Source organism: Cyprinus carpio, chromosome A18 (genome assembly GCF_018340385.1).
Source record: "Cyprinus carpio isolate SPL01 chromosome A18, ASM1834038v1, whole genome shotgun sequence".
Classification (NCBI taxonomy): domain Eukaryota; kingdom Metazoa; phylum Chordata; class Actinopteri; order Cypriniformes; family Cyprinidae; genus Cyprinus; species Cyprinus carpio.
Window position 1 is genome coordinate 12,553,394 of NC_056589.1, and position 72,089 is coordinate 12,625,482.

The 72,089-nt window shown below is 38.8% G+C and overlaps 1 protein-coding gene across 2 annotated transcripts; it reads left to right on the top strand.

Moving 5' to 3' along the window:
• Positions 1 to 5,812: 5,812 nt before the first annotated feature.
• Positions 5,813 to 53,594, top strand: LOC109109415 (neprilysin). Of its 2 annotated transcripts, none has more exons than XM_042775043.1 (23): positions 5,813 to 6,215; positions 19,141 to 19,311; positions 20,872 to 20,907; positions 22,131 to 22,292; positions 32,708 to 32,788; positions 33,039 to 33,134; positions 33,232 to 33,350; positions 33,636 to 33,701; positions 34,581 to 34,715; positions 37,173 to 37,274; positions 37,431 to 37,567; positions 46,466 to 46,559; positions 46,643 to 46,771; positions 48,741 to 48,839; positions 49,060 to 49,137; positions 49,254 to 49,356; positions 49,489 to 49,548; positions 49,654 to 49,773; positions 49,868 to 50,001; positions 50,373 to 50,438; positions 51,014 to 51,109; positions 51,611 to 51,687; positions 51,802 to 53,594. In XM_042775043.1, exons 1-23 carry the CDS (start codon positions 6,155 to 6,157, stop codon positions 51,899 to 51,901), a joined length of 2,322 nt encoding a protein of 773 aa, XP_042630977.1. In that variant the 5' UTR covers positions 5,813 to 6,154; the 3' UTR covers positions 51,902 to 53,594. The 2 variants fall into 2 exon arrangements, with proteins under 2 accessions (XP_042630977.1, XP_042630978.1); XM_042775044.1 differs by lacking the exon at positions 5,813 to 6,215 and adding an exon at positions 18,867 to 19,020.
• The last annotated feature ends 18,495 nt before the right edge of the window (positions 53,595 to 72,089 follow it).

The following is a 72,089-nucleotide window of genomic DNA, read 5'->3' on the forward strand; positions in this document are numbered from 1 at the left end:
TAGTTTTGCATGGTTTCTACAATGGCTAATCAGTTATGCTTCGTGTATATTGAGAAATACGGAGTCCTGTGTTTTCAGTTCAACCTTTAAGTAAAAAAAAAAAAAAAAAATTAATTACTTAATGCGGCAATAAAAACAACAGTAATTATTAAAATGATGAAGTTATTCAAAAGAACTTGTTCTCTTAAACAAATAAATGAACCCACTCACAGTCACTTATGACAGTAAATCAGTGGAATGGTCAGCTCCATGTGGGCCTGTGGTTTCCTTGTTTGTGGGAAATGCTGGCTGTCTGGAAAATAGTGACAGTGCTAGAAATGAGCAGTTTCTAAATAAATCAGTTATATAATCAGTTTAATCATAAATAAATAATTTTAATCTGAGTTGTAATCCTGGGATAATTCAGGCCATGTGCACATTATAAATGCTTCATTCTTGATGAAGCCTGATGACATTTTGATGCAAGTATTACATTAGCTCCCAGAAAAGTGTTTCTTAGCTGCATATCTTTCACACGCACTATCCATAGATAAAATGAAAATATAATCAAAAGAAAATTGTTTGCAAGATAAGCTTAACATTTTTAAGTTAATGATGTCCTTGCATTTCTTGACAATAAACAGCTTTCGGCAGATGTTGATAGTTATGTTTTTCTGTTATTGTATCAAAAAAAGAAAAAATGCTAAACGAAAAAAATAAATAAATAAATAAACTAAATGCTCAAACCAGCAGGCTTACATTTTTCTGTTGGTGTTTGCAGGTAAAAAGTGTTAACATACTACTACTACTACTGCTAATAATAATAATAATGATGATAAAGAGTTGTACAGAGAATATAAGAATTAATTAATTGATACATACATGCATAATACTGTTTATTTGGTTAATTATATTACATATTCCATTTTTTGTCTATTTTAATTTGACAAATAGTAACATTTGTAAGCCAACATTTGCTTTCTGTATTAAAAGTAATTTTGTTTTCGGATGTCTCTCTCTCTCTCTCTCTCTCTCTCTCTCTCTCTGTGTGTGTGTGTTTTGGTCTCTTTCACTTTAACTCTCCACAAAGAACAAAAGTAACAGACTCGATGACGTGCCTGTGCATGAACGTGTGTTTTGCCGCAATCACTGCATCCCATCTCTGATCTCTATCTTTGGTTCGTCAGCCAAATCAGCACTTCATTATAGGTGCAGATATCTATGAGTGGCAGTGTCAGAGCAGGAATGCAGAGAGATAGCTTTCATCAGCTACTGCCTACTTAACATGCCTGCCGTGAAGACAGATCACCCACTAATGTGGCTTAGGTCCCTGGGACACACCAACACTGATAAAAACACACCAAAATATTCCATAAAAACAAACTGCAGACTCACCTCCTGTCACATTAGCAGCAAAATGCATATGTAAGAGAAGTGAATTACAGGTGGCGTTGATGGGTGGGTGGAAAAATAAAGTCTGATTATGCTTGAGAAGTTTATAATAAATTTTGTAAAATGTTATGTGGGATGTTTATTTTCTTTCTTCTCAATATTGCTATGAAGAATACATCAATAATGAAACAAATGCCAAATATATCATGGTCACAGCAGGCTATATTATATTATATTATATTATATTATATTATATTATATTATATTATATTATATTATATTATATTATATTATATTATATTATATTATATTATATTATATTACTTAGTTGCGTAAATGTGCATGTAATAATGAGAAAATTTGCCCTGAAAGCAGCATAAAATATACAGACAAATAGATACTGAGAATTTAACCTTAATTCTCACTATCATATAGAGATAGATCAATAAAACACTTAAACTCCCACATAGAAAAAACAAAAGCATCCAAGGCATGCGTATATAAATGCACCCATAATGCCAGACATCTGCAACAAGCTCTAAGTGTTAAATCTAAAAATGAAAAGACCAGCAACACTAAAGTTTAACTGTATAAGGACAAAGAATCTGATTGTGTTTGACTGAACTGAGCCAAGTTTTATTGATTTTTTATACGCATATGTGTTAGTTTCTTAACATACTTCAACCCTCTAACCCACTGGATTCTTGTGACGCTGAGCTCAATTCAGCCTCATATATATCAGAAAACCCTGCTGTATTTGTATGCTAAAAATAACTTTTCTCTACATCACAGAGTAGTGTGGCTAGGGTGTAGTAGACCAAGACAAATAAAAACTAACAACATAATAATAATATCCTCCTGCAATAAATGATTATTATTCTCCACTATTTTAAAAAAAGCAACAATGCAGATGTAAATACTGAGGAAATTGCAAATAAAATGTTTCCCCTAGGCCTCCAGACAGGGTTAGTTTGTGTAGTTGAGAGAGAGAGAGAGAGAGAGAGAGAGAGAGAGAGAGAGAGAGAGAGAGAGAGAGAGAGAGAGAGTCACTGGTATATCTGCCAACAAATTAGTAACAAACTCATACACATAATTATGTTTGTTTAATTTTTACATGGAGTCTATAGCTTCCATTTTTATAAGTATCAGTAATAGCCAAAATATACAACAGATAGAGCCAATCAAGCTATTTTTATTTCACTTTATTTGAAGCAATGTTAAATAGAGGACTGTTATGCTGAATAGTTGCCATTGTATAGACATATAAATGTTGAAACACACCATTAATTCTATAAACATAAAATATACCATAAAGTTTATATTCATTAAAGCAAAACAATTTTTTGTGAATCCTCTGACAGTTGCATGTTCTACTATTAAAGATTAGAGTGATATTTTATTGCCCATTAGCGTAATTGTTTTTGGGAAATGTGTGAATTCCTTGACTCAAGTGTAAGTGAGTGGTTCACTCTCATTTGATTATTTGCAATATGAAGCACTTAAAACTAATTCCACCCTGCAATAAAAACATAGAATGTATTTCTAAATGTAAAAAACACATCAGTGTCTGCATTTAAAATAGAGACATAAAACTCTAATTCATTCAGCTTTCACACAACTAAACACTCTCTCTCTCTCTCTCTCTCTCTCTCTCTCTCTCTCTCTCTCTCTCTCTCTCTCTCACACACACACACACACACACACACACACACACACACACACACACACACACACACACACACACACAAATATATCTTTATCTATATACTGCACAGTTTGAGCTATAATATATAAAGGGTAAGACGGCCGTCCCACTCCTTTAATTTTTTTTATATTTTCCATAGATGGCAAACAATCTCAATAAATAAATGACTATGCACTTCTTAATTTCGTTGTGAATATATTTCATATAATACATATATAAATATTTGTGAGATTTAGTCAGTAGAAAGAGTTTTGAGATCAATTTTGTGTCTCTGGAAAATAGTGTGATCTGTGACATTATGGTGAAATTGTCTATTTGCACATTGTGGTTTTATTTTTTTATTGTAATACTCAAAAGATAATTATTCAGTAATTCCATGAGTTACATTTCAGACATCTATTAATTTAAAGCTGCAAGCTAATTGAGTGAAATAATTCGATCTGAATTGTTGCTACTATGACATATCTTCATTTAAAATAAAGACAATTAAATCTAAATATATTCATACCCCAGTAGTGAAGTATAATGCCCTCTTTGAAATATATTTATATTTTATTCTATATGAGAACTAAATTTGCAAATATTCTCCTGAATTAGCAAATATTTTCCTCAGCACAAAGAATTTGTCCTAAAAGAATTGTTTTCACCTAAACTATTTTAAAGGAAATAAAGTCATGTCTATTCCTGTAAATCTGTGGTCTTCAGTTGAAAGATTGAGGTGCTGTAAGGGACACATCATTTATTTAGTGTTGGCATGAATTTAAGAAATTCCAATAATAATTTTAGTGGAATGGAAAAATGTTGAGAAATGATGGGCTTATGCCAGCATACTAACACCAAACAGACAATCTAGATAATGCACAGGAAGCAAGGGAATAACCTGATCCTGGTACTCCCTAAAAAGGCCTGTGAGATACTGTCCGAGTGACAGAATCTCAGAGACAGTAAATTTTATTGTGCACAAAACAGATGGATAGATATCAGAAAAGAAAACAAGGAGCAGATAGAGTTAATGCGAAAGGTGGATGTGGTGAAAGAGAAAATGAAATAAACATTCTACAGAAAAGGAAGTATATCTGATAATGGCTCAAGGGAAATTACTGGCCAAGTTTTAACGGGTGGGAGGTTGCTAAACTACCACCTTCAATTGGTTTAATGTACTCCCTTTGGACAGTCAGATAACAAACCAAATAAGAGTGGTCCTCATTAGCCCTACAATATTTCAGATCTCAAATAACCTCTGGAGTCACCAAAGACATCTTGTCCTGGTGTCTGTCATTATATTAAGTGTAAAGGGCTCTCAGTGATGGTGGAACAAAAGTTGGCTCCTTGATGAACCCCTGATTCCACAATACAACAAAGTAAATGCATATGGTAATATGAACTGTGCTGAAGTGGAACAGATTGTTTTCCAAAGTCCCTTAGTTTAAATAAAAATTTGGACACAGGGATTTTTTTTTTTTTTTTTTTTTTTTTTTTGTGTACACTAGTCTAACTGATTTAGAGTGAAACATAAAAACAATTAGAACACAGAAGACTTGGACAAGAACTTAAATGAAAACTTTTAACCACTTCAGAATTCATGTTTTGGGGGAACACTGCTGTAAAAAATCATATTGAAACATATTTAATCTCACATAGGCCTAAAACCTGTTTAAAAGGACTGTTACCATAGTCTGCTACATATGAGAGTAGTGGTGTCAAATTGGCCTGTAGTTTCAATACCGTGTTAAACCTGTGGCATGTCACTGACCTCACTGGTTTGTGCTGTTTTGACCTTTTGCTGTTAAATGGTAATGTGGGGAAACAACAGGGTCTGGAATTGCACAAGCAAAATGTGAAAACACAAAGAAATGCAAAGCACTTTAGCTATTTTACAGTAATATTTAGAGCCTGATCACATTCATTTCTACACTGATTGCAAACATAATGTTGTTAATAATTTTTTTTTTTTTGTCTGTCACAGCTGCAATTATAAAACGTTTCCACGTGTTCAATATTAAAATGAACATATTTTGATAACTTAGACATAGCCTATTTTATGCAATGGTGTTTATCAAGCTGGTCTGAAATTCTAAATATTAATTGCAAATATATATGAAATTTCAGATAGTTTTAAGTGTGGTTGATATTACTATGGTATGTTCAGCCAGAAGGGAGACATTAGTTAAAGTAAGACAAACAGGTTTCATGATCAATTGAAAGTTGGCTATCATTAATACTTGCTCCAAGGGTCTTGTTTTCAAATGTTTTCATTTGCCTGGCATCATCAATATGGACATATACTGCAGACCTTTATAAATAATGAAATTATGTGAATTACATCTGTTGGGGTTAAAACCTTAACACTTAAAAACACAAAAGTTAAATTGTTGCACATGAACAAAAGTCGTCTGAAGAGGTTGCTATAGCAACAGTACGCTATTAGAGCGCTTGCAGATATAATAAATAAAAAGAATCACAATAAAACTTTAATGGTTTCTTTAAAACGTTCTGAAGACAGTTGACGGTTATAGCTAACTGTTCTAGATGCGCCAACAGAACATTTCGCGCGAGAATATCATCAAGGATTGTTCCCCGAAAATTGCTGTCGTAACCCTTAAATTTCTTAGTATAACTCTCACAGTAAGGAAATCCTTACAGATTCTAGAAAAAGTGCAGAAGTGAACTGAAATTTACGCATCTAAGTGGAGCGCAGAGTTACGCGTTGATCCTTTACTGGTGCGAGATCAGCGCACAGTTGCGCGCTCGACTCCGCACTGGCATTGCTGCCAGCCTCAGTCACTCTTAACACCGCCTTTCGTGGGAGGCAACATTAGACACCGGCTGAACTTAAGTACTTCGCTGTTGTCTCACATCGTTCGTTTCGCTGAATTAACCCTAAGGCGTTTTCCAGGTGTTTTCTTATGCGCACCAATAATAACTGTGTGACACAAGGACACCCCGTTATCGCGACGTTAACAGGTAGCCAAGGGAACTGACAGCACTGAATGATTTGTTATCGATATCCTGGGAACCCAGAATACATTTAAAAGTCATCGATCTGGAAGGAGGGTATCTTTCTCACGGATTTGATGGATGTTTGATCGGTTGGTGATGCCCATTTATACCATCGATCGCAAAATTCCAGAGACACCTGGTGAGTCTGTTACGCATGCTGCACATGGCTTAGAAACATGGTGTGCTGACCAAGACATTTCATTTAAGCACTGCTTGGGGGATGCTAAAAGTTGTTATTCTCTGGTTTTATTTAATAATATTTGTTGTCCTTATTATATATTAATATACACACTTCTCTGAAAGTATGGGCTGCATACTTAATGCGTTTCAGGATTTAACCACCTTTAAATAGCGTCCTAAGATAAAGGAAAATATAAAGTCAATCTAAAATCAAATGCGTAATTAACTTAACTCAGAACTGCTGGTTTCCATGTTCTTTGGCAATTCAACGACTTTTTAATTATTTATGTGGCACTTTATATTAATGCTTGTCACCTACAAGTAGTGTAAAACATTTTACTGTACATCTGTAACTAAGTTTTTTTTTTTTTCTCGCAAATATTCACATATTTGTTGGTTACAAATAAAAATAGTTCAAAAATGTATAACATCCCAAAACTGTTATGATTATACATTATAAACTACCCGACTAGTGTAACACAGGATGTATAGCTTATAGGAAACAACGGACAATCAAAACAGCAAATGAAAATGGAAACACAAATTAAATACATTTTTGTCTCATTTTGTGCAGTCTTTAGAAGAATATTGAAAGTGTTACAGATCTTCATCTGATCGGTAGTGGTATTTCTAGTTTTATATAAATGTAAAATATTTAAATAAGGTGGTTATGGGTATGAAGGTGATTTTGTGCATGTAACTAATTTCTAATTCAATACAATGGTGGTTTTAATGCATCAGACATGTTTTGCATATTAAGAAACCTATATTATCATATTATCAGGTTGTCCCAGATAAATGTTCTAAAGTGAAATACTGTGTGTGAGGACATAGAGATGGAGAAAAGTACATAACATACAGGACCTGTAAGCTACAACAGTGGTGACACCTCACTGAACACATGATAAGCCCACATGGGTCATGAGTGTTTCATCTCAGATCAGCACAACATGCTCAACCAATCTATTGTCGCTGAAAGACTTTTATAAACAGTTTTTCCAAAACATCAAAGAATGGAAAAAAATCAGGCATTTAATTCTCCGGCCTGTTGTGTCTTTTAGATCTTTGAACATGTCAAACCTCCATGACTGAAGAATCTGCACTAATATTTATCTGTCAGTTCTTTTAACACAAAATTGAGATTGTTATTTATCTTAAGTTTTGAGTTTGTGAAATGAACTCTGAATGCAACAGACTCATTACTCATTACTTATTCACCATCATGTTCCTGTTGCTGAATGACATTGCTCTCTGTAATGTTCCTCTTAATATGAACCCTGACGTCCTCATCATTTTCATTATAGTTTATAAAGCCCTAGAAAACAAGATATTATAGTTCTGCTAAGGTGTTTTAGAGATGTTGCAGAGTACAACAGACAATCTGACAGGTGTTAAAAGAACCCTGACGTCCAGCTTTGCACATCTTGTTGCTGATATTGTAGACAACTAAACATAAAAATTATGTATTTTTAATAGATATACTTTTAGATACTAAAAGAATTTAAAAAATAGTTTTTGTGTTTAAAGAATATGTGTGTTCCTAAGTGTTTAACTGTACATGAATGTTATATACTTAATAAGACATTTATAAAAATCTAAAATTAAGCAGTATACATTAATATGTATAATTTTATGTACTTTTTTTTGTAATTCTATTAAAAAAAAACAATACAAATAGCTGAAGCCATTTTTACTTTTTTCCATTAAAGTACCAACTAAATATTCAGAGACAACTATAAGTTATGTTGATTTTGCTAAACAGTATAAACACTGTGGCTGTGTGACACTGTCCTTCACCTTTTCAACATTGTAACAAAAAACAAACAAACAAACAAAAACTTTGAAAACAAAATGTGTCATACATTATATGGCCAAATCCTTCCTTAGCATATGCTTTACTTCTCAACAAAATTTGCTTAGCTCAGTTGGGCATATTTATATTATTATTAAAGTAATATAGATCCCCTTTTGCATACCCCCTGATACATGGCACTACTAATTTTAATCTGAAAAACAAACAAACAAAAAAAAAAAGTATAGTGTCACTCACACCACATGGAGATCTGAAAAGCTGCAGTATAAAAAGAGATAAAATCATCCCAGGCTTGCTGGAAAAAAAATGCACATTTACGTACAGTGTGTGTGTATATATAGTTACACCTGTTCAATTGCTTAGTAACACAAATTGCTAATCAGCCAATCTCATGGCAGCAACTCAGTGCATTTAGGCATCTAGATGTGGTAAAGACGACTTGCTGAAGTTCAAACTGAGCATCAGAATGGGGAAGAAAGGGTATTTAAGTGACTTTGCACGTGGAATGGTTGTTGGTGCCAGACGGGCTGGTCTGAGTATTTTAAAAACTGCTTATCTACTGGGATTTTCACGCACAACCATCTCTAGGGTTTACAGAGAATAGTCCGAAAAAGAGAAAATATCCAATGAGCAGCAGTTGTTTGGACAAAAATGCCTTGGTGATGTCAGAGGTCAGAGGAGAATGGGCAGACTGGTTAGAGATGATAGAAAGGCAACAGTAACTCAAATAACCACTCATTACAATCAAGGTATGCAGAATATCATCTCTGAATGCACAACACATTGAACCCTGAAGCAGATGGGCTACAGCAGCAGAAGACCACACCGGGTGCTGCTCCTGTCAGCTAAGAACAGAAAACAGATGCTACAATTCGCACAGGCTCACCAAAATTGGACAATAGAAGATTGGAAAAACGTTGCCTGGTCTGATGAGTTTCAATTTCTGCTGTGACATTCAGATGGTAGGGTCAGAATTTGGTGTATAGAACACAAAAAGGATGGATCCATCCTGCCTTGTCTCAATGGTTCAGGCTGGTGGTGGTGGTCAAATGGAGTGGGGGTATTTTCTTGTCACACTTTGGACCCCTTAGTACCAATTGAGCATCATTTAAACGCCACAGCCTACCTGAGTATTGTTGCTGACCATGTCCATCCCTTTATGACTACAGTGTACCCATCTTCTGATGGCTACTTCCAGCCGGATAAAGCATCATGTCACAAAGCTCAAATCATCTCAGACTGGTTTCTTGAACATGACAATGAGTTCACTTTACTCAAATGGCCTCCACAGTCAACAGATCTCAATCTGATAGAGCACCTTTGGTATGTGGTGGAATGGGAGATTCGCATCATGGATGTGCAGCTGACAAATCTGCATCAATCTGCGTGATGCTATCATGTCAATATGGACCAAAATCACTGAGGAATGTCACAAGGAACGCAGTTCTGAAGGAAAAAGGGGGTCCAACCCGGTACTAGCAAGGTGTACCTAATAAAGTGGCCAGTGAGTGTGTATATATATACTCCAAGAACCTACATAAAATTCACTGTAGTTCACCTGTTACAGCAATAAAAGAGCACAAACACTTTTAAAGACAAGCTTAAATGCCATATTTGTTTCGCAAATGCATTTTCATCTCACAACTGCTTTTGTTAACACGATCAGTTAGTTTTAGGTTAGGGTTTAGTGAATGTGATACTGTCACGGTCCTGGACTTTTGTTAGTGTTTCCTTCTGTTTCTATTCTCCCCATTTAGTTCTCTCTGTTGCCGGTTTTTAATGTGGATACGCTTTTGTTCTGCTGTTTTGGAATTCATCAGTTTGTTTTCCTGTGGCTTTATTAAAGACTGTGTAATGTACTATTCTTCTTTATCGTGCTCGTCCCTCCGGCTCTGCCTTGGATGGTCATCGACCTGCTGTCACATTGGGACTACGCTCCTCCTTTGCCTTGTCCCTTTGTCCCTCTGGCACCATTCGACTCCTCCCTCCCTCTGGCTCCAACTTGGTCCCCTGTCACTCCGGCTCCCCCACGGCCTTCCAGATCCCCGCCTATGCCTCGATCGTCTGAGCCATCTGCTCCGCCTTGGCCCTCAGGATCCTTCACTCCCTGGCTCTGCGGCTCTCCATCTCCATCCTGGGCTCCTCTACCACCTGCTCTGCCGCTGTCAACTGGCCCCCTGGAATCATCAGCCCTTCATCCACCATGGCTCCTCCCTCCATCAGCTCCACCGTGGGCTGCCTTCATGTCTACGGTCTGGGTCCCGCCTGGCTCCTCCTGCTTTGGCTCCCTCCTGTCTTCTCCCTGCCTTCTCCCACCATCTTGACACCCTGGATCCTCCTGTCTCCACTCTGGCTCCTCCCTCTGCCATAGTTCCTCCAGATTGCGCTATAGCTCCTCCCTCCTTTGTCGCTGCCCTGGTCATCTGCCTGCCTTCCTGCCTGCCCTTTGCCATCCCCGTTACAATCCTAACTCCACTCCTTTGTCTTCCTCCTAGACTTATTTTGTGTTTCCTTCTGTTTCTATTCTCCTCATTTAGTTCTCTCTTTTGCTGGGTATTAATGTGGATTTGTTTTTATTTTGTTGTTTTGGATTTCCTCTGTTTGTTTTCCTGTGGATTTATTAAAGACTGTGTATTGAACTATTCTTCTTCATCATGCACTTATACTTAGCTTAAGCAATCTGTAACAGATAAGTTATTTTCAAACGCAAGAGACAATCAATGTTTTAGCGCCACTCACTAGACGTTTCATTTCTGAACTGCCAGCAGCCAACTTAATAAAGTTTTAATTTTTCCAATGAGCCTGGGTTTAAAATTCAAAATGTTTTAACATCTTACTTATCTGACATATTTTTTCATCAAATGCCTTCAGATGTGAGTTTCTGCTTATCAGTTGACAGCACTTTTTTTTGAGAATTAACATCCCAACTCTTATCTTACAGTTTTCTGTTTTCCTCTTTTTTTTTTGTGGATTTAGTTGCACTGCATGTATATAACATTTCTTCCGATTAATATTTTTTCATCAAATTATCTTATAGCAATTCAGCATTAGTTAACCTCAGTAGCGTTTCATTTTGACAGAGCCAACTTAATAAAAGTTCTTAATTTCTTTCCAATGAGCTTTTTTTTGAGTTTTAACATCTTACTTATCTGAAATATTTTTCATCAAATGACTTCAGATATTAAATTTATTTCTGTTCAGCATTAGTTTGACAGCACTTTTTTTTGAGAATTAACATGAATCTTCACATTTTCTGTTCCTCTTTTTTTTTCAGTTTACTCCATCTATATAACAATCCGATTAAATTTATTTCTGTTCAGCATTAGTTAACGAACAAGTAATAGTTATTTTAACAAAGTGATTCACTAACAGAGTAGTTTTGATGTTTCTTTAAAGATTTTATTGTTGAGGTTAAGGCTGGTGGTTAGGGTTGCACTATAAATACAATATGTGACACATTTCTTAAATGCATTTCATAGCACTCACACCACACCCCATGAACTAGTCATTTTGTACCAATCCTTAATATTTTTTGTGCAACAATTTATCTTATTTAATATTGTTTATGAAAGGTGAGGACAGGTTTGAAAATGCAGCACAAGCAAACATGGAAAGAAATTAAGACCATGGCAGATGCAGAAATCTGATGTCCCAACTGGCAGCGTTTGAAGTGCACTGTAAGGCTTGTAAATAGAATGTAATTGCGGATGCCGTCTCAAGTATGACTATCATACTTCAGCTAGAGTGCAAAACCTCAGAAAAGAGCTTCTGGAGAGTTTTTTTTTCTTTTCTTTTTTTTTTCACAAGAACAAAAGTCTGTTAAAAGTTTGTCTGTTATTGTGTCTATAAAGTATTTAAAGCCTTGCATAAACATTGGGGCTATATTGCTGAGTTTAACAGCTTCACAAGTTCCGAAGCCTGATCAAAGTAAGATAAAAGTGTAAACAGTGTGATTTAGTTACAGTACAGATGCATTCTCTATGAGCTGTGCAAGCACAACAGTTTCTGAGAGCTGTTATGGATACACTTTGATGGAGAAGTCATCTGGAGGGTATGAGGATGTGTTTCTCAGACGGCAGATATTATAGTCAAGTCTGTGATTCACCATGGCAGTGCCAACAAGAAATCAAACAGAAGCTCTTACAGTAAAAGCTGCACTAAAGCACTAAATTTGCATTATTGGTGACCCTCACAGTTGAGCTCCAACCTAGAATCTTTGAAGTAAGTGTGAGGCAACTTTCACCTAAGTATTAGATTGCTAATTAAATTCTAAAGTCTCTGCCACCCTTAGTGTAATTGTCACTGTGAAATATGTATGGAAATTGATCTAATTTACTACTAATTACTAAGATCTTTTTCTAAAAACATGTTTTCTGAAAAACATGGAAAAAGCCCTCACTCTAGCTGATGATAATTACTAGTGGCTTTTCCTGTTGTTTCTGATTTACTGGTTAAAGATTAAGATTCTACCTGGGAAAATATTTTAGAACTTGGCATAACTAGAAAAATTTATAGGGTAAGATGTCTCCCAGGCAAAAAGAAGCCCTCCTAATTTTTTTTAAGGCTGGATACGCTATTTTTTATTTATTTTTATTTTGTATGTATGTATTTATTTATTTATTTCCATTTTATCTGCATATCAATATTTGTAAGATTTAGTCAGTTAAAACAGTTTTGAGGTTAGTTAATTATTTTGTGCCTCTGGTCCTTTTTTGTGTATTTTAATTTTGAAATAAAAAGGTAAAATTAGATCTTTGAGGAAAGAAGGTGAAAAAACATGCAACAGCAAAATTAACACAAGACAAGGAACTGAACAAACTGAAGGCAAGATCTTAAAAATGATGAGGGTTAAAAAAGGCACAGTTTGGACTAATTAGTTAACTCTGGAAACAAACTAGAAACAGGATTAAAGGAAACAGAGACTAAACACAGGAACAATGGATTACAAACTAAAAGTCCATGAAAATGAAAAAATAATTAAATCAGATTAAATGCTTATTTAGATGCTTACATCTAAATATGTTACAATTTAAAAATAAGTGCTTATTGTTCTTAAGGGGGCATCTTCATCTTACCCTATTCATTATAAAAAATGCCCATGGAAATATATTGAAGACTGTTTTTTATTCATTTTGCATTTTGTGTGGACTCCACATTCATTGTATGGAAAAACAAACAATGCATCTTTTCAAAATATTTAAATAAATAAAAAGATAGTCTCTAGTTCATGCCATTGGTTGAGTCACTTTTGCTGTAATGGGCTGGTTCGCTTTGGGGAAATCAACCTGCAGTATAAATTTACTTATTAAAGTCTCTGCATATTGAGAAGATATTTTAACATACTTCCTTTCTCCAAACCACTTGTCTTTCAGTGTGGTGGAGATCCTGAAGTTTATCCCAGAATCTTGGTCCACAGGCAGGGGACAAGATGGTATTTAAACATAAAAATGACAGATTTATTCTTTACACAGGGTGGTTAACTGCCATTACTTCATGGAGTAAAAACATGACTAATTTTCTTAAAGCATCTGTTCAGTATATGTTTGGTTTCTGAACACACCAGCATGACTGTGCTGGAAGAGATTAGGTTGAAAGGTCTTCCTGTTCCTTAGTCCTTCAGGGATATGCAGTACCCCCGCTAAGGCGGGTTGGTTCCCTGCCGATCCACATACGTCAGACGACATCCGATCTGGGGGTCCTGGGACTCTCCATGCATGTCAGGATTATGCCTGGTGTGGCGAGTGACGCATCAGTCACTATATCTTGCACACTCCCTTCCCCCTTTTACAATAATCTAAATCATATCCCTGCCTGAGTGTCCTAGATGGATTTGGAAAGTCAAAGCTGATGAAGACGCCCTTGGTTCTGATTTGCTCCAGACATGTCGCAGTCACAAGTAGATAAACAAGGAGAAACAGTTCTGCCCTGAGCTCTGATCTTGTCCACAGTGAGGAGTCAGAGGACATACATAAGCTGTTACATAGCCACTTAGGGTAATATCACAGACTAGGGCTGGGAGAGATACACAGTTTTGTTCATCGCTGTAGATGTACCTTATCTAAATAGAATTTAGTAAAGATATTGCCCACAAGATAAATTCAATATGTGGTTAAGATGTTTTTAGAATGTGAATGAAGGAATGGTAATATCTTCCTCATAATATGGAGAATGTATGTTGACACAATTAGAGGTCACATTTCACATATTCTTTTCACAGCATTTGCAGAACATGTGAAGGATAGACATAAAAAGAGGGGGAAAACAAAACAAACTGTCTGTGAACTTCTGTTCATGTATTTCTTCAAGAAAAAAAAAGTCGTTCCTAACCAATTTCCATTTATTTCAACCTCTTTATTAGCATTTTTTTTTTTTTTTTTAACAATGTTGTCAAAGAAAAAAGCTAAAAGAAAATAATAAAAAATCAATATAAAATAGAAGCATATGCTGAAACTTGATCTTAAATATGGTGCAAAGATGTCTTGCTTCTGGCCTTCAGCAATGTCATCTCTTTACTTTTTGTACAAATTACAGTATTTCATTCTCAGTGAACTTAAATGTTTATCATATTCCACCAAATACAGTATACTGCACAGTTTGGGAGTCACTAAGGTTATTTTTATTTTATTTTTAAAGAAATTAATGCTTTTTTATCAGCAAGGATGCATTAAATTGATGTGTGACAGTAAATATGGTTATAATGTTAGAAAATATTTATACTTCAAATAAATGCTGTAGTTTTGAACTATAAATTTATCAAAGAATCCTAAAAAATTGTATCATGTTTCCACAAAAATATTAAGCAAAAATATTAAAGGGGTCATATGATGCGGTTTCAAGTTTTCCTTTCTCTTTGGAGTGTTACAAGCTCTTGGTGCATAACGAAGATCTGTAAAGTTGCAAAGACTAAAGTCTCAAACCCAAAGATATATTCTTAATAAAAGTTAAGAGTCAACCACCCCCCCGCAAAACGGCTCATTTTAACACACCCCCACATGTCTATGTCAAGATGTGGGAAGATTTGCATAACTACGCCCAAATGTTCACGCAAAGAAAGAAGTCGTAACTTTGATTCTTGCTGTTGCCGCCGGCGCCATGTTGTGGAGACGTTGTTTCGTTGTGAAAGCATAAATACTTTGTTTGGCCTTCCAAAAAAAGGACACAACAAGTTTCCTGATCCAGGGAGAGAAGACTACAATGCCCGGTGTTCTGACTTACAGTCTGTAAGTATGTTTACATATGTAAAGGATTTGCCACTGATGATTCAAACGTGAGTTTTGAGCAGTGTAGAGTAGAGCTTGTTGTTTGTCCTTTCTCCGATCACAAATGCAGACATGGTTTTATGTTTATGCGGCGTGGCACGATGCAAAGCAACGCGTAAAAACACAGTATAAGTCATTATAATCCGTAATTATGTCCCCACTGGATGCAATAAATGGCTCGTTTGTAATGGGTTTTATTTTTTTTGTATTGTCTTGCTAGTGTTCTGACCGGGACATCCATCACAGTATGTTAAAAGCGTAACATTTCCGTCACATGCTTGAGGCATTTGGCCAATCACAAAGCACTGGATAGCTGACCAATCGCTTTTCAGACCGATGCGCTTTGTAAAAAACGACGCATTTCAGAAAGGCGAGGCATAGAGGAGAAACAATAATGTACAGTATGTGGAAAACAATGTTTTTTTTAACCTTAAACTGCATAAACCCATTTAATTATACCAAATACAGAAAATAATGTTCTTTTTAGCAACGTCATATGACCCCTTTAAGCAATACAAATGTTCCTTGAGCATCAAATCATCATATTGCTGATAACCGAGAATGTGGGATTGTCTCTGTGAGGGTGTTAAATCTCCCATAGTCGTTTACTGGTCTTCAGAAATCAGACAACACAAAATGAAAAATATTCATTGTTACATTTAGCTACACTGAGCAAAGTTTTAAAGTTAAAAAATTACCACAATCTCTGACACAATCTTATAAACTTCCTGCAGTTTTAAGAGAACCCCCTGGTGGAAAACCCTACTCTATGCAACCAAAAAAATTATGAACCCAGTATATAAATTTAGACTTTCTCTGTATCAGCTATAAAGGCTGGATCTCTACATGAAAACAAGTAAAACTGGTGTTTAGTGGGAAGCCCTGGAGTGGTTCTGTGGCCAGTAAAGCCTCTCAATTATCCAGCTCAGAGTACATCACTCTCTGTTTCTTTAATGGCCTATTATCAGCACATGTGGAGGAAACTACAGTCTAACAGCATATACTAAGCATTCTAAGCCAAGGTGATGTTCTGCACACTTAAAGGTGAAGTACAAAATTTAGTTTTAATGAAATATAAAATACTTCACCTCTACCTTTTACAGTGATTTCTAAGCTTTATATTTTATACATTATCACTAATAATCTAGTATTTAGACTCTCTTTAGGGATATAGTTCACCAAAAAAAAAAAAAAAAAAAAAAAAAAAAAAAAAAATGTAATTGTCAGTTTCCTCACAAATTACAAATACACTTTGAAAACTTTTTAAAACTGCTTTTATACTACTGCAGCTGCCTGGTTTTGGTCATACATAGATATTCATACATAACATTAAAAGGTATAAAAACATAGTTTTAAAAATTTGGATTACAGATCAAGCATAAAATGTATTATGTTTATGTTCATTTTATGGTGCACCTGTGGTGTACTTTGGTAATTTTTTATTCACTGCAAACTGCTGTGTTCCATAAATTAAATTAAATTAAATTAAATTAAAAATTAAATTTATGCATTTAGCAGATGCTTTTATCCAAAGCGACTTACAGTGCATTCAGGCTATCAATTTTTACCTATCATGTGTTCCCAGGGAATCAAACCCCCAACCTTGCGCTTCGTAACACAATGCTCTACCACTTGAGCTACAGGAGCACATAACAAACTAAATATATATTACATAAATAATGGTAAATGATTATAGAAATTTAATTCATTTTAAGATTTTAAAGTCTTGTTTAAAATGACAATCTTGCTCCAGAAGTCACTCAGAACCGAATTAAATGTTAGAAAATTTCAAACTGAGTAAATGAGCCAACTGCTTTTAATAAATGCAATTGAAAAATATAATCTCATTGATTATAAATACAATAGAATCAATCCCAGTTAAGGACTCTAAAACCGAACAGTGAAAATTAATTAAAAAATTAAAGTTAATTTCACTCAAATAATAATGAAAGTTTATTGGACTTAATTGAAATAAGTTCTGTAAACTCAAAATGCTGTTGTAGTAAGGTGAACTTAAAATTATTGCGTTTTCTAGTTCCCAGCATGCTTTGCATCAGCCAACAAGGAAAATAAATGTAGAAATTAAGTGTTATTTTGTGTGTTTTTACACAAGATTAACATAGAGAGACATAAGTTAGTACTTCAGTGTTGTGTTATGTTAGGATTTACATATGTTTCTGTTATGTTGGTTTTGTAGTGTTAACGTTGTGGTGAAGAGTAGAGCCTGTGGTTAGGTTGAGGATGGAAAGCAAAACTTAAAGGCTATGCATACTGCATGATGTTTGAACATTTATATGCAAGTACTGTGATTCTTTTTGATAACTATATTAATACATACCAGTGTGCTGTTGCTAACTAGCCCTGAGCTATAAAGATCTGAATGAATATGCTGTTAATGGAAGTAAGTTGTATATGGTTATCATTGTGATGAGTGGGGTGGGATCATGGAAGCGAGGCTTGGCTTGGCTCCTAAGGCTCTCAGCCCTGCGCCTCTTGTCATAAAAATTTTAAGCTTTATTAACTTAAAAAAAAATAGTTTGTTTACTCAAATATTTTAAGACAATACGTTTCCACAAATGTTTTGAGTATTCTTAACTTACGAGTTTTACAGTGAGTGCATGAATGATATATTCATAGATTAAATATGGATTTGTTGTACGTCTGTAAAAATAAAAGCGATTTACGTTTTAGATGCTGTCAATACATTAGTATTGTATGTTTTGGTGTCGATGCAAATGTAAATAAATTTATGTGTGGTATTATGTAAAATACATATGATTCTCAATATCACGTTGGCTGCAGGGATTTTAAGAGAAGACTCAGACTTGTCAAGTAGTGTTAACTAGTCATGACAGGGTTGTCTGCACATGCAAATACTTATACTGTACATGAAAGAAGAGCCATTTCAATAGAATATGTGCGACAAGTGTGATCAAGTGTGTGATTAAAAGTGTGCCTGTCTCCAGCTTAGTTTTACAAGTTATTTATTATTCATGTTTAAGTATAATTAACTGCAGTGCTGTTATTAAACCAGTCCCTGTCAAAAATAGTTATACCAGTCACACGTTTTCCTCTAAAAGTCCAGAAGATTAACCAACCTGATCTAAACCATGCAGATGTTGTGATGTGACTAAGAGCCACTGCCCACTTGAAGTACACTTCAGCCAGAAGTGACTAATTTGCCAAACATTTTTCCATCCTTCCCTCCACCCCAACACCACCCTCCCTCCCCAAAACAAAACCCTGTTGCTAAAGAGACTTTACTTTTATTATCCATAAATACAACAGAAATGGAAAGAAACCAGCTTGTGTGAATGTGCCGGAGTGTGAATGTGAGTTTGGGTTTGTGTGTATTTGGCCTGGGATGATGTGTTGTGTATTTGTGTATGTGTGTGAGAGAGTGTCAGCATCCTTCAAAGAGAGACTTTAAGACTTTGTCCCCAGGTCGAGGTCCTGCCATCTCAGCCAGAACACAGCAGGAGCTGCCCATCTGCAGAGTCAGGTCTCTGCCTCAGCTTGTCACTTAGTGTGTTAGTGTGATCGCTTCAACGTATGTATGACTAGAGTCAGTGAGTCAGTGTGAATCAGGAGTGTGTGTGTGTGGCGTGGAAGGATCAATGATTAATTCTCTGTTGCAAAAAACTTAACAGCCCAAAGTGTGGACTGTGCATGTCTGAAATCTGTAAAAACAGGTATGTTCTGGGACGAAGGACAGGAGATATGTGTTAAGAGAGACCACGCTCAAAGACACTCACTGTGATATTACCTATGCTTGAATTCCACTGAATCTGAATCTCTTTAACTCTTTTAAGGTGAGTTTCCACAGGCTGCCCCAGAGGGACAGCAGACCATGGCTGACAACAACACTCAGAAAAAAAAGCCCCACTGGACGTCACTGGAGATTGGTCTTCTGACAATTGTATCGTTGCTGTTTGTCATTATCGTGGCCCTCATCTTTCTCTTCATCACACAGAGTGGCAAAGGTGAGTGCATGAGATTCTTTGTGCCATTGTGTGACAGAAATACTGGCAATGCTGCTTTTAAGCTCCCTTTTCCATTGTGGTCAATATAGAAATTATTGGAAAAGCTAAAGTTCCTCTTTGGCCATACTGTATTCACATTTAATTTTGATGGTCCCTTTTAAATATTTTGTTGACTATATGTAACATTGCACCTAAATATCAACTGACTCTCATTAGAATATTAGTAGACTGTCTGATTAATATCTGCTAATATACTTTATTTTGACGGTACCTCAGCAGATATTCTACTGACTATAAGTAACTTTGCAAGTACGTCAACTTCTTACCCCCCCACCCCAACCCTGCCAGTCTACTAATACTCTACTAACACTCTAACGAGAGTTAGTAGACATATAGGTGCAGCTTTACTTGCAGTCAACAGAATGTGCAAAAGGGACCATCAAAATAAAGTGTAACCTTCTTTTCTGTTAAATATGGCTAGACCTTACCTTGCTAAACTCATTTAACACAAGCAAATAATGTATTAAAAGTTAATACAAATGATCATACAAGTCTTAACAAGTCTAAGTCTTAAAATAAATAATAAAACCCCAAAAATTGTGCAGTCATTAAAGGTAGCCAGTAGCTAGCGCAGTGTTCTGCACATCAACACTTTGGTGTTAAGCGAAAATACTACATAAACATTTTTTTTCATTAATTTATTTTATACAGTTAAACTAAACAGATTTAAATCAGAAATCATTTTCTATTAGAAAAAAAACTAAAATATACTTTATTATATGGGGAGCTTATTGTGCTTTCTCGCAGTTGACACATTACAAAAAACTAAAATATACTTTAAATAAATGACACAGATGTTTCACTTTTTTTCAGTACACATTACAAGAATTTTGCTAATTTTCGCCAACAAAACAGTGAATAGGCCTATATTGTAAATATTTAACACATTGCCATGCTTCATTAAAATGTTTTATTTTAATCAGACAACTACTAAGAGAAAACTTAATTTGGCTCTGTGGTTATTTTCCCAGGGCAGTATTGAATCAAGCTGGCACATACTGGTGCTTCTCCAAATATTATCTACCCCATAATATGGCTGGTTACCCATGTAAGCCCCTTTCCCTCGTTAGGCCTCTGAGCAGCAGATGGAGCTTATAGGGACTCACTGCAGCTTGCCTTTCACACCCCGATCTTCTGCCATTAATGTGCTGGATAAATGTTTAAACAGCAAAAGCAGATAAAATGCTGAAATACAGAGATGATCTCCACATGCTCTTCCTCTCAGCCACGGGGGTCTGGATAGGAGGGCAGGGCGGTAGGGACTAAGGTCAGATAGGTGATGCCTGTTGAATCTTACTTCAGTGAAAGATTCTCATAAATAATACTGTATATCTATAGACAGATATAAAATGTACAGAGAGAATTTTCTGTGGAGATGTAACTGAACCCACCACAAAGACAGAATCTTCAAATAGATGTTTGATTTATTATTTAATAAATTATTAATAGTGTTAATTTGCTACTGACCTCTGATACCTTGTGCTTTTTTTTCCTTTGTAGATGGAGTCTGCATAACAGCTGACTGCACACAGTCAGGTAAATATTTTTTACAACATATAGCAAATAATTAAACATGTAATGTCTAAAGGCCTTTCCACACTGTGCGCAATGCGAAAAAGTGAGGCGAATCGCTATGAACGGTGCTTTCACAACGAACGCGAAACGATTGTTCGCCTTCTGCTAATTCACACCTGCACGCTATGTGGTGCCGACCAACAATGCATTTTTCCTCAGATATGTATCTCGTAAATGGATTTAACATCAGCTGCTGCTCAATATGCAGCATTAAATTAAGATAAACAAGATTCTACACCAGAAACAAACTATCTATAATGCTTACAAGAATAGGCTACATCCTAAAATATAATTAGAAGTACAATTAGCATCAAGCTACACTTGAAAATGTATGTAATTATTAATGTATTTGCTTACCCACTTTAAACCATCATCGAGTGCTTGTAATAACTTCCAACTGTGATCTGTAGTTGATTTTGATTAATAAGTAGACACATGCACTCTTTGTATGTTTAATAACACTACACTGCTAATATGTGTCATAAACATCCTTTATTGCTATAAAAATACCATGAGCTGCATACAAAACACATACAGAAAATATACTGTCATAATCATATGTCTATTTGTTTTCATATTTCATGTGTAGAAAAAGAGTGAATGCGCTCTGACTCATAACATTCGCGCTCGTGGAAGAAAACAGATGGTGCTCTAAAGATCACAATGGTTCAGTGGACAATTAATAGAAATTTTATTCTTTATAAAGAACATGTGAGAATAAATCTGTTCTGAAATACCAACGATTACAAGAACTCAGCATCCACTCTCTTCTCTTATCCGGGATACTCTTCTTCTGTGTTTGTTTACACTAGTTTTCGAAACAACGGCACCACTCTCGTCTTTTTGTGCAATAGCAGCTGCTCCGGTCATGTGATCCTAGATTAAATCTTATTGGCCGGCCCATGTTTTCACTTTGCGAAATTTAAAAGATTCATTGTACTGGTTCGAAAAAAAAAAAAAAAAAAAACATTTTCAGTGTGCGAATGTACACTATGTGGCAGCATCTAAAGAAATCTGTTATTTTCTTCGAGTTCATCATCGCATTCGATATTCGTTTCGGTTTTTCGTGCTCCGTGTAAAAAGGCCTTAAGAGTCAACTGATAGCCTTTCTTTCACATATATTAAAGACTTTTTATATTACAGTTTTTACAGTTCATACATAAAAATATTATCTGGCATTGTAGCATCTCGCCTCATTGAGAACATGGACCCCACGGTCAACCCCTGTGACAACTTCTACCAGTATGCCTGTGGTGGTTGGCTAAAGAAGAACATCATACCTGAGACCAGTTCCCGTTACAGTACCTTTGACATTCTCAGAGATGAACTAGAGGTGGTACTTAAAGGTAGAATGACACAACCTTACTACTATGGGCTGTAGGGCTAGTTATCATCAACTGAAAAAAATTTATCCATTTAATCCAAAGCCAATAAGACCAATTAAAAGAAAAAAAGGCATATTTTTGCCTTCACTATTATAGAATAGAGAAGAAATTACTGGAAATTATAGGGAGAAGGGTGTGGGTTCAACAAATGATCCAAGCTAGAATCAAATTGGGGTAATCTGTAAACAAATGACACCAATACAACTATTTAGAGTATGCAGACACCATACAACTAGTTAGAGTATGCAGACTAGCTGTCAGGCCATGTCTCATGGCCGAAAGTTCATGACACAATTTTGTAATGTGGCTTTGTTGTTAGCAAGCTGCTTGTGTCACTTGTGACTGATTTCGTGATCACATGCAGTTTGTGTAAAGGAAGATCATATATTTGTCAATGAGCTCAGGATCTGGTGAGCAGCAAATCCTCCAGCATGATCTTGTCAGGTCAGCCATCTCTCCTCTCAACCCGTGATCAGTGAAAACTGACTCCTGCAGCTTGTGTTGGATGGTGACCATGATTTCACTAAGTACAACATGTTCCTAACATCTTTGTTGATCCCGGAACAACCATCCAATTAACCAATCAGAATCAGGGATAAGTTTTCTAAAAATGTCAGTTTAAGGCTTACAATCAGGGTTCGATGCTTCTAAACCCTTGTTTCTCATCATATCCCTATGATTTTAGGAATAAATTATGGGTAGGGTTAGGTATAGGGGTAGGGATTGGGTTAGGTTTTTTTTTTTGACAGTAATGTCGATCCAGAATCAACAAAAGATGTTGATCCAGGAACATGTCTCACTTGTCAAAATCACAGTGTCCCGTTTGGGATGTAGGGTTGTCATGGGTTGATTTCCCCCTGTGAGTTAAAGGATTGAAATGTTGGATAAATTACATTTGACTTGTATTGAATGCTTGTATTGCATTCCACCTATGATAAAACTGTGTTGTTAAGTTTTGTAAAGGAGGGCCACTGGTAGGAAGCTTTTTAATTGTGTTTATGGTCAATATGCATAACAGTTACTGTAAAATATGTATTTAAGGTATGGAAATGACATTTTGAGTTTTGATATTTGAGTTATGGTCACTGCACTACTTTGGGCGCTAGTTTGGGCACTACTTTAACCTCAAACCAACCACACCCTAGCTCCCTGCCCCCCTCCAGTCACCCTAACCTACTGTACATAGGCAGTTGTCTACTAAGGTAGCAGCCCAGCCTAACCTATTTCACGAGTTCACACTTACGTATGTGACCCTGGACCACAAAATCAGTCTTAAGTCACTGGGGTATATTTGTAGCAATAGCCAAAAATACATTGTATGGGTCAAAATTATTGATTTTTCTTTTATGTCAAAAATCATTAGGATATTAACTAAAGATCATGTTCCATAAAGATATTTTGTAAATTTCCTATTGTAAATATATTCAAACTTAATTTTTGATTAGTAATATGCATTGCTAAGAACTTCATTTGGACAACTTTAAAGGCGATTTTCTTAATATTTTGATTTTTTGGCACCCTCAGCTTTCAGATTTTCAAATAGTTGTTTCTCGAACAAATATCATCCAATCCTAACAAACCATACATCAATTAAAAGCTTATTTATTCAGCTTTCAGATGATGTATACACAATTTTGAAAAATTGACCCTTAAGACTGGTTTTGTGGTCCAGGGTCACATATAATAAATAGAGGAAAGGTTATGCATATTTGGCGTTCTGTCCGAGGGGAGGGCTCAGAGCTCGGAATTTCAGCCCAAACCTAGAGTAACCCCCCCCCCCACACACAGGTTAGGACAGTAATAGTTGTAAGTGTGGAGAAGGGGTGGTGGAGGGATGTTAATTAGACTAATTATCTGAACGTGATCCTCCCGAACTTTGTTAATAAAACATCATTTAGAATACTTTGCATGTGCAGCAACAATTTGTGCATCATAGAAATAATACTCTTCATGTGAAGTGCATTTGGACTCAACTACTGATTTCCATAAAGTTTGATGTTAGCAAACAAATGCGTACTTTAAAGGGGTCATGAACTGAGAAATCAAATTTCCCTTAATCTTTTGACATATAACAGGTCAATGTACTATAAAAACATCCTGTAAGTTTTATAACTCAAAACTTTCTTGTTAGTTTAAAAACAGCTTTTATTGAAACCAAGCCCAGAAAACGACTCCTTTTGGATTGTGCCGCATTATGATGTAATAGTGTAGCTAAGCACCGCCTCTGATACATGTGGAAATACTAGAATAGAGAGACACAAACACAGGATAACTCCATCAGCAGAACCATAAAGATGACATTACCAGATTACAAGACACAGTGTAGTGTGAATTTTGAAAAACAGTCTTTGAATTGCCTTCCTTGTTATCTTAACATATCTACATCAGATATACAGTTAGCATTCACGCTGCTTCTGACCTGATAGAGAAATCGATTCGTGACATGACGCAGCAGTGCTCCCTGTTGCGTCATGTCGCGATTCAGTTTCTCTTGCAGGTCAGAAGCAGTGAGAATGCTTATATGTCAGAAACAGAGTGGGACATCAGTTTACTGTCAGAGATTTGTTGTGTCAATCCGTGCTGTATCCAGTGTAGACAGAATCGATGGATCATGATGGGTTCTGTTGTCTAAAGTCACGTTGCGCCACTTGTCTCTGGTGTAAACACGGGGTAAAATCCTGATCCAGCTCCAGATCACGTCAGTGAAATAATGTTTGACGGTATGATGCAGACTTTTCAGAGAGACTGAAAGTAAACGATGATGGCAGCGCTGAGTCTCAGTAGATTGGATCCAACAGTAATGTCACAACACACTTGTGTGAGTAAACATGTTTTTACCACTATTGCATTGTCTGTTCCAGACCGTTTGATATATACTGAGTAATTATACATTTTTAACTCAAATGACCCATGTTGTAGGTCACAGCAGCTTTCATCTGTTATTTTAATAAGCAAAACTGTTAGCCAATCATAGCAGTGGGCATTTACTTGCAAGTCTTGAATGTGCTCTGCCTATAAAAACAGACCGTTCAAAAACAGGATAGAAAATAGCCTATTACTTCTAAATTATGATGTTTTCTTTTTTATGTAAAATCACACTAACATTATAAGTGAACTTTAGAGAACATTATAAAATAATAAAAAAATGCAGTTCATGACACTTTTAATGTTAAAAAAATACAAAGCCCCAGATGTCCCTGCGTCTACTGCGTTCAGCGCATGTCGGAAACAAAGCGCCCATCACCTGGAATACGGCTTATCAATAATACATTCTATTATAATAATGATAGTGCTCCACTCTGTTCTAAAAATAAAGAATCAGAGGGGAAAAATTTGTTTTACACTTATGTTAGCGAACCGGATCCACAGCTTTGTGTAAAGACCTAAACAATAATGGTATATGCGTTAGCGGAAGGAACACAGACATGGCGTAGGCTACTGATAAATGACTGCAGTTTGTTAATCAACGTATTGCTCCATCCTTTATCATGACTTCAAGTAATAAGAACGACAGACATTCTGTCTTAATCAACACATTTCTGGACAATAGTGGCTGACAGCTGATAAGCAGAGGTATAATATGAGTTAAACACAAGTGTAAACACAACACAACACAACACACAACACAACACAACACAACACACACACTCATCACAACACAACACAACACAACAATAGGGCCACTTTAATGTAACAGCTCCATAAGCTTGATCTCACTTTCTTTGAGAGACAATAACTTTATTTATGATGCACTTTCAGCTTTACAACTTTGCAGACTGTTTACATTCACATACACATTGCATGAAAGGTAATTTTCAAAAATCCATAATAGGGCCACTTTAATGTATTAAATTAAATTACACTATATTTCATATATTAGTTTAGTTAGAGCCTCTTGGCCACTAAAGCAGTAACTAAAACCATGTAGAATCCATTCAATCTACAGTTTAGTTCTATCTTAAGTTAACTAATACAATTCCAGAGACACTCACATTGAAACTCAAAACATTGAAACTAAAACCTCTCAACACAGTACCTCAAAACACAAAATTGAAACCGGCTTAAGTCAAATACAATTTAATCTATAAATACTGACGGAGAGAGAATTGATGATATACTGCGGGGTTGTACAGGATGTGGACTGATGATGTGGGAATGGCTTTGGGGTGATCTACCACACGTTAGGCAACCTAGGACAATTATATAAATAAAAATAATTACTCATGTTTATTACACTCTGCTGAATAAAGTGCTTCTTCTTTTTTTCTGGGAAAGCCAATCTCAAATCCTCAACACATCACATCTTTTTGGGGTGAATATGTCTTTATTCCTCTCCTCCGCGAAGCAAACAGTGTGGAATGGCTTTGGGGTGATCGGAGGCCTCAATTTGAGGACCCTCAGCTCTTGGAGCCATTAGACCTCAGCTGTCTGACCAGGAACGAGGAGCTTATTAACCCCAGCATGGGCACTGATTTACAGGGATATTTTGGAGTGGCTTGATCCCTTGAGGTCAAGAGATGTTTTAGAGGGGGCGTAGATGAGGAAGCATGTGTGCTAATGATCATGCTCCAGGTGGTGGAGGAAGAAAGGCTTGACCTGATAAATGAAGGTTTGGTTGGAGAGGTTAAGAGCTGTAGGGGCCTGTGCACAGACAGAGGCTTGTGGATGTGTTGTGGAGTTTAATGTTATTGTATCTGAAGGGAGCTCAAGATTATGGGGTCAAATGCTACCAGAGCTATAACTTAACCTTGATACTAGTTCTTGTAAAAACATAGCTCGGTCGGCGTCTTTTTTTCAGCCCCTTTCTCTGTGCCACCTTTAAAAAATGAATAATTTGTTACAATCAGCCTTTCCTTTATGAGCTTTTATTTCAGAGTGGTAATGAGCTCTTGATTTACAGTAAAAATCAACAAGGTTTAGTTTTCATTTATTATCGCCTTGATGATAATTTCTAAGAATTTTCTCACCTTATTTAACCTTTAATTAATTGAAAATCATTGCTAATCAATGAACAAAAACTGAGGGTGAAATACAAATAATCATCAAGGAGTAGTGAGGATTGTGACTTCCCCAGAGAAATTTAAATCCCCTCATTAGCATTTTTCAGTGTGCTTAGCTTTTAAGGGATGAAAGGAAATGCTGATTGGAAAATAAGAATCTATTTAGAGATTTGATTGGACTTTTATGCAAATGCAGCGTTGAATAAATTAGTGTTCAGGGCCTATGCTTCGGTTTCCCAACCTTACTTTTGTATTTCAGCTGTTGGGACTTTGAGAGATGGGTTTAATTTGTGGAGTAAATGCTTATGAAAACGCATGCATAATTATACATGGGACCATAGTAACTACGAGATACATTCCACCCTAATATTAACATTAGCGTTCAGCCATAATGTTTTTTTAGTAGTTCATTGTCAAATGAGTCTTCACCAGGTGTAAATATGTTGTCACATTGTATAATTAGCCAAAGTTCATGACATAAACGCCTCTACAAATCTGAATTGAAAACCTTTTATAATGCTTACATTGCACCTTTTCCAGTACAGAGTCTGACGTCTCAATAATGAAAGCACTGACCCTTCACAACAGTTCAATCTGATGGGCCCACAGAGAAACATGTTCCATTTCACTCTTGCTGCAGACTTTAATATGACTATTATTTATTGATCCTCATACTTGGCACTGAAAAGCAAGCCTATATTAAACCTGCCACTAGGAACATACTGTACACAAAAAGTATTTTGAATTAAATTCTACTCTATTTTATTCTATACAACCTATTAGCGGTTTATCTAAGCAGTTTTTGGCATTAATAGCCTCTGTCTTCTATCTTGAGCACCATGCTTCACATACTTGTGGCATTAAATTCAGTACCTTATTACAGTAAATGTGACTATTTACCCTGGATGCTGTTCAAATCACTTATCTGGCCAGGGGGTATTTTCTGTTCCTGGTTGTGAAGCATGTGCTTTGCTCAGGTGTGAGGAGTTGTAAAACACTATATAAACTTAAGTATGTGAGTCAGCAGAACCGCTGGAAATAGCTAGAGTTACAGTGTAATCAAAAAGACTTATAGAGAGTATAAAAGCTTACAACAAGAGAAAAGCAGGGAGGAAATACAAAGAGTGAGAGAGATCACAGACAGTTTTATTTTTTTATTTTTTTTAAACAGGCTAATTGGGAGATAAAGGAAGAGGAAATGAAAAGATAAATAAGAAACATGCACGAAAAGAGGCAAACAGAGGCGTTTATGTCATTCGTTTTTTTTCTTCTTTTTCTGCAGGCAGTGCATTTTGCATGAATTCATTTCTGTAAGCAGGGATATTTTGCCATGACAGAAAATGGAAGATAAATACACTACATTATGGATCTTAATGTCTAAACGTTAACATGTCTCTTGCAGACTTAGCCCTCTGAGATAGGCTGCGAGAGGCATAATCCAGATCAAGCTGACAGAAAATGGGTTATAAATACGAGAAGCTTTCTGAATAGGGCCAGCAGAATACTCATGCATATACATGCAGAGATGCTCGAGGGAAGGGCTGTTTCCTGCCGGGACAGAGTGGGCTTTGTCGGGAAATGTGGGTCAGATAAGGCTACTGCTGATCTCAATATCAAAAAGTAACTTTCATTGGAGCTGTATACAAGCTTTTGTGGTCATTCCATTAAGATAAAAAACAGTAGTTTTGCTTTTATATAGATACATCTGTTTAAATTTATTTACATTTCAAGGGAGTTTTTGAACATTCAGTGCTGTTTTAGGATTTTTATTTTTGTTAATATTTTGTGTTCCACAAATTATGGCTTACAAAAACAAAGAATAAAAACATTTTATGGCTGGTTAAAGTACTGTTTAAATTAAAGCTTTAAACTTGTGGGCTAACTAATGATCAATCCTCTTATTTCCTAAGGCTAAATCTGTGGTGTATTTAGTAGGTAGTCTGGAAAATGTACTAAATACTTGTGGTACTTCCACATTAACAATTTAAACTAAAAAAAAATCCACAAGATAGGGCATTTATATTTTACACAATTTTGGGGTGTGTTAGTGCAGTTACCTGAGTTGACTCTAAAGGGATAGTTACTCATCAGTGGAACACAAGAAGACATTTTGAAGGATACATTCACAGAGACATTTTTTCAAAATATCTGCTTTTGTATTCCACAGAAGAAAGAATGTTAAACCTGTTTTTAGAATATGAAAGTGAGTAAATAATGGCATTTTTTTGAGTGAACTATTCCTATAATTGAAACAGTTGCTAACACAAAGTACAGTAGACGGCACATACACATAAACAGCATTATCGGTGGGCACAATAGACACAATATCTCTATAGGGTGATCAATTATAAAAGTGTTTCAAGACTTTTGGTAACTATTTATTTTAAGGGTCCAGAATTATGCATTAGTTAGTTATAAATACACTAGTAATTAATGATTAACTTGTCTACAATTATGCATGAATTAAGCATGAAAACACTATTAATGATTAACTTAACATAAAGTAAGGGCATATTAGCCATTATTTACAATTTATTAAAAATTTGAAGGATCAACATTCAGTGATATTTACATTGAGTGATATTCAAGTTTACTGACTTGAGTAAGCCAATAATTATAGATAAATATATCCACCACTAATACATTACTAATAAAGACAATTTGACCCCTTGTTCTTAAGTGAAGGTTATATCCACATTAATTACGGCACTTATTGGGTGATATTTAAGTTTCTTGACCAGATTAAGCCAATAATTATGGCTAAAGTGCCACTAATACAGTACTAATAAAGACAATTTGACACCCTGTTCTCATATAGGTTCTCATTTACACTATTGGTTTATTTGGCAGTTATTCTGCAACGTGATCTAATGAGAATGCTCGTTTTGAAGGATTACGTACGTCTTAAACAAGATTACGCTATAAAACTTTAAAATGAGTAACATTTGTAGAACTGTGTTTTCGCAGTATAGTTCTATGCTGTGACTGACAATAGAACCAGAAAATACACCAAAACACAATATAAATTCACAAAATACATTAATGTAATTCATTCACTCTAATCCGTATCTTTAGAATCCATACAATTGATGAACAGATCCAAATTCAAACCTTTATTCAGTGATCTTCATCTCCATTCTCAGCAGCGAATGTAAACATGAAATCCTGCACTCATTATGAATTAAAAAAAATTCAAAAAGCTTGATACTACACATTTTATGGCAGCGATATTAAAAACACTCAGCTCTCACCTGCTTTGTCAAAAAATTGTGACAAGTGGTGCTTTGGGGGTTACTGCTGGTTTGAATAGCTTGTTTGCAAACACATGATTCTGATGACGTGCAAAATTCAGATGGAGGGCAGGAAGTGAAAAGCAGAATGGATGAGATGGAGGAAAATCTGTATGATTTAGACACTGTTACAAGAGAAAGGTATAAACAGAAAAACACAACATATGTTGGACGTGATCCTAATGTTATGAAGAGGAGTGATTTTTCAACTAAATTGAAATACTTTCCTGTCATCGAGGCAGTGGATATACTGTAGGCTAAGCAATTAACTCTGATCACAAACAAGCAATTTCAAAAGCAAATCTCACATTTATAGAAGGGATATATGTCACTCCTGAAACTTTGCTTTGTTTTTATTTTTGTGCTCCTCCTCTCATTTCTCACTCATAGCAACCTAACGGTTGGAGGGGTGTGTTTAAGGATATTCTGCCCAAGCAGTCAAACTGACATAATCAGTGAATGAATGCCATTCCAGAACGGAAGTAAATATTCAGATTTTGATTAAAGATTAACAAGACAAACAATTTTTTTTCAGCGGATTAACTTGCATGGTTTAATTGTTCACATCAAGACTAGCAATGTGCACTAGTAAAGTAAATAAAGTCAAAAATCCCCAAAGAAGACTACTACTGCAACACATCGTTATTTGACTGCTTTTGGTACCGCTTTTGACATTTTTGTAATAATTAAATTATTGTGATTACACTTGAGTGTAATTAGCAGCTCAAAATATCTTCTTTATGCTATATTTTTACTAAAATTTTCATTTTCCTACACATTTCTGTCCATTGTGTATTAAAAACTCCTTTTTATACTCTCTATATAATGGTTATGTTTAGGTTTTTGGGGATATAACATTTATCTATAAAGTGGTGAAAAGAAAATTATATAGATATTTTATGATATAAAAGAAATAAAAGAATATAATTATTTTTTTTAGATGTAAAAACATAATAACGTTTGTTTAAATACTGCCAACACATCCATATTGTATGTTTCAGCATCTATCCAAATGAATAAAAAAGTATTGTGTCTGTAAAAGTTACCTATTATATAACAATGAGACCACTCAATAAGTGCTATAATTAATGTGGATATAACTTTCACTTTAGAAATATTTATTGACTTATTCTAGTCAATAAACTTGAATATCACTCAATAAGTGCCATAATTAATGTGGATATAACTTTCACTTTAGAACAGGGGGTCAAATTGTCACAATTTAGACAATTTTAGCAATTTATAACTGTAAAACCAACCCTAATCAAACATAGTTATAGCTTCATATTGTTCAGTAAACTTAACAGATGGTGAATAACTTAAATATACCCATGTGCATTACTACATGAAAATATATGGTTTGCAAAGTTGTAAATAATGGCTAAAAGATGTTTAGAGTATATTCAGTTAATCATTAATTATTAGCTTAATTTTGCTTATTGATGGCATGAATGTGGATCCTTTAATGGCTAAAATGCCCTTACTATATGTTAAGTTATTCATTAATTACTAGTGCATTCATGCTTAACTAATGCATAATACTGGACCCATAATATAAAGTGTTACCAGACTTTTTGAAACAAGTATTTTGTCTGTAAATTAGCTCTACATATAATTTAAGCGAAAAAAGCAAGTAATCTTTTTTTCTAATCCAATCTAATCATCAATCCAATCATGTCAGATGGATGGAGAAAAAGAGTGACTGAGATGAACTGACAGAGTTTTGAAGCTGTAGGGGTTTGTGCCACATGGCCACCAGGCGGTCTCTAATCCAATCACTCACACATGATCTGTGCCCTTTCACAGGAAACACTTGGGACCAAGCACTAATTAAAACAAAATCTGAACACAAGTATTGCAAACAGGATATGAGAGATTTAAAACAACAGTGGGCTACTTACTGAAGGAGAGGAAGACAGAAGCAGAGTAGACACAAAAGCATGATGCATGAAGTTTTCATTTGAGACAATTTTTAAATCACTTTCTATGATGGTAAAGCAAAACTGTCATTTTAAAAATCTATCTCCAAGACAGTTTGTTATACTGTCCAACAAATGCAATGATACTTTATATTCTTTTACTATAGGAGTGCTGGAGAGAGAAAAGAGTGGAAGCAGTAGCTCACTGACCAAAGCCAAAGTCCTCTACAGGTCTTGCACTAATGAGAGTGAGTATAAATCAATTGATTGGAGACTTCTGGCAATATAGTTCAGGTTTAATACTATATCTTCATAAACTGTCAGTAAGATGCTGTCACAACTCTGTCCGTCGAAGCTGTCTTTATCAAATCATTGTGCTGTTCTTCAAATGAGCTGCCAAGCATGCAGAGATTCTCAACAAACAAATTCAATTTCAACAACTTCAGTATTCACTGGCTGCTTAAATAACCCTGCATTACTTTAATATTTTCCTGACAGGCCTCATTGAACGCAGAGATGGGACGCCTCTGCTTACAATGCTGCCAGATGTCTTTGAGTGGCCTATAGCAACAGATGATTGGGACACCAATTACGGTAGGAGAAGATTTCTCAGTAGGTTTTTATGCATGAATCCAGTTACCTCATAGGTACGTTGTATGTCTCAATTTCTCCTCTCTAATCTCCTCTACAGGAATGAATTGGAGAGCGGAAGATGTCATAGCCAAACTGAATGAGAAATATGGAAAGCAAGTCCTAATTAGCTTTTTTATTGGTACAGATGACAGAGACTCCAATGCGCACATCATTCATGTAGGTGTGCGCTACAACAGACTACCTCTTTTCTCTTTTGCATACAAACACAAATGCATTTTCACTTTAGTTTAAAACACTTCTCCAAAAAAAGGGGGTCTTTCAAACCAAAGACTTAAAATCGCATAATTGCTTTAAACAAACATCCTTATTTATTGTTCTGTTATGTTTTTAATTGGAGTAACTGGTACAGTTTTATTGGGGTGGCACTACATGTGCATGCATTGTGTTTTTTCTATTAAGAATGAAAGGCTGATTGTCTATTGGTTTTATTCTCTGTGCCAGTTTGATCAGCCAGTTCTTGGCCTCTCCTCAAGAGACTACTATGTGTGCACGGGGCCATACGAGGAGGTAAGAATAGCCTGCTAAACAAAAACAGGTGGATTTTGTCAAACTTATCCTTGTGCTTCTATCTCCCTCTCTCTTTTTCCCATTCACCTCTCTCCTCCCTGATAAAAAGACCAGCTTAGACCAGAATTAATTTTCATGCCAGTTCAGGCTGGTCTAACCAGTGGACAAGTAGGATCACTAGATGTCTGTCTCTCTCTTCAACATTTTTTTCTCACTTTATTAATCCAACAAAAAGCCCCCTTTTTAAATGAAATTTACAAAATTTAGATAAAACAATACAGATAAAACAACCCATGGCCTTTTTTCATATCTGTAGTTCTTCCTGCATAGATTGAAATGATTGCGGCATCAGTCTCAGAACATGGTATTGAGTTTTGCCTCTGGTTTCACCTTGGATTTACCTCACAAGTTAGAAATTAAAGATAAGCCCAGTCCATTTCCTAAAATATCCAACAGCCTACTCAATTAAAATAAGCTAATCAATTTGCATATAATTTCTTTTTAACCGTCACTCTTGGACTGAAAAATTCAGAATAAATGGACACAAACTAAACATAATCAAAAACTTATGATATTTCAAGTCCTATTTTTTACATCCAGAATAAAAACAATCATTAATGGAAACACTTGGGACAAGATCTTGTCTTTTATTTCCAGTTTGAAGATGATCAGTGATGATTATGTAACGTTTTTTGCAGGAAAACAGAGGATGAGAGGAAAGAAGGAATAAGCTTGAATAATTTCTCACAGAGTGCACAAATTATTTCTAAATGACTGGAAAGCCAGGATCTGGTTGCTATCATGAATGAAGAAAATATGCATGCTAACAGGTAATGAATTTAGCACTCATGTGTTTTCAATGTGTTTTTTTTTTCTCAGGCCTGTGTGACATATGAGAACTTCATGACTGACTTGGCAAAGCTTATCCGTACTGACCGGGATCTGGAGGTCAATGACACTAATATCAGGCAAGAGGTTGCCCGGGTGATGATGATGGAAAAGGAAATAGCTAATGTAAGCATGGAAAGCTTCTAAAATTAAAACAACAACCACTCTGACAAAATCTACTGGTGTCTTATCAGAACTGAGTCACTGCAGCAATCAACACCTTTCAACCTATTGAGTAACGGCAGCATTTGAATATCACCATGATGTTCAGTAATGTATGTTGCAACTACTTAATGTTTCTGTTTTATTGAATATTAAGGTATGTTTTTCATGACCCAATCTAAAAGTGAGAACTATTCACTCATTACTATCAATTAACAGTTCCTTTACTACAAGCTAATTAAACAATATTGTGTTATTTACAGTGATAATAAAAGAAGAACTCAATATTTGTAGTCTATTAATGTATGAGCTACAGTTTATAAACTATGAATTAACTATAAATTAATAGTTTGTTAACTTATTTATTGTTAGCTTATTTATTGTTACCCAATTTACTTGCAAAATCACTTAAAATATATATACATTTTTATATTTTATACAGTGGTTAATACTGTTCATTACCAATTTGAATAGCCCATCAACCAAATCACTACAGTATTTAGAGTAATTTAGGTTTAGATTTCCATTTTATTTTATATTTAATGTTATCTTAATATTTAATATTAACACATTAATATATATATATATATATATATATATATACCATTCTTAAGTAATATATAAGACATATATATATGTATGTGTGTGTGTGTGTGTGTGTGACCCTGAACCACAAAAGTCTTAAGTCGCTGGGGTATATTTGTAGCAATAGACAAAAATACATTTTATGGGTCAAAATTATAGATTTTTCTTTTATGCAAAAAATCATTAGGATACTAAGTAAACATCATGTTCCATGAAGATATTTTGTAAATTTCCTACAGTAAATATATTAAAACATAATTTTTGATTAGTAATATGCATTGCTAAGGACTTCATTTGTACTTAAAAGACGATTTTCTCAATATTTAGATTTTTTTGCATCTTCAGATTCCAGATTTTTAAATAGTTGTATCTCTGCCAAATATTGTCAGTGGAAATGGAAAGCTCAATGGAAAGCTTATCTGTTCAGCTTTTAGATGACGTGTAAATCTCAATTTCGAAAAATTTCCAGGCACACACACACACACACACACACACACACACACACACACACACACACACACACACACATATATATATATATATATATATATAGATATTTATTCCAAAACAGTTTGATAAAACGTGTTTTTTTTTTTTTTTTTTTTTTTCATTTTTAAAAAAATTGAGTTTTTTGGTATTGAAAAGTCCATTTTTAGTTATAAGGTCATGTTTTCTCCCTTTTTTTTCCAAACCACAAACGCCAGTCTTCCTTTTTTGCAGAATCCAATATATCTTTTCAACCAATTACAGCGCACCATTCCACGCACTCTAGACACTAATGGCAATGCTTTGAATACACCTGGCATCCTAGTTTTCCTCATCTTCTTTGTGCTTTGTGATCAACAAACAAGGGCAGCAAGATAAATCGTTTGTGATTGTCATGCGCATCTCATTAGTAAAGCCGGTTCTGTGATTAATAGTACCGGTAAATCTCCATTGTGCTTTGGCAAAGATGAATGCACTTTTGGAAGTTGAATGTAAGGGGAATGTCATTTTGGAATTTCTGTGGTCTAATGTGATGTTGTTCATGTTCTTGTTCATGATGAAATTTTATTTTATTGCTGTAATTAATTTATAGCATTAACAAGATGACACAATGAATTCATTTTGGAAGCAATTACTGATGAATGCATTTTTAGTCCAGTGCCTGTATATACTGTAAGATTATTATTGACCAAGTTCAGAGGCTGTCATATGTGGATAAACTTACTATGTTGTGTATTTTCATCAAATAACTTTCATATTGATTCATTGGATTTATTGCATTTTGAAACAGAAAATAGTGGTTTTCATCTTGCCACTTTCTTGGTGAAGAAAACACATTTTGTTTCTTTGGTGAGTTTCTTCACTGAAACTATTTGCTAGAGTGGTTGTACTGCTCAACTTTGCTAAATATCTCTGCTATGTTTTCCCCAATGTTCCTGCTGTTTTTTTTTTTATGATAGTGAGGTCATTCCTGTTTAGTTTACACAGTATGGATTACAGGCCTAGTAATTTGTGTTGGAGCTCGAGTCAGACCCACACTGATTTTGAGACCTTCCTCTTGACACACTAATAATACAGTTAAATTCTCATACTCAGTAAAAAATCTGCATTTGTGCAATTTGGGTTTGGTTTAGAGGACTGTGCACAGCAGGGTAATGTTCTAGATTCTCTAGATGCAATAGCATTTCAAACATGTCAAAAAGAATACTTACAGTATTAGGGTATTGGGCTGCTGTGCGTATAAAGTGAAGGGACTGAAATAACTGGACAAAAAGCTGTAAAATCTCCTTCTCACATCCTATGAAACACTGTCACCCTTTTTGCAATTTCATGCTCTCCTTGTCTTAACAGGCGACAGACACACCAGAGGACAGAAACAACCCGGTTCTACTTTACAACAAGATGCCTCTGGAGACCCTGAACAACAACTTCACTCTGGAGTTTGATTCCAGGGTAACCCCCCCGCATAACCTCTCAATGCTTTATAATACACTTCAATTCCTAACATGTTACCTAATATGTAGCCTATACACTGATCTTTATTGAACAATATTATTATTTGAAATGAAATGATGGATTTTCATTTTGTTCTGCAATGTTCCTATTCAGGTGTTCAACTGGACACTCTTCACTAATAAAATCATGGACACAGTTGGCTTTCCCATTACAGACAGTGAGGAGGTTATCGTGTATGCCCCAAACTATTTTAAGAGGCTCAACCCTGTCCTTGCCAAGTACACAAAGAGGTAGTTTCACATGCAATCTTCTGTTTAATGCTTTAGAATGTGTTATTAATGTTGCTATTCAACACTACTATACTTGTCATATTATTTTTCTAGTGTACAATATACATATGGTGTTCGCATTTTCTGCATACATGGAACATATGGCCTACTAACTTTTCAAAATGTGTAGAATACACTGTGTGAGATGCTGTATCCCAGAATGAAATGCCCTTAACTAAAAAAAAAAAAAAAATCTGAAACATTTTCTCAGCATGAAATTATTATTATTATTATTATTATTATTATTATTATTATTATTATTATTATTTTATTTTATTTTGTATTTTTTTACATTTGTGTCTTTTCTACCCTATTTTGATGTTTCTGAGTGACACGACTTCTTGAACTAGAAAGAATATAGACCGGGACTTGTATTTGTCCATCATGAAGTTGTTTGCTAATTGCTGCAGTCGTTTCACACAATTTGATTTAGCTCATTTGTCACAATTTAACCCTTAAATGCATGAATGTTTTGCCAGTCATTATTACTTAGGTCTTTAGCGACCCGGACCTATATCTAGCACGGATTGATCTCTAATTGCTGCAATAGCAAAAAACTCTCTTTTTTAGAAGAATAAAATAAAGCATATTTCGGGCCCTATTTTAACGATCTGCAGTAAGCGCATGGTCTAAAGTGCACAGGGCAGGTGCACTCAGGGCGTGTCTGAATCAACTTTTGCTAATTTAACGACGGGAAAATGGTCAGCTCACCCGGGCACATGGTCTAAACGGGCTGTCCCTATTCTCTTAATGAGTAATGGGTGTTATTGGGCGTAACGTGCAATAAACCAATCAGAGTCTCATCTCCCATCCCCTTTAAGAGCAAGTTGCGCTCGTGCCATGCGATGACTATCCATTATGACATGTAGGCATTTTTATATTTATGTAACCTACACAATAATATTGTTTTGCATTGTAATCCTTTCATTTTTAATATCTGGCATGTTTGTGTGCTGCTGTGCGTCCTTGTGTGTTTAAAAAGCAGCATGTACACGCGTTGTGGACCCGCCTTTACTAACACGCTCTTTAAAAAACAAAGAAAAAACTTTGCGACCGACTTTAGACCAGGTTTGAGTTGGTCTATGGCGCAGTCTATTTTCAGTTCCTCAATATAGCAATGGGCCAGCAATGCGCCTGAACACACCTCATTTTCAGACCAGCACGCCCATAAGCGCACAAACGGATGCAAATGCATTTGCAATTTTAATAACGTGGTACACCACGCGAAAAATTATAACTGCTTCATGATAAAACCCAAAAAAACCACTTGAAACATAAAATGCTCCCCATTTTACCGGATTAATTAAACATCCCTAACATAACCAGAGCGCACTTCCACAGTACGGTCACTCTCGACGCCACGTCGGTGACCGACGAAAATGGGATATCGCTTCGATAGACCAATCTACTTCGAGTGTAAACTAAACGAGCCAATGCACATTGGCATGCAATTATTGCATCCAGCTGCCGCTGATCACAGCGTGAGTATAATAAGGCAGCAGGTGCAATGCATACCAGCTTTTCGCTTCGGAGCCGAGCGTTAGTATCGTTCTGCTCAACTGTGTCTGCTGTGAAACTACGAGTTCAGCACGCTCTCGGAAGCTTCGTGTGTTGGCGAGACGGCGCTTCAGCGGTGGTCGTTCCAGCGTCGAGTGGATTGCACACTTCAGGCTGCACTACCCCGTCGTGTTGCAAGCGGCCAATTCCCCTGTGCGCCTCAGCACTAAAAGAGCATTTCCTAAAGAGCAAATTTCTCTAAAAGAGCTTCATGGGTGCATCTTTGTAAAGACGACGGATCGTCCTTATAAGGATGCCGTTTCACCCGTGCGTTTCTGGGTGCGGTCGTTACCTGGCAACGGGTGATGGTCACGATTGCTGCCTCACGTGTCTGGGCAAACACGCTGAGGTAGCTTTCGTGGATGAGTCATCTTCTCTCTGCGGGAAGATGACCATCTCGGAGCTGCGAACCAGGCTCTGCTTCCTTCAAAAAAGGGGGCGGAGTCCCGTTGCCGCTGCCGCGATTTGGGGCTCGTTCTGGCGGCCGACAGACGAAAACCATTTCCAGCAGTAGCACGGGCGGTTTGAGGATTATAGTGGTGGCAAAACCCCGCAGGGAACCAACCCTCTGGGGACCATCACTCCTCTTGCATCTCCGATCCAGAGGAGTAACCCACGGAACGCGCTGGGCCCTCTTCAAAGAGCGTACCAGTGGTATCCAGTGGGCCTCCCCCTGACCAGATGTCGATCTCAGCATCGGAGGGAGAGCTGTCAGATGAAGATTCAGCTGTGCTGCTTCCCTCTGGGACGGTGGCGGAGCCTGAATTGAATCCGGAGATGACAGCTATGCTTTCCCGGGCCACCGAGAGGGTAGGGCTCGAGTGGAAATCTCCACCGCGTCCCGAGCACTCGAGGCAGGATGATTGGTTTCTCAAGGTGGCGCGCGCTGGTTTTCAGCGCCCCACCCTGGTGCCTTTCTTCCCGGAAGTGCATGACGAGCTCACCAGGTCGTGGATGGCACCTTTTACTGCCAGAAACTGGCTGGTGGGCTCCTCCTCCCTCACCACCCTCGATGGCAGTGCAGCGAAGGGGTATTCGGTGATTCCCCCAGTGGAGCGGGCGGGGCGGGTAGCGATGCAAGTGTGTCCTAAGTCTGCCTCCTGCTGGCGGGGAGACCCGGTGCTTCCTTCCTTCCGGGCCTATAGGCATTCGTCTGGTCTAACCGGCAGTGCCTATATGGCTTGCGGGGAAGCTGCTTCTGCCTTACACGCTGTGGCGTTACTGCAGGTGCACCAGGCCAAGGCACTGAAGGACCTGCACGAGGGTGGTTACGATCCAGAAGTTCTGAAAACTCAGAACCGCCACTGGCCTCGCGCTCCGAGCGACGAAGGTCACCATGCATTCTCTGGGTCGTGCGATGTCCACGCTTGTGGCCCAGGAGCGCCATCTCTGGCTGAGTCTGGTTGAAATGAGGGACGCCGACAAAGATCAGTTCCTTAATGCCTGTGTCCCAGACCGGCCTCTTCGGTGACGTGGTCGAGAACCTGGCCCAGCAGTTCTTGGCTGCACGGGAGCAGACTGAGGCGGTCCAACCTTCTGCCCGGAGGGCAGCTGCTGCCTCCACCCGTCCGCCGGTTGCAACGCCCCAGCCTGCTCGTCACCAAGGGCGGCCCCCTGCGTCCACCCGCTCCCGCGCCGCATCCGTCCGCAGCAGCCTCCAGCAAGTGGCGCCGTAGAGCTGGGCATAGGCAGGCCGCCCCACCCATCCTGGCCCCCGTCAAACCTGGCGGTGAGCGAAAGAGCAAGAGGCCCGGGACGGGTGGCCCAGAGAGAGGTAGCCGCTTTCTGGGGGATGGTGAAAGCACCTCTCCCTCCCCTGGAGGAGGGCCAGGGGAGAATCTGGAAATCTCGACGAGAGAGCGGTTTTCTCTGTCTCTGGGTCCCAGGAGGGCACGGAGAGTTGCGGACGGCCAAACACCGGACCTCACTCATCCTCCTCCTTCGCCAGATGGCAGCAGCGGGCGGTTCGAGAGCGTCAACAAAGGCCCTACTCACGCACCCTCTGCCAACCCGTGGAACCAGGTGAGCCCTGCACCCCACACTCGCACCACACTCAGGCCTGCTCACAAGCCGCCCGATATGGGTCCCTGTGTTCCACCTCGCTGCCCCACTGCGGGTACAGCTGTGGTTCCGCTGGTCCCGCTTGTACGGTTTCTAAGCGCCTGGTCAGCGCTACCCAGCCCGTCTCACTGGCTCCTGCGGACCATCAGCCTCGGCTATGCGATTCAGTTCGCCCGGCGTCCCCCCAAGTTCAGCGGTATCCGCTTCACTACAGTGAAAGCGGCCGATGCCCCTGTTCTGCGGGAAGAGATCGCAGTCTTACTGGCGAAAGACGCGATAGAGCCGGTCCCTCCAGCCGATATGAGGATGGGGTTTTACAGCCCCTACTTCATTGTAACCAAGAAAGGCGGTGGGTTACGACCGATCTTGGATCTGCGAGTTTTGAACCGGGCCCCTTCATCGGCTACCGTTCAAGATGTTGACGCAGAAACGCATCTTCGGGTGCGTCCCGTCCCCGAGATTGGTTTGCAGCGATCGACCTGAAGGACGCGTACTTTCATGTGTCGACCCTTCCGCGCCACAGACCTTTTCTGCGGTTTGCGTCTGAAGGACAGGCATATCAGTACAAGGTCCTGCCCTTCGGGCTGTCCCTGTCTCCCCGTGTCTTCACGAAAGTCACGGAGGCGGCTCTTGTTCCCCTCAGAGAGCAGGGTGTTCGTATTCTCAACTATCTAGACGATTGGCTGATACTAGCACAATCTCGGGATCAGTTGTGCAAACACAGGGACCTGGTGCTCCGGCACCTCAGCCTGTTGGGCCTTCGGGTCAACTGGGAAAAGAGCAAACTCTTGTCAACGCAGAGGATCTCTTTTCTCGGTATGGAGTTGGATTCGGTCGAACAGACAGCACGCCTCATAGAGGACCGTGCGCGGTCGGTGCTAGCCTGCTTGAATACATTCAAGAGCAGGACAGCGGTCCCACTGAAACTCTTTCAGAGGCTCCTGGGGCATATGGCAGCCGCAGCGGCACTTACACCGCTCGGCCTGTTACATATGAGACCGCTCCAGCACTGGCTTTATGGCCGAGTCCCGACGTGGGCGTGGAAGCGCGGCACTCACCGGGTCCAAGTTACACCGGCCTGTCGCCAAACCCTCACCCCGTGGTCAGATCTTGCGTTTCTCAGGGCAGGGGTGCCCCTAGAGCAGATCTCCAGGCATGCTGTGGTTTACACGGATGCCTCCACCACCGGCTGGGGGGCCACGTACAACGGGCATGCAGTCTCAGGGGTTTGGACGGGCCCGCAGCTGCAGTGGCACATCAGTTGCCTAGAGTTGTTAGCAGTGCACCTTGCCTTGAACCGTCTCAAAGGTCACTTACGAGGCAAGCATGTGCTGGTCCGAACGGACAACACAGCGACCGTTGCGTACATCAACCGACAAGGTGGTCTGCGCTCCCGTCGCATGTCACAACTCGCCCGCCACCTCCTCCTTTGGAGTCAGAAGGTTCTGAGGTCTCTTCGTGCCGTTCACATTCCAGGCCTGCTCAACCGTACAGCCGACGAGCTGTCTCGAGCAATGCTCCCGGGAGAATGGCGACTCCATCCCCTGATGGTCCAGCTGATTTGGAGACATTTCGGAGCTGCTCAGGTAGACCTGTTTGCTTCTCCAGAGACCTCTCACTGCCAGTTGTTCTACTCCCTGACCGAGGGAACACTCGGCATGGATGCACTGGCACACAGCTGGCCGCGGGGCCTACGCAAGTATGCGTTTCCCCCAGTGAGCCTTCTTGCACAGACACTGTGCAAAGTCCGGGAGGACGAGGAGCAAGTCTTGCTAGTGGCGCCGTATTGGCCCACGCGGACCTGGTTCCCCCGAACTAGTGCTCCTCGCGACAGCCCCTCCTTGGCCGATTCCTCTGAGGAAGGATCTACTGACTCAGAGACGGGGCACCATTTGGCACCCGCGTCCAGACCTTTGGAAACTCCATGTCTGGTCCCTGGACGGGACGCGGAGGTTCTAGGTGACTTGCCCCAGGAGGTAGTGAACACCATCACTTCGGCAAGAGCACCGTCTACGAGACACGCTTACGCCTTGAAGTGGAACCTGTTCGTCGAGTGGTGTTCTTCTCGCCGAGAAGACCCCCGAAGATGCCCGATTGCGGTTGTGCTTTCCTTTCTGCAGCAAGGGCTGGAGCGAAGGCTGTCTCCCTCCACCCTCAAAGTCCAGGTTGCCGCTATTGCTGCGTACCATGACCCCGTGAATGGGAAGTCTTTAGGTAAGCATGACCTCGTCATCAGGTTCCTTAGAGGGGCCAGGAGGTTAAATCCTTCCCGGCCCCCCTCCATACCCTCTTGGGACCTGACTCTGGTGCTGAAATCACTACAGCAGGGCCCATTCGAGCCTTTGCATTCAGTCGAGCCAAAAGTTTCTTTCATTGAAAACTCTGCTCCTGCTTGCACTGGCCTCCATCAAGAGGGTAGGGGACCTGCATGCATTTTCGGTCGACGATTCGTGCCTAGAGTTTGGGCCGGTTGACTCCCAGGTAAACCTGAGGCCCCGGCCCGGCTACGTGCCCAAGGTTCCCACTACACCCTTCAAAGACCAAGTGGTGGACCTGCAAGCGCTGCCCCTGGAGGAGGCAGACCCAGCCCTAGCTTTGCTCTGTCCCGTCCGAGCATTGAGATGCTACGTAGACCGGACACAAAGCTTCAGGACCTCAGACCAGCTCTTTGTCTGTTACGGAGGCCGGCAGAAGGGGAATGCCGTCTCTAAGCAGAGGATGGCCCGCTGGATTGTGGATGCCATAGCCCTGGCTTATCAGGCACAGGGTGTGCCCTGCCCGTTCAGGTTGTGAGCTCACTCAACAAGAAGTGTTGCATCCTCCTGGGCGCTGGCTCGTGGCACCTCGCTGACAGATATTTTTAGAGCTGCGGGCTGGGCGACCCCCTAACACGTTCGCTATATTCTATAGCCTTCGTGTAGAGCGGTATCCTCCTGTGTTCTCACCTCAAACGGGTAGTGGCACCGAGAGGCCCCGGTTAGTGTCGGCTTGCTAAAACCGCTCCAGAGTGTCCGTACTGTAGACCCTGTTGAGATCCTCCATCACCCTAGGCAGCTGGACGCGGCGGAACGTCCGGCGCCAGGCCTTCATGATGAATCCGTGAGAACCATGGAAAGCTGGGTTCCATATTGAGACCTAAGCGGTACTCGTATGCGTATAGTCCACGGTATAGCCTTAGAGCCCGTGTTTCCCCGGCAGACTTCTGCCTTTCCAGGAGGGTTTGAATCACCTCAAATTTCTCCATATACACCTAAACGGATGCTATATGTGTATTTGCTCCCGAGACCTCCTTCGGGAAGGATGGAGCCTCCGCAGCGTCCCTGTTCCAAGTGGAACGGGTACGTTTTCCCAGTGTTATCCAGTCTCACCCAGTGAGGTAGTGCTTTGACAATGGTGAGTGGAGCTACTTGTTCCGAGCCCCGGCCTACACCTAATAGGGGCGCAGGCGGCTCGCACAGGGCACTGGAAGGGGCAGCACCCATGGCGCTTTGGTAGGGATCCCATTTTCGTCCCAGTCACCGACGTGGCGTCGAGAGTGACCGACTGAAAGGGAACGTCTCGCTTACGTATGGTAACCCTCGTTCCCTGAAGGAGGGAACGGAGACGCCACGTCCCGTCGCCATGGTTGCTGTACCACCGCTGAGCCGCCAGGTCTCCGGCTCGGCTCCTCAGCGAAAACCTGGTATGCATTGCACCTGCTGCCTTATTATACTCACGCTGTGATCAGCGGCAGCTGGATGCAATAATTGCATGCCAATGTGCATTGGCTCGTTTAGTTTACACTCGAAGTAGATTGATCTAAAAAAGAAATAACGCTTCCCCGTCGGTCACCGACCGGTGGCGTCTCCGTTCCCTCCTTCAGGGAACGAGGGTTACCATACGTAACCGAGACGTTTTCAATGACTTCATATTCAATATTTTGATCACTGGCAACTTATTCACCACATCCGGCATCAATTGACAGTGACATTTATATTTCATTGTGTATAGTAATTGCTCTGTAGTAAAGCCATTCAAACCCCTTCAATTTTTGCTGATGATATTAGCTTGTTTTATGCCTGTGGTAATTATGAGTGAAACATCACGTCATCATTGTGTATAAAACAGTGCCACCTTGAGGAAAAAAGATACATTGCACATATTGAGTCATCAGATATGAAAATATAGTTGCGCAGGGAAAAATACTTACACATGTACCTCGAGTCTCTAGCGACCCTATACACTTTTTTACAAAAAATTAATCAGAAAACAGTATTCTTTTATATTTTACTAATTTTTTTCTTGTTTTATTGTTTATAATTAATAGATTGAGGAATACTAAGAAAGTTGATGTCTAACTTTACTGAACATTAACTGAACATGAAACACTAACATGTCTTAAAAGGACTTTCTTGAATTCAAAAACATTTAAGAAAGTCCTATAAATGTCCAACATAACTGAACATTAAATACTAACATGTCTTTCCCTTTACTGGTAATACTTTATATTAACCTTAATTAATAAGTCATTAACAAGCATTATGTCATGTTTAAAAGATCATTACTTTATATATACACTACCTTTCAAAAGATTATTCAAAATACAGTAAGAAAAAAATACATTGTTGAATATTATTACAAATTAAAATATGATTTTCTATTTTAATATACTTTAAAATATAATTCCTGTGGTGACAAAGCTGAAAGCTTGTAGATGATTTTCATTATAATGATGTATTTAAAATAATGTGGCAATATTTTTAAATCCCTTGTCAGACTCATAGGAAACAACCTTTTTTAAAAGCTTTTAAAAAAAGCTTGCAGAACTCTTTAAATTGTGGTATGATGACACCACACAACTCAATAGAAAAGTGAACACCAGACATTACATATGACATGTGAGAGGTTTAAATAAGACAGGTTCCACTTGCACTCCCTAAGCAGGTTTTAATCACTGACACCCACCTGAGTCTAATTTTATGGATATGAAGGTGTGATAAATATAAGGATGTACTTACATTTTCTATGTCACTGATATGTTTTTAAGCTGAATTTAAATTTAAATTGTAAAAATGTTCTACAAAATCTCAATTTAATGTACCATCTGTTAATGTATATAAATTTCATTAACATGCACTGTTTCAAAAAGGGTCAAATGTTTGCTTGTAAAAATATGTCAAAAAAGCTATTTCCATGGGATGTACTTAATTTTTTCACATGACTGTACATACAGTATAAATCATTCTGTGATTGTATGTGTAGGGACATTCAGAACTACATGGTATGGCGTTTCGTTATGAATCTGGTGGTTGGTTTGAGCAGGAAATACAGGGAGACCAGGAAAGCATTCAGAAAGGTAAGGAGCAAAGAAAACATTCAAACTGTGAATTACAGGCATACGTTTATACACATTTTTAATCTTGCTACCATCCCTCTCAGGCTATCTATGGGACCACCGCTGAACCAGCAGTATGGAGACAGTGTGCCATCTATGTGAACAACAATATGGAGAATGCTGTGGGGAGACTGTATGTGGAGGAAGCCTTTGCAGGAGATAGAAAAGACATGGTGAGCTGTATGTGTACAGTATATGCCTGTATGGGTCCTATAATGGTTCATGAAAATGTGCTTGTGTGTGTTTGTACATACTCTTGAGTCCTGTGGGATGATTTGAATTGGATCCATTTTCTCGTATGCATGCAAGAACAGCTGAGCAGTGCACCATTACCACCTGTCATAAAACACACTATCTAACACTCCATTAATCACTGGACTCTCTTGGCCTCAGGCCTACCACATGTACCCGACAGCACAGTGTGTGCAAGCAGTTGTTTCTTCAAATATGGCCTCTGGAAATAGGAAAATGTAAAAAATTCACACTCACTAATTACATTTTTCTAACATTGTCGAAAAGCAGACAAACATGCATACATTTTTACGAAACCCTGACATAATTCCATCGCACCTCTATTCTATCTCTATTCTCATCGTATGTCTATAGTGCGTGTTTAACAGTTTCGGTGGAAAATAGATTTTTAACATTTTAGTATAAATTTTTTTTTACAATATTTGTAGCCTAAATACATATTTGTAACCAAAATAATAGTAAATATTTACTATTAAAGCTTGACTGGAAATGATAATCAATATAAATATTCTGCTCACAACTATTTATTTTCGCCTCATCTTTTGCCTCACATTTCACATATATTTCATCTCATTTGCTCTTCAGTGACTTATAATTGGTAAACAAGTACACTAACATTTGATAAAACTTAAAACTATGGGTCAGCCTAGTTTAAAAAAAATACATAGAAATCATTATTAAACAAAATTGGAAAGTTATTTATTTCACTTTTTGTTTATGTTATCAGTTTTTAAAATGTATATATTTTTAAAATCAATTTTCATAGTGTAAGATTAAAAGTATGGGGCAAGTTTAAAACTTCGTAAATTAACAGCATTTGAAAATGCATTTTGGAACTATAGTAAAAGGTTTCTAATAATATAACTTTGGACCAAAAAAACAAACAAAAAAAAAACCTGGTATATGAAAGTGCAAGCATTTGAAACATATGTACAAGCATTTTCTGTTTACATTGTTCAATATAAACTTGCTAAAATAAGCTTGCTTTAAAACGTCACATATCAGCAACATTCACATATCAGCATAATAAAGGTTTACGATTATACTCTCCTGCAAAAGCACATGCATAACAGCGAGCGTTAGCATTGTGGTTCCTTGTCCATGATCAGGTGATCCCTGCAAGGCCCACCCACAAATCCTTCCTCAGATCAATGTCGTGCCAGTGGGTTTGAGGTCACCAGGATAATGTTACAGATATGCACACAAAGTCATATGCCAATAATTAGTCTTATCCAACACTGTCTATCTGTCCAGGAGTCTATCAAGAAGTAATGAGAACAACATTCAGTGAACTATCAGTGGTCTCAGTCTGCCAGTTTTATAAATGAGAGAACAAGATGTCTTGTAAGTTCCAGTTAAAACAAATCCATCATGCAAAGTGTGAAAATACATTACAGATAGCTGATTCTTTTTCCAACTTTCCATAACTTTATCATTGTCAAACATAAACAAAATAGATACAGTTTTGGTATTTTTGCACCGGTCATTGGTTTTAAATGGGAGATAAAGAGCATAAAATGGTCCTGTTTTTTTTTTTTTTTTTTTTTTTTTTAGAAAGGTCAAAATATATTTCCTTCAACCCCCTCCCCCCATAGATAAGACTTTCTGCTAAAGTCTGTTGTGGATATTGGCCTGCATACTAGCTACATGTCTAAATTGCACTGAAACTTGGTCTTGTACAAAATTCCTTGAAAGCCTACGTGTTTAATGTATACATGAAAAGTGTTTTAAATCATCTGCGATTTATTATTGTATTGCAGACATGGCTCATTTATTTTAGACTTGCTCAATAATGAGCACAACCTACTAAACAATTCCCAACCAGAATGTGAATGGAATTTCTGTGTAGAAATATCTGTCTCATGATGTCCTTCTCTTTGATTTTCTCAGATGGATGAGATGATCACTAACATCAGAGAGGTATTTGTGAGTAATCTGGATGATCTAGCCTGGATGGATGCTGAAACTAAGAAAGCTGCAGAGGAAAAGGTGAGACATATTTTTAATTCTATGTTTCAAGTTTAAGGTTAATGATACTGTGCAATCACTGCTGATCAAAAGATGCCAAAACATGACAAAAAGTATCTTTGAAACCTTATTCCATAGAAGTCTTGATCTTGACTAAAGAAAGAGTTTGCTTATAATTGACTTTTCACTATACTAAAGACAAATGTTAAAAATACTTCATCTTTACTCTTGTTCACTACAGGCACGAGCAATCAGAGAAAGAATTGGTTTCTCTGAAAGTATCATGAACAACACAATCCTGGACCAGGAATACCAAGATGTGAGTGCTTACAAGATGAAGGGTGAACTGAGGATTCAGGAGGAGTTCAAAAAGATCATGTTAATTTAAATAATTGAAAACTAATCTGTTTTGCAAATCTTCTATTTTCCTATTAGTTAAGCTATAATGCAGAAGAATACTTTGAGAACATCCTAAAGAACTTGGAGTTTGGCCAGAAGAAACGCCTAAAAAAACTGAGAGTCAAAGTGAACAAAGAAGAGTAAGAACTCATAAGACATATGAATGGAGAACTAAAATAGTTTTTCCATTTTCCCAGTTTAGTAACTGTCATAAAACCCTTACGAATAAAGAGCTCTCATTAAATATTAAAGTGATATGCATCTTTAATTCAGTGGATCACAGGAGCTGCTGTGGTCAATGCATTCTACTCATCTAGCAGAAACCAAATAGGTATTTGAATCGCATTTACACAATAGCAGTAACTACAAAAAAAAAAAAAAACCCTGCTTTGTCTGATCAAGTAAGAATTCATTTGAATGATCTGCTTTCTCTTAGTATTCCCTGCAGGTATTCTTCAGCCACCGTTCTTTGGTAAAGGTCAGCCCTGGTCTCTGAACTATGGCGGCATTGGGATGGTCATTGGGCATGAGATCACTCACGGCTTTGATGACAATGGTATCACACTAGAAACAGATCTCCCTCCCTAACATATTTTGTCACGTAACAGTGTTGTAAGGGTTAATTTTCCTACATTTCTTTCCTTGTTCAGGACGTAATTTTGATAAAGATGGTCACCTCAAAGACTGGTGGACTTCATCTTCAACTAAGAAATTCCATGAGCTTTCCAAATGCATTGTGGACCAGTATGGAAGCTACTCTTGGGACTTGGCAAATGGACAAAATGTATTCAATATTTTTTTTTTTTTTAATTACAAATATAAAGGTTATGTAGTACATGATGTCCAGTCAAATAAAGCTTACCATCTTAAACCATTCGGCACACATTGTTTAACAGAAAATAATACAGTTCTATCTACCCTACTGTGTTAGGCTGTTTACCATATGTGGCACATTAGACTTTCATTCATTGGTTCCTCATAGCTATCTGTGAGTTTCTGACAGCAGTAATTTGGACCTTATTAGTCCCACAAATAGTTTTCCTGGAACTAGAATAAGCTGTGATTTTCTAGAGATGTAGAAAGACATCTAAATTACTGTCTTATTTTCCATCCCCTTTCTTCATTTTTTCTCTCTTCTGTCCTTTGTGTGAACAGCTAAATGGAAATAATACCCTTGGGGAGAATATTGCTGACAACGGGGGCATTCGCCAATCTTATCAAGTAAAGAGAGGGCATCTTAGCCTTCACTGCAGCTCTTTTGACATCCCTCTTTTACTGCTAGAAGAATTGGTTTAGTTTAATATACGTTCTCACTTCCAAAAGCGGACAAAATTTCAACCATTTTGAAATATGAATCTAATTCAAGTCTGTGCAGTTAAAAAGAGTTAGTTTGAAGGTTAAAAAAATGTGATGATAGATACTCATATGCTGAGCAGAGAAAGCAGCTAAGTTTGTTTGGCTGTGGATGGACTTCTGTCAGACTGTGATGACAGTGGGAATTGGCTTAATAGTTTAGATTCTTAGAAAAGCCAGACAGGGAGAAAACGGCTCATGGACTACAGTTCAATGTGTTTAATACTATGCCTCACTGAACCATCAAATATAGTTAACAGAATATAAGATATAATCACAAATCTGTCACTTATGCACATTTAGAAAGACTTCAGGAGGCATTTGGCTGTGAGATAAATCTTCACGTCTGATGTTAATTATTATTTAGAAATTTGAGAGACAAGAGTTTGTTTTCAGTAACTGCTTCCCAAGATTCATCAGAATCACTGCGCTTACTTTTTCAGGCCTACCAGAACTATGTGAAAAAACATGGGAAAGAAGCTCCTCTGCCTGGAATAAACCTCAGTCACGAGCAGCTCTTTTTCCTTAACTTTGCACAGGTGAAACACTTAATTATAACTAAGAACTTGCAGAAATATTCTAGGTTCTGTACAAGGTAAGATCAATTGACAGCACCTGTGGCATGATGTTGATTACCACAGAAATTATTTCAATGTTTAATATAATGTTAAGTTATATAAAATTTTGCAACTTAATTTTATTTACAACATATAGGGGCCAGGTTTACTAACAGTTTGCACCACTGCAAACCCTCTTTGGGCCTTAAAAACTCACACTAGTTTGCCCTGTTTGATCAGACTGGCCCATAATCCCAATAAACCCTTAAACAACAGGTCAAATACATGGCAATTTTAACAGAATAAATAATCCAGGTGGTATTTTTTTTTTTTTTTTTGTGATAATCAACCTTATGCCACAAATGCAATACAACTAAGCTTACATTCTATTGAACTAACGCATATGACCAGTCTGATGAATACAAAAATTAATGTCTTAAGTTTTTTGAAAATCCTTTTTTTTTTTTTTTTTTTTTTTTACAAATTTGGTGTGGAACACACAGACCAGAGCATGCTGTCAACTCCATCAAAACTGATGTCCACAGTCCAGGGAAGTTTAGGTATGTTAACCTTCTTTCACTGAAAATGATACACTTCTGTTTTATGCCTTCACACTATCACAATCATGTCAGAATGTGTTGGTAATCACTACTTTGCCTTTTCTCTTTGTACAGAGTTCTTGGGTCATTACAAAACTTCCCCGAGTTCGCTAAAGCCTTCCAGTGCCCAAAAGACACCAACATGGTGCCTGAGAAGATTTGCAGAGTGTGGTGATCGCTCAAAGAACAGAAGACGGGGGTTATATTGAGGGCCTGTGGTCTGTATATCCTCTCACCTGTCTGCTGACTCTTAGACCACTGTGGCAGATTCTGATAAATGTTCTCAACGATGTAAGCTATGGCCACTATGCTCAACTCCACCAGTGCACCTGGGCCATATAAAGAGAGGGGGAGCTGACTCAATACTCTCCTACAAGCATCAGCCAACTTATTTGATTACAGTTTGTGAGATCATTACTCAATTCATGGCACTTACTGTTTTATACATTATGTAAAGTAAGTCTGAAGTATAAAGTGAAAAACAAAACAAATCTAAAGTAAAGATTATGTAGAGATTCTGTCAAAAATGATCACATAATGTTAATCAAGTAAAACTGTGAATTGGAGATATCAGTAGCATTATGTATATACATATTTATCACAATATAGTATACATTCATTGCTTATAGTGGTCAACTTGATTAGATTCAGTAAGTAACTATAAAGCAACCCAAAAATGCCAATAATATTATGTATAGTACCATGGGAGTTAATAGATACTTAAGTGATTTCCAAGAAAATTGTTAAACTCTGTATTCGTTTATCTGAATCGCAAATTATCTAATTTGTACACAGCACATTGTAATTTAAAATATGTAGATTAATTTGTAATTTGTGTCATTGAATTTATTTTCCTCAAAAAATTACCTTATTATCATACAAGATTAACTGGGACATTTTCTGTAAATCAGACACTGAATTTTTGATTTGAAAATTCCAAACATGACAAGACGGATAGTCATATTAAAATGCAAAGGTGTCTGCTTACATTATTTGAATGTGTTTGGTGTGTGTGTTTTTTTTCTTTTTCTTGTTCTTCTTTTATTGTGCTGGCCTTGATATTTGCTTGAATGAATGGGTGTGCATGTGACAATTAATGTCATTCTGTCAAGTGTCATTGAATTAAAGCCTTAAAATGTTTTTAATTCTATAGCTTTCAACATTTGTCAATGTTTTCATATGATGTAGAGGACTAAATTAATCATACTGAGACCAATTCATGTAGACAGTATGTTTATGCCAAAGATTTTTACGCATATCCTTACTTTTTTTTTTTTTTTTTTTTAGATTTTATATATATATATATATATATATATATATATATATATATATATATATATATATAATTGTTTCTGAAATGCTGGTCCCAACATATCTATTACATCTTCATTAGCAATGACAAATTTTCACAGGTTTTTTTTTTTTCACATTTTTGAAAATGCAGAAGCTTATATTTTTGATATTGTTAGTTATCAGGTATAGTAACTGTACATTACATTAGCAGTACAATATATATTAATTTTTCTTGGGCATAGGGAAACTGTAAGTTTAAAAACAAGAGGTTCAAATGAATTTTGCCTGAAAGCTCCTCAGTGCCGTGTCAACAAAAACATCAAAATGCTGCTGTTTTTTTCTTTACTTTTATGTTCTACTCTTTCTATTTGATCACAGTGGGTCTTTCTTCTCACTATTGTTTTTTTTATATCTTTGCACATAGTTTTTTCCCTCTCATAAAATACAGGTCACCAAAATCCATCTCAGTCACTCCACAGACCAATATACCTCAGATGCTTGTATTTAGATACTTTGTAATAAGCATATTCAGAAGATGATTTTGTTTTATTAATAAATTGTTAATTTAAAATTTCTTTATTGTGCATTTTGTTTTCTCAAGGTCTCTGCTTCTTTGATGGAAAGTGTTGAATGAGGAACAAAAACAGGCCTCACAAACCTCTGTGGCATTTTCTTTGGCAGGCAAACAAGCCCTGGGAGACTGTAATGCAGAATATCAGCAGCCCAGTGAAAAGAAACACTGTTATTTTTCTGTATGTAATGCTTTTACACAAGACTGAGTCAGATTTGGTTGGGGTACTTGCTCCCACATGGGAACTTTTAAAAGTAGAAGTGTACAGCCCTTTACAGTGTGTGCTCACACATCTTCTGTCCCTTGTAAAGCTTCACCACAGGTATTTGCTGCTTTTCACTTCATCATATCAGTCCTGTAGGTCCTGTCCACTGTCTTTACTGCCTCTTTGCAGATAAGTTAAATATACCTCATGCTGCCACCCACCTGATTAAAAACAGATTTGTTGGCTGACTGGTGACAGGTTACAGTGAGGGCTGAAACTTGAACTGCAGGTCTACCATACCCTCTTCACTCCCTGCTGCATATCACCCTTCAACTCGTAGTGTGTTTGATGTTGACACACAATGCATCTATTTATTTATTTATTTATTTATTTATTTTTATCATAAGGACTTTTACATTACATTTTACATTACATTGACTCTCACTGTTTTCAGAGCCAGTGACATTTTTTATAACCCTAAACATAACCCTTCGAATTTTAATTAAAACACTCTGAATGTTTATTAAGTGGTTTTGCTCATGGGGACAATTGTCTGTTTCTGACAATGCAGACAAAACCTGACCACACACATACTGTATAAAATCACAATCAAACACTAACAAATAAGAAGTTTGTTGGTTTATTAATTTTTTTAATTTATTTTATTTTATTGAATGTTGTTTTATTATTATTATATAATATACTTTTTAAATTATTATAATCTTGTTTTGATATGTTTTAAAATTTTGTACGGTTAAATAGTTTAGTCCAGTATTTGTAATTTTACTATCTTGTGTTTGCATGGGGGATCAGCTTCACCACCAAATTTTCTGAAACACGTCCAAAAACAAAAAAACAAAAACAAAAAACATTATGAGATTATTTAGAATAAAACAAATGCTTGAGTTGAACAATTCCACTTCTGCTCTGCCATATTAACTCCACCACATGCAGGTGGAGTATTAAAACAACCCACCTTCAAGCTGATAAAAACTTCCATCATCTATGGGCAATTTCTTTTCCAAAAGAGATGACATGCTTCAGACTCTGTCACACCCTGACGCGTTCTCCATAGCGTCAGCTCCTGGCACAGCACTGAAGTTCCCACCAAGGGGAGCAACTACTGTGTGCTGTTAAAATGTACGTTACTCAACATTAACCTCTTGTTGAACATTTCTGCAAAAGCCACTGGCAGTCTCTGAGGGAATTTTTGAAGAATAATGATGTGTAAATTATACTGATTTAACTAATAATGGATTGCATCAGGTTTTATATTTATATACATTTGAAGCTAATTTTTTAATGCTCCAGTACACAGGTGACACAACACTGATATCTCAGCATTCTTTATAGGCCTAATTAATGACACATTATAAACTCTCTGATCACCAACACTATACTTCAATATAATAAATCAACAGAACAAATCACTGCACCATACAGACTGTTTACATGAATGGACAGCCCCATTCCACATAACATCTAATCATGTTAAATGTTTTTGACCCAGTCTGAATTTTATACCTTATAACGTCATTTGCCTCTATCCAAAATGCATTATGTCACTTGAATAATCTGATAAAGGATAAAAAAAAGGTGTGAGAGGGGAGGCATAGATAAATGAGTAAACAGTGTTTCAAATATGTGTGTATCACAGAGAAAGGGGTACCACTGTGACCTTTCCCAACCAGAGATGAATCGCCATTTATAATAAGAATTCTGTAGTTCCAAACACACATTCCTCAGAAGAAGAGGAGTGGTCAGAAAACACAGAAACCTTTTGAAACTGCTTATAACAGTGCACCTGTCACGTCTCCTTTGCACCCAATGCTAATCTCTTCAATACTGTTTGTTGTTATCTAATGGCTTGACCCCTGACTAAGTATCTGGAATGCATTGCGCAGCTGTCACTGCTCATGGAGTTTTATAATTCATACCAATCCATCAAGGACTAATTTACAATGGGTATGATTACATAAATATTCTCTCTCTCTTAATAGCCCCTAATGCAATACATACACAATTTAACTGTTTTAGGAACCAGTATTTAATGTAAATGTGAAACCATTTGGCTCGTGTTTTTAGAGGAGAGACCAACAAACTCAAATCATTAACCTTATTATAATTAACAAAATGCTTTGAATGTGCATATGCTTCAACAACAACCATTGTCAGGCAATGTGTGGGCAAACATTTTGAAAGGTGTCTGTGTCTGGAACAGGGGCGTAAATTGCGGGGGCGACTGAGGCTATATAATAATATAATATAATATAATATAGGGCACATAAACATACATATAATAACATTAAGCCTAAACATTAATATAATTTAAAAACCAAAACAAGGATAATGAGGGAATGGATATTATATAACAAAACGAGGAACGGAACATATATAACAGAGTTGACTATTTTGCTTTGTGCTTTTTGCTTGTATTATATACAATACACAGTTAAATAAATATATTAATTCATTAATCCTAATATTAATACCTCTACATCACTATTATTTTTGGTTGACTATTTTGCTTTGTGCTTTTTGCTTGTGTTTTATACACTACACAGGATGATGCAACGACATCTTGTGGCTATATAAGGTATTGCAGCTAATGATAGAATGCTCTAACAAACTTTTAATCTAACAGCAGATGTGCAATTTTGTCGGCACATCTGTAAGACATTTTGAGATGTTTTTGGAAGCCAGGTACTTTTACTAGATAAAACACTGTTGTATTTTATGAGGTTGCATGACAACTAGATAACTGAGGCACTAATTAAACACAAATTGGCTGCTTGGCACCAAATCAGAGCCAGCTAGGATATTCAAATATCAGTCTGTGTGTTGACTTCATTTGAAATTGTATAACTTATGCTGGTCTGCAGAATAGGAAAAATAATTTCATACTGTTGGAAGTCCAAATACTTAAACAAGTTGGATTAAAAAAAAAAAAAAAAAAAAAAAAACTGCTTCATGTTTCATATACATAAGCATGCATTAATATTAATAGAGTCCTTGATGTAACATTTGGAACCAGCCTTTCAGAATGCAACTCAAAACTCAGATGTTTACAGATCAAAATGTTCAAATAACCCACTGGTCCCACGTGTCACCATAGCAACAGCATCCCTCTCAACACCTGATGTTTGGTATGTGTCTCTGGACCTTTGCACTCCCCCAAACACTCTCATGATCACTTAAGTTCAACAGCACTCAGTAAGACAGCCAGACAGAGGAGAAGAGGGAGAACATTGTTCTTTCAGAGTGACGGGTTACTTTTGTGTGTGTGCGTGTGTGCGTGTTGCTTACCATTAACTGTTACGAAACAGCTACATTTATGTCATCATATTGTTATAGAGGCACCTTGTTCTTTAACAGCTGAAGGATGTTACGCAACCCCACCATCTTTTTAAATGTCTTTGGAAATGAATGGTCATGTGTTGTGAAGAAACTAAGAGGTAAAATATGGGGACACAGAACAAGCAGGAACAGAGTAATAATCAGTTGTTGGGGTGGAAAAAAAATTAAGTGACGGTACCCCCCCCCCCTTATTTGTTTTTAAATATTAAATAAATAAGTACTTCTTAATTTTCATAATTCACAATATATGTATAGTGCCACACTCAGTCAATCAATCAATACATACATAATACCTCTCTACGAGAATCTGACAATTTACTGTATGCTGTTCTTTTTTTATGCTATTTTCAGGGTAAGCTTGACGTTTTATGTGGGACATTTGGTGCAGAACCGACCACTTCTACTTGTGAGCTAGCTCTGCCTATTCAAATGCCCGATAACTTCTCCTTGACAAACCCCACCCTAATTAATGAAATAATACTGAAATCCAATTCTTCATCATGCCGTGATGGCCCTGCTCGAACATTCCTTTTGAAACACTGTACTTCTGTTATTTCTGGTCCATCTCACATCTTGTAAATGTCTCTTATCTTTGCCACTGTTCCAGTATCACTCAGTATAACATCCTTCTTTCTGGTGATTCGGGCAACCCTTCCATACGCTTATTACTTGACCTTAGCTCAGCTTTTGACACTGTCATAAGGTACTACTCATGCGCCTCTCAGAGACTGGCATCTCAGGAGCTGTGTTAGCCTGGTTTTGCTCCTATTTGACGGACAGACAATACTTCATCACCATGCATAATAACAAATCTCCCACTGTCCCTATTAAACAGGGTGTGCCACAGGGCTCAGTTCTAGGGCCATTATTATTTATCATTTATATTATGCCCCTCTGACAGATTATTAGCCGCCATGGTTTTCAGTACCACCTTCTATGACAATGATATTCAGATAAATACTTCTTGCTGACCTGACTCTATTCACCAGACCACTACTCTATTGTAACTTGCCAATCACCTAAAAACCTCTCTAATCTCAAAAACTCTCAACATAAATTTTACAAAAACATAAACCAAACTTATCACAAAAAAAACAACACATAACATAACTAATCCCTCTAGAATTAACCTCAATGCTACATCAATTTTTCCAACTGCCACCGTCAGAAATTTAGGTATCACTCTTGACTCTTCACTAAATCTAGATGCTTATATTAGTAAACTCTCCAAAGCTGCATTTTTTCAACTTAGGCGTATTGCCAAACTCCGTTCCTTCACAAGCCCAAAAGATGCTGAATCACTAGTACATGCATTGATCACATCTCGCCTTTACTACTGTAACACTCTTTTTTTTCTGGATTACCAGTACACTCTATCTCCCGTTTGCAATATATTAAAAATTCTGCTGCAAGAATGTTAATGTACACTAAACTGTCTGCGCATATCACTCCTATTCTATTTAACCTCCACTGGCTACCTGTGTCCTCTCGTATCACTTATAAAATTCTTTTGCTTACCTTATCTCTCTGACCTACTTTCTCCATATATTCCCTCTCATCTACTTTGATCATCTGGAGGGGGACGTCTATGTGTGACGAGATTTCGCCTTTCATCTTTGGAAGGGAAATCTTTCTCTGTTATGGCTCCTAAACTTTGGAACTCATTGCCCCTGTGTCTTCGGTCAATAACCACACTGCATGAATATAAGTCTAAACAAATCTGTTCAGCCAATATTACCGGTTATTATATGTTTCTTCTGTTATGGTTTAATGCTGTATCTGACTGTTTGCTGTATCTGGCTGTCTGTATTATTACTATGGTTTGCAACTGCAACTGCATGTCCTGGACTTGGCAAATGTCTACTGTCCATCTATGTATGTATTGATTGCTTATATTGCTTTTTTTATTGTGAATTGTCCTTGAGCTTGGGAACGGCGCTATACAAATTAAACTTATTATTATTTATAAAATGTTTTATTATTATTATCTCTTCACGTTGTGGGTGTGCTCTTATGTTATCTTTTCTTTTTTTCTTCCCAAATAAAGTTTGATAATTTCATCTTGATAAACAAAAGATATTAGTTTTTATACCTTGCTGTGGATAGGCATCATGAACTTTTGCGGATTATCATGGGTAAGAAAAGTGACTTGAGTCATGAGATATAAATGAGAAAACCACAACTACAACACCCTTCATTTTCACTATAATAGTCTATTTTTTGCCTCATGAAATAAATCAGGAATCAGGAAACTTATTTTGAGTAAAATAAGTATGAATAAATATACATCTAAAACATTTATAACATATGAGTTAAAAATATCTCACAATTTGGCAGGTATTGCATTAAAATCACTCTTTTTATGCATTTCATAACTGCTTATCAGCTATTTATAAGGGATTTGTAAATGAGTTAGCCACTTATGAACACATTTATCAACCCTATAGAAAAGGAACCTTAATTTAAAGTGTTTCCAACATTTTAAATGAGTTTAAAAGCCTGGTGCTGATTGAGAACTGTGGTTTTATTGCTTCTGTTCACTTTTAAACACAGCAGTTGTTAAAATGTCTGATCTATTACTCTGGTATCATAGTGATAGCGTAATTTGCTATAATTACCTCAATTTTCCCTGTAGGCTGAACAGCATCCTCAATGGCACAGACACACAAAATGGCATTGAGGGCTGATAACACAAATTAATTGTTTTTATGCTCTATCACCATAAAATGTATTTTGTTGTAGGGTTTTTTTTTGTTGCTTGCTCTAACCCGCTCATCTTCAAAATATCAGTTCTAAAAGCTTTTTTTTTTTTTTTTACCCCATTCTCCATGACAATCACTCTCCTCAAGGGCATTCAGCAATTATGCCCCCACTCACCTGTTTTCCTGTTGCATGTTCTTTTGCCCCAGACATATTAAAGTCTACAAAAGTGGAGTTATCATCCAACCCTTCTGTTATGTCCTCTGTGGTTAATAAGGGGTATTGGGGAATACCATTTAACTGTCGGGGTTTGACTACGGTCCAATAACAGTGCAAGCAGTAATACCAAAATGCTAAAGGCAAACAACAAGTGTTTATTTACAATATAATTGTAGGAAAGCTTATATACAAAAAACAGTCTGCCATAATATTTACATTAAAGAAAAGAAAAAAACCCAGGCAACTAGGGAAAAAGAAGGAGGGAATTGGGCAGCAATCAAACAAAAGAAATAATCAAAACATAACCCTCTATCTCAGTTATCAATTTGTCACGGAGTCACAGCCTACACCCTCTCCACATGCCACGCCTACTCATTCACAATCACCAGAATTCTGAGCACCTGTCCATCATCACCAGGCTCTCATATAAGGACTATCACTTCCCCTCAATCCTCGTCTGATCTAGCATTGACCCACATGTACTTACCTGAACCCTCGCTACCATTGTTGTTCCCCTGGATATCCGTTGTTCCTTCCTCGTCAGTTCCTCTGTGCCGCCTTCCGAGTCTGTCATCTACTTCCATCACAACCAGAGCTAAGTTCCAACCTTCTTCGTGTCAAGACTATTCCTGTTGCTTCACCTGTGTCTGAAACCTCTGTCACAATAAATACTGCTACACTTTCACCTACGTTCTCTGTGTTCCCGTCTTGTGTCTGACAGAAGATCAGACCATATGCAGAGCTCTCCGGACACAGGCGGGGACCGCACCGCGGATCCATTTGCTGCACTGGTTCACGCTGTACGGTCCTCACTACCACAACCCACGACGAGCCTAACCCATCAAGGCCGTACAGCAAGCACTCCAGCAGCCACCTGCAACAACGACTACTTCGTCAGCTGCCTCTGCCAGTCCCGTGGCCCGACCAGTGACATACAGCGGCGCCGCGGAGGATTGCAGTGGGTTTTTGCTTCAGTGCTCGCTCTACATCGAGGCCAACACTCACCTGTTCCAGAATGATCGCGGTCGCGTTGCATTCCTCATCTTGCTTCTCTTTGGATGAGCACTACAATGGGCTCAACCCCTCTGGGAAACAAATGCTCCAGTAACGACTTCACTATTCACCTTCTTTGCTCACATGAAAGATGTTTTTGGTCATCATACTGCTGAACTGTCCGTCCATGATCAACTATATCATATTCATCAAGGAGAGGAGTCCGTCAGCATGTATGCTCTCCGATTTCGCACTCTGGCTTCAACGAGTGGTTGGAACGAAACTGCTTTGATAACTGCTTTTCGTCATGGTCTGCGAAGGGAGGTTCAGCAGCTAATAGTCGTCTACGATGACACCATGGGACTTGAGAATCTTATTCAGAAGACTATCAGAGTGTCACAACGTTTATACGCCTCCCACATGAATACTCCCGCTGTCAATCCTCTGCCTGCTTCAACATCTGTCGCCGCCCCAGCACCTGAACCAATGCAGGTTGATTCAAACCATCTGACCAACGCGGAGCGTCTTTGACGGATGAATAATCGCCTGTGTCTTTATTGTGGGGGAGACGGACATGTGATTTCGAACTGCCCGGTCTGACCTCCACACCCAGCGGTGAGTACACTCCAATTTCCACCTCAAACCTCTAAACTCATTAAGACTCTGGTCCATGTCGGTAATTCTCATTCCTGTGTTTCAGCGCAAGCCCTCATCGACTCTGGGTCGGCTGGGAACTTCATTAGCACCCAAATCCTCCAAGAATTAAATGTTCGTCAGAAGACATGCCAAGTCAACCTGAGAATACTCACCATCCAAGGAAAGCCGCTGGGTAGAGGTCGTGTCCGCCATTACTCCCCCACACTATTCCTCCATGTTGACAGCGTGCATATGGAGGAAATCACGTTCATGGTGCTGGAGGAGTCAACCGCGGACATCATCCTGGGACGCCCCTGGTTAAACGCCCACCAGCCACATATCCAATGGGCAACCGGTGAGATTCTCAAATGGTGAGATTCTCAAATGGAGTGATGAATGTTTTGAGAAGTGTATTAATCGCCCAAGAAAGCCCCAACCGAAATCTCCCGCAACTCCTGATCATCTTTCTGTCCTGTCCACCTCTGTGGAGAGCCCGGGGACTAATGTGGAAATCCCACCAGCGTACCGGGCGTTCCAGGATGTATTCAGCAAGGGGTTGGCTACACGTTTACCACCTCATCGGCCATGGGACTGTGCCATCGAACTCCTGCCTGGAGCGACCCTCCCAAAAGGGTCGGATCTACCCACTGTCCATCCCGGAACAGAAGGCCATGGAGGAGTACGTTCAGGAGGCCCTGCGTCAGGGATTCATTCGTCCATCTACGTCCCCTGCCGCTTCGAGTTTCTTCTTCGTGGCCAAAAAGGATGGAGGCTTGAGGCCGTGCATAGACTACCATCACCTGAACTCCCAAACAGTGAAATTCAGTTATCCCCTTCCTCTGGTCCCAGCAGCTTTGGAACAGGTACGAGGTGCCCGTATCTTCTCTAAGCTCGATCTCCGAAGCGCCTACAATCTCATCCGCATTAGAAGAGGTGATGAATGGAAGACTGTCTTCATAACCCCGTCAGGACACTACGAATACTGGGTTATGCTGTATGGCCTGTCCAACTCCCCATCCGTCTTCCAGAACTATATGAATGAGATCTTCCATGAGTACCTGAATCGCTTTGTCATCATCTATATAGACGATATCCTGATATACTCCAGTGACATGAAAGAACATGAGAAGCATGTACTCCAAATCCTTCAAAAACTACGAAAACATCAACTGTTTCTAAAATTAGAGAAGTGTGTTCCATACCTCCACCGTCCAATTCTTAGGCTACATCATCAACCAACATGGTATCAAGATGGACCAGAGGAAGGTGGAAACCATCCAGCAGTGGCCATTACACAACACAGTGAAAGAACTTCAACGCTTCTTGGGATTTGCCAATTTCTATTGACGCTTCAATAACCAGTACAGTATGCTTAGTGCTCCTTTCACTTCTATGCTAAAGAACCGGCCCAAGTCTCTCTCATGGACAACACCTGCCCGAGAAGCCTTCTCCCTACTGCAACAGGCCTTCCTATCGGCTCCGATCCTGGTTCACCCGAAAACAGATCTGCCCTTCATAGTGGAGGTTGATGCCTCAGCAACTGGGATCGGAGTGGTCCTCTCTCAGCGGCAGGGTGACCCCCCACGGCTCCATCCATGTGCCTTCTATTCAAAAAAGATATCCCCGGCAGAGCAGAATTACGACGTGGGAAACCGGGAGCTCAGAGCCATAAAATCAGCTCTCGAGGAATGGAGACACTGGCTGGAGGGAGCCAAGCAACCTTTCCAAATTATTACAGATCATCGCAATCTTGAGTATCTCAGAGAAGCCAAACGCTTGAATCATCGCCAGGCCCGATGGGCTCTCTTCTTCACCCGATTTAATTTCCAGGTCACCTATAGATCAGGTGACAAGAACTGTAGAGCGGATGCCCTTTCTCGCCTTTACCAAGCCGATCCTGAACCATCCGTTCCTGAACCCATTCTCCCTCCAGCCATGCTTGTTAACCCGATTCAGTGGACCATCAACCAACAGATTACTAATGAGAATCTACAAAACCCGCTCCACCGGGAGGTCCAGAGGGGCGTCTCTACGTTCCCCCAACCCATCGCCAGCCCCTCTTGGACTTAACTCATACATCCCCGGGCTCTGGACACCCAGGCAGGAGAAGGACCCTCTCGCTCCCTGAAACAACGCTACTGGTGGCCCTCCATGTCTCGGGACGTCTCTCGATATGTGCAAGGATGCTCAGTCTGTGCCGTTGCTGACACCCCTAGGAAGCTACCAGAAGGGAAACTCGTGCCTCTGCCCATCCCCGAGCGACCCTGGACGCACATTGGAGTAGACTTTATGACCGATCTTCCTCCATCCCAAGGTTACACAAGCATCCTGGTCGTGGTTGATCGATTCTCTAAATCTTGCAAACTCATTCCCCTCAAGGGTCTACCTACTGCTCTACAGAAGGCAGAAGCACTCTTCCATCAAGTTTTCCGCCACTTCGGACTCCCAGAGGAAATTGTCTCCTAGGGGTGTCCATCAGTCTCTCCTCCAGATACCATCCTCAAACCAACGGCCAGACTGAGCATAAGATCCAGGAAGTCGGGAGATTCCTGAGACTGTATTGCCACCAGAACCAGGACAGCTGGAGCAAATACCTACCCTGGGCTGAATACGCACAAAATTCACTCCGTCAAACCACCACTGGGCTCACCCCATTTCAATGTGTCCTGGGCTATCAGCCACCCCTCTTCCCCTGGTCAGGTGAGCCCTCCGAGGTTCCAGGTGTCAACCACTGTGAGAGGGTCTGGGACTCAGCTCACGTGCATCTCCAACAGGCAGTCCGGAGACACAAGGAACAAGCAGACGCCCGAAGAGGTCCCACTCCGCAATACCAACCTGGCCAGAAGGTTTGGCTATCCACTCGGGACATCCGTCTCCGGCTGCCTTGCAGTAAGCTGAGTCCCCGGTATATTGGTCCATTTACCATCGAGAGGCAGCTGAACGAAGTAACCTACAGGCTCAACCTCCCTGCTCACTACCGTATCTCACCTTCATTCCATGTCTCGTTACTGAAACCTCACACTGACCCTTTATCTCCTCCCTCCACAGAGTCTGGAGATGATGCTCCACCCACCCATCATACCAAAAACAACAACCAAAAAATCTACATCCTACACTCCGACGAGCCAGACGACGGGGTCCACAGCTGGAATACCTCATGGACTGGGAAGACTACGGCCCTGAGGAACGATGCTGGGTGAACCGCAACGACATCCTTCAACATACCCTACTTACCCAATTACACCACCAACAACCAGACCGCACAGCCACAGAGGCACAACCAACACCCCGTCGTCAACATCCTGTCCGGTCGTCGGGAGCCGCCTGTGGAGGAGGGGGTACTGTCACGGAGTCACAACCTACACCCTCTCCACATGCCACGCCTACTCGTTCACAATCACCAGAATTCTGAGCACCTGTCCATCATCACCAGGCTCTCATATAAGGACTATCACTTCCCCTCATTCCTCGTCTGATCTAGCATTGACCCACATGTATTTACCTGAACCCTCGCTACCATTGTTGTTTCCCTGGATACCCGTTGTTCCTTCCTCGTCAGTTCCTCTGTGCCGCCTTCAGAGTCTGTCATCTACTTCCATCACAACCAGAGCTAAGTTCCAACCTTCTTCGTGTCAAGACTATTCCTGTTGCTTCACCTGTGTCTGAAACCTGTCACAATAAATACTGCTACACGTTCACCTACCTCTGTGTTCCCGTCTTGTGTCTGACACAATTCTACACTAACTAAAGAAAAAGAAAAGAAAATCTTCAGTATCCTAATATAAGCTACTCTCACTAGCTCAAACAAAAAGTACAGAAGATGACGCACACCCCTTACCTAGTGTATAAAACAAAAATTCACTGCAGGATGTAAAAATGTATATGTGATATTCTTACCTTTTCTCTCCTTCCCTCCCCTTTGTATACATACAAATGTCCAACCAAAAGATGTTTAAATGAATGGAGGTCAAACAGAGACTTTTGGTAATGCAGATATACAAAAACAACAGCTTAACCCACAATACAGACCATGTTTTTTGCAGAATTTAGTAGTAAGAAATTACTCGTCATCCAGTTTTTTTATCGACTATGCATTCCGCTAGTTTTTCAAATTGGTATGTTTGCCAGGCCGCAAAGAAATAAAGAGCGGAGTATCATCAGCATAACAGTGAAAGCTGTTTCCTGATGATATCTCCCAAGGGTAACATGTAAAGCGTGAAGAGTAACGGCCCTAGTACTGAGCCTTGAGGTACTCCATACTGCACTTGTGATCGATATGATACCTCTTCATTCACTGCTACGAATTGATGGCGGTCATATAAGTACGATTTAAACCATGCTAATGCACTTCCATTTATGACAACAAAGTTTTCTAGTGCATGCAAATGAATATTGTGGTCAATAGTTTCAAACGCAGCGATAAGATCTAATAGCACTAATAGAGAGCTACAACCACAATCAGATGATAAGAGCAGGTCATTTGTAACTCTAATTAGAGCAGTCTCAGTACTATGATACGGTCTAAATCCTGACTGGAAATCCTCACAGATACCATTTTTCTCTAAGAAGGAATATAATTGTGAGGATACTACCTTTTCTAGTATCTTCCTCTGGAGTCTAAGGGTATTTTTGGGCCCAATACAAACTAGTTCTTTGGGGTCAAGTTGTGTTTTTTTGATGAGAGCCTTAATAACAGCCAATTTGAAGGTTTTGGGGACATATCTTAATGACAATGACAGAAAATCAATAATCATAGTGGTAAAAAAAAATATATCCTGAATGCCCTGTAAGTCGCTTTGGATAAAAGCATCTGATAAATGCATAAATATAAATATAATATACAAACCTGGGCGGGTGCGGATTTAATTTTGATATTATCATGGGTGACGGGTCGGATCTGGTGCTGAACTTTGCGGGTACGTGCGGGTCTCCAAAAATGGACCCGTGCAGGACTCTGCAAGGCCATGTTTACCACTGTGTGGCATCCCCTCTTCTTTTTATAACAGTCTGCAAACATCTGGGGACTGAGGAGACAAGTTGCTCAAGTTTAGGAATAGGAATGTTGTCCCATTCTTGTCTAATACAGGCTTCTAGTTGCTCAACTGTCTTAGGTCTTCTTTGTTGCATCTCCCTCTTTATGATGTGCCAAATGTTTTCTATGGGTGAAAGATCTGGACTGCAGGCTGGCCATTTCAGTACCCAGATCCTTCTTCTACGCAGCCATGATGTTGTAATTGATGCAGTATGTGGTCTGGCATTGTCATGTTGGAAAATGCAAGGTCTTCCCTGAAAGAATCGACGTCTGGATGGGAGCAAATGTTGTTCTACAACTTGGATATATCTTTCAGCATTGATGGTGCCTTTCCAGATGTGTAAGCTGCCCATGCCACATGCACTCATGCAACCCCATACCATCAGAGATGCAGGCTTCTGAACTGAGGGCTGATAACAACTTGGGTTATACTTGTCCTCTTAAGTACGGATGACATGGTGTCCCAGTTTTCCAAAAAGAACTTCAAATTTTGTTTCGTCTGACCACAGAACAGTTTTCCACTTTGCCACAGTCCATTTTAAATGAGCCTTGGTCCAAAGAAAATGCATGCACTTCTGGATCATGTTTAGATATGGCTTCTTTTTTGACCTATAGAGTTTTAGCCGGCAACGGGGAATGGCACGGTGGATTGTGTTCACCGACAATGTTTTCTGGAAGTATTCCTGAGCCCATGTTGTGATTTCCATTACAGTAGCATTCTGTAACGATGCAGGAATGGGCCCGAAGATCACGGGCATCCAGTATGGTTTCCGCACTTGACCCTTACACACAGAGATTGTTCCAGATTCTCTGAATCTTTGGATGATATTATGCACTGTAGATGATGATAACTTCAACACTCTTTGCAATTTTCTGAGAAACTCCTTTCTGATATTGCTTCACTATTTTCGCCGCAGCATTGGGGAAATTGGTGATCCTCTGCCCATATTGACTTCTGAGAGACCACTGCCACTCTGAGAGGCTCTTTTATATACCCAATCATGTTGCCAATTGACCTAATAAGTTGCCAAATTGGTCCTCCAGCTTACATATGTACATTTAACTTTTCTGGCCTCTTATTGCTACCTGTCCCAACTTTTTTGGAATGTGTAGCTCTCATCAGTTTAAGGACTCTTAAGGACTCCTCTCACCCTGACCATGGACTGTAACCTCCTGCCCTCCGGGAGGCGCTTCAGGAGCCTCCGGACAAGGGACCAGCAGATCCAGGAACAGCTTTTTCCCTACAGCTGTCTCCTTGCTGAACTCTGCCCTCTGACACCCCCACACCATACACACAGACCTCCTCCACTTCATCACTACATCTGACTGATTTATTTATTTATTTATTTACAAACAAGCAAAAACAGCAAACTTGCTATTACTGCACTACTGTCTGTTCATCCAGAACACTGAATAACCATTTGCACACTGAATATTTCTATGCACTTTACTTTCCATTGCAATAGTTTAAATTGTTCATATGTTCATAGTTCTACCTATAGTGTACATATACTCTTCACATATTTCATCTGTATAATATGTTCATAGTACACCTATCTGTATATCATGCTGATTGTATTTTTAAATCTGTAAATTTTGTCCATAATACTTATCTGTATAGTTATTGTACATATTGTAGACCCTGTATATTCTGTACTTACTGCTTATTGCACTTCTGGTTAGATGCTAACTGCATTTTCGTTGCCTTGTACCTTACATGTGCAGTGACAATAAAGTTGAATCTAATCTAAATCTAATCATGAAATCCAAAATGAGCCAATATTTGGCATGACATTTCAAAATGTCTCACTTTCAACATTTGATATGTTATCTATATTCTATTGTGAATAAAATATAAGTTTATGAGATTTGTAAATTATTCCATTCCTTTTTTACTCACAATTTGTACAGTGTCCCAACTTTTTTGGAATCGGGTTTGTACAATGATGAATTAATAATAGTCAGAAGAGGATCTATGACTTCTGGAAGCACCTCTTTTAGGAGCTTAAATGAAATAAGGTCTAAAATACATGTTGTTGGTTTAGATGATTTAACAAGTTTATACAATTCTTCCTCTCCTATAGTAGAGAATGAGTGGAATTGTCCTCATCAACATCAGTGTCACAGCAAGAGAGACTCAAACGTTCACAAACAGTGGCAGTAACCACAGGAGCATCTTTGTTTATGGTAACGGTCCGACACAATCAATAATTACGTGCTCAAAAGGTTCCCCGATAGCAGGAATAGGCACAAGAGTTGCAGGTGGAATTATCTGATTCAGGTTACCTGTTTGTTGACACACCGCACACGTCTGGCAATACTCAGCTACATCTTTCTTTAACCCCGGCCAAAAGAAATGTCTCAATATGCGATCATACTTCTTTGCAATTCCCAAATGTCCAGCTAACTGATGGTCGTGGGCTATTTGCAACATTTGAGTCTGATACACAACAGGAGCCACAATCTGAAACACAGAATTCCAATCTCCCTCAGCCGCATCATTAGAGCACCACTTGCACATAAGGAGACCATCTTCAATAAAATAAGCCATTTTTTTCTCCCTTGCCACCTCCTGACTTAAAGCAGAATTGAAGCATTTACAGAGCACTGGATCGACCTGCTGGGCAGCACACTTGCTTTCTATTCACTACTATCGATGAATTCTCAGGAGTAAACATAAAACCTTTTGCCTCATTAGATAGGTTCAATGGTGTCTTCAAAGTGTCAGAAACATCCAATTGGCTAGAGATCTCTCACCTGTAAAAACAGGAACGATAAAAGAGTCTGACAAATCAATTTCATTTCCACATCTACACATCTGAGCTTGCGTAACCGCGCATGCAGAGAATACTTCAGGGAAACGTTCACCCAATTCGTCAGAGCCACAAGACACTTCTGGCACATCCAGCACCTCCAGTACAAGCATAGCGTTTGCTCCAGCTAGACTGGGCAGTTCCCGTGTATCTCAATATTTGAATTTCTTTCTGATCTTCAGGTTTGCCAGGAAGTGAAATTAAGCCTTTCATTAGGAAAGGTTTAAAACTACAATCAACGATTCCCTTAGTCTGCAATGAACCAACACTATCAACACTTGCACTCACACACCCAGCACCTTTTGGAATTTACTGTTGCTTTCTTTTTATCATTAAACAATCAGCGATCACATGACCAATTTTATGGCAGTAAAAACACTCGCAATCAACTTTAGTCTGTTTTTGGTTAATCTTACCTCATGTGAGTGAGGGTTGAGACGAGGGCAGTAAAGTGAGTGAAACTCACTCCATGCATACTGATGAAAACACATTCTTGTGTGTTAGCGCAAATTCATCAGCCAACACCGCGGCATGTGACAGAGACGCAACTTTCTTTTCATTTAAATAAATGACTACGCGTTCAGGCAAACAAGATTTAAACTCTTCCAACAAAATCAGTTCTTTCAAAGAGTCATAATCTACTGCCTTAGTGGTCACGCACCATTTATCAAACAAAATGCCTTTCGCATGAGCAAATTCTACATATGTCTATTGACTACGCCTTTTGTGATTCCTGAATTTTTGCCTGTATGCTTCAGGTACTAACTCATAGGCTCTAAGGATTGCTGTCTTAACAGCCTCATACTTCATACCCTCTTCCAAGGATAAAGTGGAACAAATTTCTTGAGCCTTCCCCACAAGCCTACACTGAAGCAACAAGGACTACTCATCCTTCAGCCACTGAAGAGATGTCACTATCCTTTCAAAAACACTAAAATAGGAATCAACTTCCCTTTCCCTTAAAATGTGGCACTAAAGCAATATGTTTACTAATGTCAAAACTGACAACAGGAGGTTCAGGTGGGGAAGAAGGAGTTAACTGCACAGCTAGGAGTTACTAGGAGTTAACTGCACAGCTGAACTGGCAACCACCTTCATAGCGTTCAGCTCCAACTGCCTAAACAAACAGTGTACCATGAGTGGTACAGTGGAACACTAACAACTTAATAGGGATCTGGAAGTGATTTGCTATAGCAATTAAGTCATCCTTCCTACATTTTTCCAGCTGATCACTACTAGGATGACTAAAAAATGTCTGCAAGTCAAAAAACGTCATGCTTGCTAAATATATCCACAAAACGTCTCAGGTTAAGAATGTAACCATGGTTCCCTGAGTAGGGAACGAGACACTGAGTCCTCTAGGGGTCGCTATGGGGAACACCTCGTCGTGACCCGTGTCTGAAGCATACATTGAAAAAACACCAACGAGTTGGCCGGCGACAGCCTCTGACATCACTACCAGCGCGACTATAAACAGGCACCGGGATAACACATCATTCACTTCTTCGTCCGAAGCTTGCGTCTGAAGCATGGCAGGGAGCTAGAGGACGCAGTGTCTCGTTCCCTACTCAGGGAACCATGGTTACATTCGTAACCTGAGACGTTCCCTTTCAAGGGAAATCTGAACTGCGTCCTCTAGGGGTCGCTATGGGGAATAGTATACCCAAGCCGCCATGCTGAGGGGAGTGCAGGCCAGAATCATGGCGAACACTAAGTACCAACTCTACCATTTCCATGGGAGTTGCCCCTGGGACGTTTAGACGGCTGTCTGTGACAGTACCCCTTACGGCCAAAGGCCTAAGCTACATACCCAACTTAATTGTTAGGGCCTCTGCCAGGGGTAGAGCTGAAGGCTTGGAATCAGGAAAGATTCCTTTAAAGGGATACGGCTAGGAACCTAGCATTTTATACTAAGTCTTGTCTGTCACACAGGGGCTACCGCTTGCTTCCACAAAAGCTTGCTGAAAGAGCTGTCTCAACAGATCTCCAGTAGCAACACCCTGTTTAGATAGGTATCCGAGGATACATAGGTGGAGTGGCGCCCAAGATGAACGGGGCTTTTACCAACTCAAGAAAGGGCACGAAGCAACCGCGCGAAGCCCTCACCATATAGGATTTTAGAAAGAACACAGAATACTAGCGTGCAAACTTACAACAGTGTGGATTTCAGAAAGTGTGCAAAGACTTCACGTGCACACTTACCATAGCATGGATTTTCAAATACTGTTCTAAGGAAGGGGTCTCGTGGCACTCTGATAGAGCAGCTCATAGATGGAATGGTGCATCTCAAAACAGTATGTTTGAGAGTCATCAACTCGATCTGTGGAAATAATGCTGGAGCGCTCTGGGAAAAACAGTGAACTCAGTCTCATATGAGAGGAGAACTCCTGAATCCAGCGTAGCGCGCTCATAGGCGACCCTTCTTGTAAAGGGGAGCGCTGCTAAACTACCACGAGAAATGTCCAAATAGCCCCTCATGCTGAGGGAAGCGATGCTTGAAGTGTATAAACGAATACACACTGGCTGAATGGAGCCCAAGGAACC

Excerpts from the sequence above, each read along its gene's own strand:
- LOC109109415 (XM_042775043.1), top strand. The coding sequence starts at position 6,155 with ATGTTTGATCGGTTGGTGATGCCCATTTATACCATCGATCGCAAAATT. Across the intron at positions 22,293-32,707 it reads ACTAGAGGTGGTACTTAAAG|GAGTGCTGGAGAGAGAAAAG; the intron begins GTAGAATGACAC and ends CTTTTACTATAG. Across the intron at positions 46,560-46,642 it reads CCAGGAAAGCATTCAGAAAG|GCTATCTATGGGACCACCGC; the intron begins GTAAGGAGCAAA and ends CATCCCTCTCAG.